The sequence below is a fragment of the Gastrolobium bilobum genome, unplaced genomic scaffold, assembly GCF_033153095.1.
Source record: "Gastrolobium bilobum isolate Gb01-03AN ecotype WA unplaced genomic scaffold, APGP_CSIRO_Gbil_v1 utg333, whole genome shotgun sequence".
NCBI classification, from domain to species: Eukaryota; Viridiplantae; Streptophyta; class Magnoliopsida; order Fabales; family Fabaceae; genus Gastrolobium; species Gastrolobium bilobum.
Window position 1 is genome coordinate 394,013 of NW_026898265.1, and position 72,089 is coordinate 466,101.

General features: G+C 38.4%; 2 protein-coding genes, 2 non-coding genes and 2 pseudogenes across 4 annotated transcripts; 2 read left to right on the top strand and 4 right to left on the bottom strand.

The window, feature by feature from the left end:
• Positions 1 to 23,922: 23,922 nt before the first annotated feature.
• LOC133314340 (acetolactate synthase 2, chloroplastic-like) lies at positions 23,923 to 25,670 on the bottom strand (annotated as a pseudogene).
• An 18,543-nt stretch (positions 25,671 to 44,213) lies between these two features.
• On the bottom strand, positions 44,214 to 45,170 carry LOC133314341 (acetolactate synthase 2, chloroplastic-like; annotated as a pseudogene).
• A 4,407-nt stretch (positions 45,171 to 49,577) lies between these two features.
• Positions 49,578 to 50,891, top strand: LOC133314342 (uncharacterized). The gene has a single exon (XM_061515810.1). It carries the CDS (start codon positions 49,578 to 49,580, stop codon positions 50,889 to 50,891), a length of 1,314 nt encoding a protein of 437 aa, XP_061371794.1.
• LOC133314361 (small nucleolar RNA R71) lies at positions 50,130 to 50,236 on the bottom strand. The gene has a single exon (XR_009751946.1). It is a non-coding gene; the product is annotated as a small nucleolar RNA R71 (small nucleolar RNA).
• A 10,059-nt stretch (positions 50,892 to 60,950) lies between the features above and the next one.
• On the bottom strand, positions 60,951 to 61,057 carry LOC133314360 (small nucleolar RNA R71). The gene has a single exon (XR_009751945.1). It is a non-coding gene; the product is annotated as a small nucleolar RNA R71 (small nucleolar RNA).
• Positions 61,058 to 69,061: 8,004 nt separating this feature from the next.
• LOC133314343 (uncharacterized) lies at positions 69,062 to 69,826 on the top strand. The gene has a single exon (XM_061515811.1). It carries the CDS (start codon positions 69,062 to 69,064, stop codon positions 69,824 to 69,826), a length of 765 nt encoding a protein of 254 aa, XP_061371795.1.
• The last annotated feature ends 2,263 nt before the right edge of the window (positions 69,827 to 72,089 follow it).

Here is a 72,089-nt window from a genome sequence, read left to right on the forward strand (position 1 = left end):
AAGCCACCTTCTTTTGATAGGTCTTTGGACCCTATTGCTGCAGCGACATGGCTGCAATCGCTGGACAAGATCTTCCGGGTCATGCAGTGTACTGATCCGCAGAAGCTGATGTTCTCTACTTACATGCTGGAGGGCGGTGCCCATGAGTGGTGGACGAACACCTCTCGTGCTTATGAGATGCAGGGTCATGTGATGACGTGGCCATTCTTCGAGGACTGCTTTTTGGGCAAGTATTTCCCTTATGACCCGCAGGAGAGGAAGCAAGGGGAATTTGATAGATTGGTTCCAGGCTCGATGTCTGTTGACGAGTACCTGGCCAAGTTCAATGAGCTTGTGAAGTTCGCGCACTTTCGGATGGAAGTGCCTACTCTGATGTTTCTGGCTGCTAAGTTCTGCAGGGAACTTAGTGAGGTGATTGCTGAGCATATTGCTGGAGCCGCATCGAGGGATTTTGGTACACTGGTTCAGCAGTGTAAGGACATTGAGGATGTCTGCATTACGAGCAAGGCTAAGAGGGTCAAGATTGACGAGACCAAGGGAACAGGTGGTTCCAATTCCTGGAAAGACATAAAGTTTGCTGGGAAGGACAATGGTAAATAGTTGGCGACTAGGCAGGCGCCTGGTCAGTTCAAGAGGACTGCTTCACAGCAGGGGAGCTTTGCTAGGCCTCCTTCCACTCCGAGATGTTCGGGGTGCGGAAAGGAGCATGCTGGTCGTTGTGCTACGGATCAATTGATCTGTTTCCAGTGTGGCAAGGAAGGCCACTTCTCTAGAGACTGTCCGTCGTCGACAACAAGGGCTGCTGCAGTTTAGGCAGTTCCACTTCAGATGGTCTCGATGGCATCTACTTCGGCACCTGCAGTGCCACCTGCTACTGGACGTGTGTACACGTTGGATCGCCAGCAATCGGATAGAGCTCCAAACCTTTTCAGAGGTACTGTGTCTATTAGTGATTCATCAGTTGATTTATTGTTTGATTCCGAGGCTTCACATTCTTTTGTTGCAACCCCGATTGCTTTAGGGCTTGAGGTACCCAGTGCTGTGCTTTCTCCACTGTTGCGGGTGACTACCGCCACCGGAGAAATTTGTGATTCTACCACTGTACATCGCGATGTAGCATTTCAGTGGGACGACCGTGAGTTCTCGGTAGATCTGATAGGATTGCCGATGGCCAACTTGGAGATTATTCTGGGCATGGATTGGTTGTCTAGAAACTGTGCTTTGATTGGTTGCTGTGCAAAGCGCGTGGTGATGTCTCCGTGTTATTCCACCGCTAGTTCCTCGCCGTACATTTCATTGCTGCAGGCCAGGAGAGCTTTGCGAGCAGGGGCATTTGGATATGTCATGTTGGGAGGTTTGGTGAGTGGGACACAGGAGGATATCACTGGAATTCCTGTGGTGTGGGAGTTCCTTGAGGTATTTCCTGAGGAGATTCCTGAGTTTCTGCCACAGAGGGAGGTAGAGTTCTCCTTTGACTTGTTGCCTGGTGTGGGGTCTATTTCATTAGCTCTATATCGGATGTCGCCACCGGAGTTGGCCGAGCTGAAGAAGCATATTGAGGATCTTTCAGCGAAAGATTTCATTCGGCCGAGTGTGTCTCCTTGGGGAGCACCAGTCATCTTTGTGAAGAAGAAGGACGGGACAATGCGATTGTGCACCGACTACAGGCAGTTGAACAAGGTGACGATCAAGAACAAGTATCCCCTTCCTCGGATTGATGATCTGTTGGATCAGTTCAGGGGTGCTTGCGTGTATTCGAAGATGGATCTCCGGTCCGGATACCATCAGATTCGGGTGAAGCCGGAGGATGTCCCTAAGACCACATTTCGTTCGCGATACGGTCATTTTGAGTATTTGGTGATTCTGTTTAGACTCACCAATGCACCTGCTATGTTCATGGATTACATGAACCAAATTTTCCAGCCATATCTGGATCAGTTTGTGATTGTCTTCATTGACGACATTCTGATTTACTCCAAGACTGAGGAGGAGCATGCAGAGCATCTGAGGATTGTTCTGCAAGTGCCGAAAGAGAAAAAGCTTTATGCTAAGCCTTCAAAGTGTGAGTTTTGGCTCAAATCAGGCAAGTTTCTTGGGCATGTGATTTCAGCTGAAGGAGTCGCAGTGGATCCCAACAAGATCGAAGCCGTGCTAGATTAGGAGAGGCCCAAGACGATTACGGAAGTGAGGAGCTTCTTAGGTTTGGCAGGTTACAATCTGAGGTTCATCAAGGAATTCTCCACTATGGTTCTCCCTTTGACTCGCCTTACCCGAAAGGAGACTCCATTTGTGTGGACTCACGAGTGTGAAGAGTGCTTTCAGGAGTTGAAGGAGAGATTGACGACTTCATCTGTGGTGATCATTCTTGATCCTAAGGAGCAGTTTGAGCTTTACTGTGATGCTTCTGGGAAGGGGTTGGGCTGTGTTTTGATGTAGTCTGGTAGAGCTGTTGCTTTTGCTTCGAGGCAGTTGAAACCTCATGAGGAGAACTACCCGACTCATGATTTGGAGTCGGCTGCAATTGTTTTTTCTTTCGAGATTTGGAGGCATTACCTGTTCGGTATGCAATTTGCTGTGTTCAGTGACCACAAGAGCTTGAAGTATCTGTTTGATCAGAAGGAGCTGAACATGCGTCAGAGGAGATGGATGGAATTTCTGAAGGACTATGACTTTGAGTTGAAGTACCATCCTGGCAAGGCCAATGTGGTAGCCGATGCTTTGAGTCGGAAATCTGTGAGTCTATCCAGTTTGACGATGGGTGACTTCGACGTCATAGAGAAATTTCGAGATCTGAAGGTGGCTTCCTTGTTTGGGGGTTCACTTCTCGAGATGGAGACTGTGAGAGTCAGGAATGAGCTTATGGAAAAGATCCAAGAGGCGCAAGTGCAGAGAGAGTGTCTCGACTACATGAAGAACCAAGACGGTGTGTCTTGGAATGAGGATGGACTTCTGTTGTTTCAGAAGCGGATTGTGATTCCTCGAGGTCCATTGATCGAAGAGGTTATGGCAGAGGCCCATAAAGGCAAGTATATTGTTCACCCTGGTGCTACAAAGATGTATGAAGACTTGAAGCGTAATTTCTGGTGGCTGGGAATGAAGAAGGACATAGTTGTGTATGTGTCCAAGTGTTTGATTTTCCATAAGGTGAAGATAGAATACCAGAGGCCGTCTGGTAAACTTCAACTTCTTGAGATTCCGAAATGGAAATGGGAGAGCATTTCCGTTGACTTCATTGTGGGTTTGTCGAAGACTCAGGTTGGTTGTGACTCTATATGGGTCATTGTGGACAGACTGACGAAGTCTGCCCATTTTCTTCCAGTGAAGGTGAGCTTCACTACAGAGCAGTTGACCAAAAGTATGTTTGCGAGATCGTGAGGCTTCACGGGGTGCCCGAGAGTATCATCAGTGATAGGGACCCGAAGTTCACATCTCGGTTCTGGGAGGCGCTGCAGGAAGCTTTTGGAACTTAGTTGAGACTGAGTACAACCTATCACCCTCAGACTGACGGTCAGACTGAGCGGACTATCCAGACATTGGAGGACATGTTGCGGGCTTGCACGTTGGAGCAGGGCTCGGCATGAGATAGGTACCTTCCATTGGTTGAGTTTTCGTATAACAACAGTTTCCATGCTAGATGGCACCCTACGAGGCGTTGTACGGTAGGAGGTGTCGTACACCTACCTGCTGGTCTGAGGTTGGGGATCGTGAGTTGTTTGGCTTGGACTTTGTCCAAGATACCACCCTGCAAATCCAGATGATCAGGGAAAAGTTGAAGCAGGCGCAGAATCGCCAGAAGAGTTACTACGATGTCAAGCATCGTCCACTCGAGTTCAGTGAGGGTGAGCACGTGTTTGTGAAACTTTCACCTGTCACCGGTGTTGGACGGGCATTCAGAGTGAGGAAGCTGAGCCCGCGATATATTGGGCCATACCAGATCTTTGGTAGAGTAGGACCTGTTGCCTACCGGCTTGCCTTGCCTCCGAACTTGGCCAACATCCACGACGTGTTTCACATGTCTCAGCTTCGCAAGTATGTAGCGGATCCTTCTCACGTGTGCAACCGGATGATGTGGAGGTTCAGGAGAACTTGAAAACTCCCGTCGGAACACTAAAGATTCTCGATCGTGGCGAGAAGCAGCTAAGGAGCAAGATCATTCCGATGGTCAAAGTGCAATCGACAGGAAGGACTCCTGAGGAGTGTACCTTGGAGCGAGAGGATGAGCTTCTCTGGCAGTATCCCGATTTCTGAGACAGTTATATTCTGATTTTGAGGACAAAATCCTAAAAAGGTGGGGTAAATGTAAGAACCCGCACCGTTAATTAAGGAAGTTAATTAATTAATTACGTGAAATTAAGAAATAATTCTATAATTGACCCTAATAATTACTATGAGGCTCTAATAATTATAGTAAGTGAGTAATAATGCTGAAAGTCATTTTTCTGACGAAAAGTGCAGATACCGGTTCTACTAGTCGGTATAAATGCGTACCGATAAAATATCCCAGAGAATTATAATCAGTGCATCAATATGCCTAGAATAATATATAGGACTTGTAAAACAAGTTTCAAGTTAAAATAATGAGAACTGGTGCCAGAACTGCTACTGGCTATGGAAAAGCGCATACCGGAAAGGTGCTGCGAAAAATACAAGAAAAATATGATAAATCTTGTAAAATTTAGTAGGTTCAGAATCCTGAGTTTGGGATTAAAATGTTAAGCGTAGCAATTAATGTTAATACTGTGTGTTTTATTGTTTAGTGGCTATATATACAATTGTTGACACAAAACCCTAGAGATTTCTTAGTGCTACGTGGGTGTGGTGGCTGACCAGCTCTCCTTCCTACTGTTCCATTGCTTCTTGTAATACCCCGTATATATCCGGTAATGTTATCATACTATCGTATTAAGCTGCGCTTAATTAACAATGCGAAATATCTTTTTCTTTTCAATTATTATGTCATTAATCATTACCAACTTGATTACTTAACCATTTTCAAAACATCGTCGGTATGTACATTGCAATAAACAGCTAACTGAAATACCTCATTAATTAAAATAACATAAGTATGAGTCTCTAGTCACGGAACTACAAACGTAGACCGGACCATCTAACAGTTTATACAACTCAACTCAACAGTACAAACAACATAGTGGCATGGACAACTCCCAAGCTCACCCAAATAAGGCAACAAAGCCCAACATAAGTCTCAACTCAATAATTATAAATGACAGAAAACATAAACAACATCCAATCCAGTCATGCCAGCATAATATGAACAGCACTAAACATCAACTAAGCTCTGGCCTCCTGCCGCCAGAGGCACCAGTCCCCATACTACCTGAACCTGAAATAAGCATTCCCCAAACGTGGGGTGAGATCTCTAAATAAGAAAAGAAATCTCAGTAAGGCAAGGGGTCCTCAAGGATCTTCCACCCCAAGCTCACTTACATGTGCAATATAAGTTCAAAAGCAGTTTATCATCATCAGTTCTAAAATAGTACAATGCAGCAGATAATCATGTCATGTGTGTCAATTCTATTCTACTCGCCAGAGAAATGCAGGATTTATATACGCCAAATACCCACACATAGTGCAAGACACCACTTGCATCCACCCCGGATCACCGTCTTGTATGACGCCATATACTCAGGCTTACCGTCAAGATGGAACAACACATGCATATTAAAAGCCATTACACATAAAGCTCAACAACATTTCAAATATCCAAAACATGTAACACAGCATGCATATAACCATACCCCCATGGGACATGGTGGAACCACAAATGACTAAACCGAGGACACGAAAGCTTACCTTGCAAGCTAACTATCCAATGCCAAGAGTCCACAGCTCAAAGTCCAAACACAGCAGAATCACAATCTGATATGGACCAATAATAAATCAATAACATGCACTACAAGCATACATCATAAGACAACACCTTTCTTACATTTTACGTCTTAAGGCTTCTCACCAAGTCATAAGCTCTTAATCCACTGATTCTGACTTAGTTCGATTATTACAGAAGTTCAACTTCATCAATCTAGGGTCCACAAACTCATAACTCAGTTCTGTATGAACAGTACCTTACTGTTCCTCGAAATCTCAGAATATCCGGATATCAATATCCGGATATCTCACTGACAATATCCAGATATCAATATCCGGATATCCAGATCCCCATATCCGGATATCAATATCTGGATATTTCATGATCAAATATCTAGATATTTCGCGACAGAATGCAGTTTCTGCATTTCTTTGGGAATCACGACAAAATATTCGGATATTTTCACGACCAAATCCTATTCCATTCAGCAATTCACGCAAGCTTCACACTCTGCTGCCACAGTCCCGTCCTCTCATTCAAGCAACTAGCTCCAAGGGAATTACAGTCTTGTCATTCCTCTTCCAGCTATAAATAGGACATCCCTCACACAAAAACATTATCGAATCCTGGAGGGTTTGCAGTCCGAAAGGAAGAGATCACTTAGTAATAGTTAGTAACTTAGTTTAATTTTCAGTTGTAACTATAGTTAAGCGACAACCCCTCTTCCTTTCTCTGTAAACAACCATCAAGACTCTTCACGAGCAAATATCCATCTTTCTCCATTTTCTATTTCTTTTTGTAAACTGTCTTTTAAATTAATATAAGTGTTTTTCTCTTCGTTCCAATCGTTATCTCTTGACCGGATCTCGGGTCTATATGATTTCAGTTGAGAATAATTATGTTTAAACTATCAGCCATGAGCTGAACTATCTATGGAACGGGTAAACTGTGAAGCTCTTAAAGAACTGTTTTCAAAACTCTTGACCGAAGCTTTTTGTATTTCTTTGGCTAAGTAAGCTATATTCATTGAAATTGGGTACATACTGAGAAAGGAACTTCCATAAGGAAGGGATTTTAGACAGCTTAGCCATTGGGGGAAGGTAGATGTCATGGCAAAAACGCTACTGGTCACCTTAGGAATAAGGGGCCAACTCGTCCATTTTAAGGTTCTGAACTAAGTACCTATTGGAGTCAAGGGAGCCATAGGAATATGGAAACTTGTGAGCCATCTAGACCATGAGCTGAGGAATCAGAGTTGACAGGAAAAGAAACTGGGACAAAGCCAAAAGGTGCTAAGACTTGAGCAGAGAAAACAACCCCTTTAAGAGCGAAGCAGTGAATCTGTTCTTTCTGTTAAACTGTTTTAACCACCACCCTGTTGTCTCTTGATTATAGTTATTTCTGTTTTAGTAATTTTATTTTATTTTATTTAGTACTTATAAAAACTCCAATGAATGTTACCTCACCTTCTTCTAAACAGGAAGGATCACATACATAACACAGCGAGCAACTATTTGCCATCAGGTTGAACCTACTGTTCCTGAGGAACGTTTGACCAGACAGTTCATTTACTAACTTTTCTTCTCATTTTCACTCTTTATAAACAGTGATAAAACAATAATTAGCACTCTATCCTCGTGGGAACGACAATTTGGGCATTAATACTCCTTTTATTACTTGATGCGTGCACTTGCGCACTTGGGTTGGAACTGAGGGACAAATCTGTGTTCTGCAAGAACAGAAGAACGTCCCCTATCAGAACTTATATTTTTCCACCATCAGCAAACCACCCAACAATGACCAAGAGAGGGGAAGGTGGTAGCAACCAACTCACGCATACAAGGCTGGAGGATCAGCCTAGGGTTGTGTGCAACCCTCTATATATAGCTACTAAGCAATAATCACACAGTATTAACTTTAATTGCTATGCTTAGCATTTTAATCCCAAACTCAGGATTCTTAACCTACTTAATTTTACAAGAATCATATTTTTCTTATATTTTTTGGAGCACTTTTCCGGTACGCGCTTTTCATAGCCAGTACCAGTTTCTGGCACCAGTTCTCATTATTTTAACTTGAAACTCGTTTTACAAGTCCTACATATTATTCTAGTAATTATCATGCACTTATTACAATTTTCTGGGATACTTTTTCGGTACGCATTTATACTGACTAGCAGAACCGGTATCTGCACCTTTCGTCAGAAAAGCGACTTTCAACATTATTACTCATTTACTATAATTATTAGAGCATCATAATAATTATTAGGGACAATTATAGAATTATCTCATTAAAATCATAATTAACTGATTAATTTCCTTAATTAACGGTGCGTGTTCTTACATTCACCCCACCTTTTTAGGATTTTGTCCTCAAAATCAGAATATACCTGTCTTGAAAATCGGGATACTGCCGGAGAAGCTCGTCCTCTCGCTCCCAGGTACACTCCTCAGGAGTTCTTCCTGACCATTGCACTTTGACCATCGGAATGATCTTGCTCCTTAGCTGCTTCTCGCCACGATCGAGAATCTTGAGTGGTCCGACGGGAGTCTTTAAGTTCTCTCGAACCTCCACATCATCCGGTTGCACCACGTGCAAAGGGTCCGCTACATACTTCCGTAGCTGAGACACGTGAAACAAGTCGTGGATGTTGGCTAGGTTCGGAGGCAAGGCAAACCGGTAGGCAACAGGTCCTGCTCTACCAAGGATTTGGTATGGCCCAATAAACCGCGGGCTCAACTTCCTCACTCCGAGTGCCCGTCCAACACCGGTGACAGGTGAAAGTCTCACAAACACGTGCTCACCCTCACTGAACTCCATTGGACGATGCTTGACATCGTAGTAACTCTTCTGCCGATTCCGCGTCTGCTTCAGCTTTTCCCTGAGCATCTGGATCTACAGGGTGGTATCTTGGACAAAGTCCAAGCCAAACAACTCACAATCCCCAACCTCAGACCAGCAGGTAGGTGTACGACACCTCCTACCGTAGAGCGCCTCATAGGGTGCCATGCCCAGGCTAGCATGGAAACTGTTGTTATACGAAAACTCGACCAACGGAAGGTACCTATCTCATGCCGAGCCTTGCACCAACGTGAAAGCCCGCAACATGTCCTCCAAGGTTTGGATAGTCTGCTCAGTCTGAGGATGATAGGCTATACTCAGTCTCAACTGAGTCCTAAAAGCTTCCTGCAGTGCCTCCCAGAATCGAGATGTGAACTTCGGGTCCCTATCACTGATGATACTCTCGGGCACCCCGTGAAGCCTCACAATCTCGCGAACATAAAATTTGGCCAACTGCTCAGTAGTGAATCTCACCTTCACTGGAAGAAAATGGGCAGACTTCGTCAGTCTGTCCACAATGACCCATATCGAGTCACAGCCAACCTGAGTCTTCGGCAAACCCTCAACGAAGTCCATGAAATGCTCTCCCATTTCCCTTCCGGAATCTCAAGAGATTGAATTTTACCAGACGGCTTCTGATGTTCAATCTTCACCTTCTGGCAGATCAAACACTTGGACACATACACAGCTATGTCCTTCTTCATTCCTGGCCAGCAGAAATTCCTCTTTAGGTCTTGTTACATCTTTGTGGCACCAGGGTGAACAGTAAATTGTCCCTTATGGGCCTCCGCCCTAACCTCTTCGGTCAAAGGACCTCGAGGAATCACCACACGCTTCTGAAACAACAGAAGTCCATCCTCATTCCAAGACACACCGTCTTGGTTCTTTACGTAGTCGAGACACTCTCTCAGCACTTGCGCCTCGTGGATCTTCTCCATAAACTCATTCCTGACTCTCACAGTCTCCATCTTGAGAAGTGCACCCCCAAACAAGGTTGTCACCTTCAGATCTCGAAACTTCTCTATGAGGTCGAAGTCACCCATCGTCAAACTGGATAGACTCACGGATTTTCGACTCAAAGCATCAACTACCACATTGGCCTTGCCAGGATGGTACTTCAACTCAAATTCGTAGTCCTTCAGAAATTCCATCCATCTCCTCTGCCTCATGTTCAGCTCCTTTTGATCAAACAGATACTTCAAGCTCTTGTGGTCACTGAACACCGCAAACTGCATACCGAACAGATAATGCCTCCAAATCTTGAAAGCAAACACAATTGCAGCAAACTCCAAATCATGAGTCGGGTAGTTCTCCTCATGAGGCTTCGACTGCCTCGAAGCAAAAGCAATAGCTCTACCAGACTGCATCAGCACACAGCCCAGCCCCTTTCCAGAAGCATCACAGTTAGCATAAACTTCTCCTCAGGATCAGGAAGAACCAACACAGGTGAAGTAGTCAATCTCTCTTTCAACTCCTGAAAGCACGCCTTACACTCGTGAGTCCACACAAATGGAGTCTCCTTTCGGGTAAGGCGAGTCAAAGGGAGAACCATCATGGAGAAACCCTTGATGAACCTCCGATAGTAACCTGCCAAATCTAAGAAGCTCTTCACCTCTGTAACTGTCTTGGGATCCAATCCAGCACGACCTCAATCTTGTTGGGATCCACTGCAACTCCATCCGCTGAAATCACATGCCCCAGAAACTTGACTGATTTGAGCCAAAACTCACACTTAGAAGGCTTAACATAAAGCTTTTTCTCCTTCAGCACTTGCAGAACAATCCTCAGATGCTTCACATACTCCTCCTCAGTCTTGGAGTAAATCAGAATGTCATCAATAAAGACGATCACAAACTGATCCAGATACGGCTGGAAAATCCTGTTCATGTAATCCATGAACACTGACGGCGCATTGGTGGGTCCAAACGGGATCACCAAATACTCAAAGTGACCGTATCTTGAACGAAACGCGGTCGTAGGGACATCCTCTGGCTTCACCCGAATCTGATGGTATCCGGACCGAAGATCAATCTTGGAATACACGCAAGCACCCCTGAGCTGATCCAACAGATCATTAATCCGAGGAAGGGGATACTTGTTCTTGATCGTCACCTTGTTCAACTGCCTGTAGTCGGTGCACAATCGCATTGTCCCGTCTTTCTTCTTCACAAAGATGACCGGTGCTCCCCAAGGAGACATACTCGGCCGAATGAAATATTTCGCTGAAAGTTCCTCAATATGCTTCTTCAGCTCAGCTAACTCTGGTGGCGACATCTGATATGGAGCTAAAGAAATCAGCCCCACACTAGGCAACAAATCAATGGAGAACTCTATCTTCCGCTGTGGCGAAAAATCAGGAATCTCCTCAGGAAACACCTCGAGGAACTCCCCCACCACAGGAATGCTAGTGATATCCTCCTGTGTCCCACTCATCAAACCTCCCAACATGACATACCCGAATGCCCATGCTCTCAAGGCCTTCCTAGACTGCAACAATGAAATATATGGCGAGGAACTAGCTCTGGAATCACATGGAGACATCACCACGCGCTTTGCACAACAATCAATCAGTGCATAGTTTCTAGACAACCAATCCATGCCCAGAATAATCTCCAAGTTGACCATCGGCAATCCTATCAAATCTACCTAGAACTCACAGCCATCCCACTGAAACACTACATCGCGATGTACAGTAGTAGAATCACAAATTTCTCCGGTCGCGGTAGTCACCCGCAACGGAGGAGAAAGCACAAACATTGGCAACTCAAGCCCCAAAGCAATCGGGGTAGCAACAAATGAATGCGTAGCCCCAGAATGAAACAATGCATCAACAAAAATACCACCAATAGACACAGTTCCTCTAACAAGGTTCGGAGCGCGGTCCGACTGCTGCCTATCCAAGGTGTACACACGCCCAACAGAAGGTGGCACCGCAGGTGCCGAAGTAGAAGCCATCGAAACCATCTGCAAAGGAACTGCTTGAACAGCTGCGGCTCTCGCCGTCGACGACAGACAGTCTCTAAAGAAGTGGCCCTCCTTGCCACACTGGAAATAGATCAACTAACCCGAAGCACAACGACCATCATGCTTTTTTCCGCACCCCGCACATCTCGGAGTGGAAGGAGGCCTAACAAAACTCCCCTGCTGTGAAGCAGTCCTCTTAAACTGACCAGGTGCCTGCCTAGTCGCCAACTGTTTACCTTTGCCCTTCCCAGTAAACTTCTTGTCCTTCCAAGAAGTAGGAGCAGGAGTGGAACTAACAGTCCCCTTGGTCTCGTCGACCTTGGCCCTCTTGGCCTTGCTCGCTATGCAGACATCCTCAATGTTCTTACACTGCTGAACCAGTGTACCAAAATCCCTCGAAGCAGCTCCAGCAATATGCTTTGCAATTACCTCACTAAGTCCTCTGTGGAACTTAGCAGCCAGAAACATCGGAGTAGGAGGAACCATCCGGAAGTGCGCAAACTTCACAAGCTCATTAAACTTGGCCAGGTACTCGTCAACAGACATCGAGCCCTGAACCAATCTATCAAATTCTCCCTGCTTCCTCTCCTGCGCATCGTAGGGAAAGTACTTGCCCAAAAAACATTCCTCGAAGAATGGCCACGTCATGACATGACCCTGCATCTCAAAAGCACGAGAGGTGTTCGTCCACCACTCATGGGCATCGCCCTCCAGCATGTAAGTCGAGAACATCAGCTTCTGCGGGTCTGTACACTGCATGACCCGGAATATCTTGTCCAGCGCCTGTAGCCATCTCGCTGCAGTAATAGGATCCAAAGACCCATCAAACACAGGTGGCTTATGCTTCCTGAAAGCATTCAGCCGACGATCAATCACGTCACGATCTTCAGCAGGATCCACAAAGGTCTCCATCGTCCCAGCGACATGAGTAGCACTGCCAAAGTGACTCAGGCTCTCATCCTGAACACTAGGTGGAGGTGGCAGAGGCGGTGGCGGTGGCGGCGGTGGAAACTGACCTACAGCAGGACCAGGCCTCATCTCCTCCAACATGACTCTCATCATCGTCATGTTCGCCATCCTGTTCGCCTCGAGGACATCCTCAGTGGTCCTTCGGTTCGCTTCATGATGCTTCCCGACAAGTATACCGATCGCACAAGTAATATAGATAGTAAGTAAAGTATCGTCTCCACAGGGATTGTGTCGAATATCAATTAATTGTTCCTTTCAAGAATGGAAGAGTTCAAAGGTTGTGACAAATATTGTCGAATTTTGTGAAATTGAGAACTGAAAATAAAGACTTGTTTTTGTAATTTTTCTGTAATGAAGAATAAAAATAAGAACAAGAAACTGAGTTTTGATTTATAAAAATGAGAAAAGCATTGTAGCTAGAGCGCACTCACCTTATGATCCCCACTTATTACTTTGGATTGATTTACAATATTCATTTATAAAATTACTCGGATAAATTATTATCTAAAATAATTAGTTAAATCTCAATCCCTTGGCAATTTAACCCTTTAATCTCAATTGGAATCCTAATCCCTTAGTAACCCCTCATGAGAATTAAACAATGAACTCAATACTTTAGGCATCCGCAATTCAATACAGATCTATTCCTAGCATGCATACGAACCGTTATCCTACCCCCTTTCAGATGTAAACCCCAATATTCCTATCTAGGGTTCTAACCCTCAGACTATTATCAACTATTAGAGTGATCAATTCTATTAAAGAAAATATAAAATACGAACAGGGTAGAGATAAAGATAATTATATAAACTAAAAACAAAAATCAATCCATCGTAACAAGGGTTCACATAGGGTTTGTGAGCCTAACTACAATAAAAAGTAAACTAGCCAAGCATAATCATGGCTAAAAATTCAATATTTAATAACAGCATAAAATTAAAGAGAAAAGAAGAAGAACTTGATCCCAGGAATTCTCTCTGAGCACCGCCGTCGTCTCTCTTCAGAAGAATAGGTCTGAATACCTAATTCTGCCATATGGATCCTATTTATAATCCTCTTTTCTTCCTTCCAAAAATACCCCCACGACAACACGATATTATTTTCATGCAACTCGGCGCCACTTCGCGCCGCGCTACTGTCTCAAAATGAAAAGCCGGAACCGAATGCTTGTGACTTGGCGCCAGTTGGCGCCACCCTTTGCATTTTTGGGCGCCACTTGGCGCCAACTTTCTTGTGTTTTGGGCGTCTAGTGGCGCCACTTTTGGTGCTAGGAGGTGCCATGTTGTGCAATCCGTCGCTAGTTTGCGCCATTTCGGCGCCAACTAGTGCCAATTCTCTGGCATTTGTACTGAGAAGCATCCGACCGGAGTTGCATCATCTAGCTCTTTACAATTTTTGTATTTTTCACTTCTTCTACCTATATAAATACAACCAATAGGTGAGAAATATCATGACATGGAAAGAATCAATATATTTAGCACATATGTATTTAAATTGCTCTCTTATGACCCAATTCTTATCAATTTTAATACCGAAAAACCACACTTGCCAGAGGCACATCACTTCACGAACCTCTTCTGCGGCTATCCGGTTCGCCTCGCGAACAACGTCCATCATTGTCGCGTTGGCCAATCTAGTGGCCTCTTGATCGGCTAACCTAGCCGCCTGCATCTCAGCCAATCCGGTCAGGATAGGTTCGGGTTGATCCTCAGAAGTCTCTCGTGTTCTCCCGGACCTTACCATGACTCTGCACAAGTTACACAAATTATGAGTTGATCAGGCCCACACAATGTGATTACGTATGCATTATCATAATAAAATTCGACGGAGTAAACACACAAGACAGACGCAACCAAACATCCTAGCTATTGCAATACATACAGGCTTTTCCCTCGAACCATTGCTCTGATACCATAAATGTAACACCCCGTATATATCCGGTAATGTTATCATACTATCGTATTAAGCTGCGCTTAATTAACAATGCGGAATATCTTTTTCTTTTTAATTATGATGTCATTAATCATTACCAACTTGATTACTTAACTATTTTCAAAACATCGCCTGTATGTACATTGCAATAAACAGCTAACTTAAATACCTCATTAATTAAAATAACATAAGTATGAGTCTCTAGTCACGGAACTACAAACGTAGACCGGACCATCTAACAGTTTATACAACTCAACTCAATAGTACAAACAACATAGTGGCATGGACAACTCCCATGGTCACCCAAATAAGGCAACAAAGCCCAACATAAGTCTCAACTCAATAATTATAAATGACAGAAAACATAAACAACATCCAATCCAGTCATGCCAGCATAATATGAACAGCACTAAACATCAACTAAGCTCTGGCCTCCTGCCGCCAGAGGCATCAGTTCCCATACTACCTGAACATGAAATAAGCATTCACCAAACGTGGGGTGAGATCTCTAAACAAGAAATCTCAGTAAGGCAAGGGGTCCTCAAGGATCTTCCACTTCAAGCTCACTTACATGTGCAATATAAGTTCAAAAGCAGTTTATCATCATCAGTTCTAAAATAGTACAATGCAGAAGATAATCATGTCATGCGTGTCAATTCTATTCTACTAGCCAGAGATATGCAGGATTTATATACGCCAAATACCCACACATAGTACAAGACGCCACTTGCATCCACCCCGGATCACCGTCTTGTATGACGCCACATACTCAGGCTTACTGTCAAGATGGAACAACACATGCATATTAAAAGTCATTACACATAAAGCTTAATAACATTTCAAATATCCAAAGCATATAACACAGCATGCATATAACCATACCCCCATGGGACATGGTGGAACCACAACATGGCTAAACCGAGGACACGAAAGCTTACCTTGCAAGCTAACTATCTAATGCCAAGAGTCCACAGCTCAAAGTCCAAACACAGCAGAATCACAATATGATATGGACCAATAATAAATCAATAACATGCACTACAAGCATACATCATAAAGACAACGCCTTTCTTACGTTTTACGTCTTAAGGCTTCTCACCAAGCCATAAGCCCTTAATCCACTGATTTTGACTTAGTTCAATTATTACAGAAGTTCAACTTCATCAATCTAGGGTCCACAAACCCATAGCTCAGTTCTGTATGAACAGTACCTTACTGTTCCTCGAAATCCCAGAATATCCGGATATATGTCGGGGACATATCCGAATATCAATATCCGGATATCTGACTGGCAATATCCGAATATCCAGATCCCCATATCCGGATATCAATATCCGGATATTTCACGATCAAATATCCGGATATTTTGCGATGGAATGCAGTTTCTGCATTTCGCGAAGATATCCTTCCAAGGTTCCATTTTTACCGATTATAGAAGCCTAAACATGCATTTCTAGGTGTGTTTAACCTTACCCACCATTAAGTTGTCAACTTAGCTCATTACATGCATCAAGGTTCCATTTTTTAAGCATTAAACTCATGATCAAAGGTTGGTACAACATACCCAAGCTTCAAACTCAGATCAAAAGGCTCTTGGAGCTCACTTGACACTCCCAAGGTTCAGACTTCCACTGCACACGAAAATGCTACCAAAGCTTGCCCCTTTCTTCACAAAGGAAGCTTCTTGGAGCCTCCGCACACAAGACCAAGGCCCTAACCTCACAACTCAGAAGACTCAGCACCTTAACCTCACAAGGCAGCTCACTCAACTCAGAAAAGAAGGCTTAACATTCACCCCAAGACTCAACCACACTCCACCAAGGTGTTTAGATGAAGAAATCACGAAGAAAGGTGATGTCTTTGGAGGTTTCTAAGTAAAAACGAAAATGACCAAGAGAGGGGAAGGTGGCTGCAGCCAACTCACGCATACAAGGCTGGAGGATCAGCCTAGGGTTGTGTGCAACCCTCTCTATATATAGCCACTAAGCAATAATCACACAGTATTAACTTTAATTGCTACGCTTAGTATTTTAATCCCAAACTCAGGATTCTTAACCTACTCAATTTTACAAGAATTATCATATTTTTCTTATATTTTTCGGAGCACCTTTCCGGTACGCGCTTTTCATAGCCAGTACCAGTTTCTGGCACCAATTCTCATTATTTTAACTTGAAACTCGTTTTAAAAGTCCTACATATTATTCTAGTAATTATCATGCACTTATTATAATTTTCCGGGATACTTTTTCGGTAGCATTTATACCGACTAGCAGAACTGGTATCTGCACTTTTCGTCAGAAAAGCAACTTTCAGCATTATTACTCACTTCCTATAATTATTAGAGCCTCATAATAATTATTAGGGTCAATTATGGAATTATCTCATTAAACTCATAATTAACTAATTAATTTCCTAAATTAACGGTGCGTGTTCTTACACTTTTTCCCCTTGGTTGTAAGCCTTGAGGCATTTTTCCTTTGATTTTCTTCCTCTTTCACTTGTAAACACTAGAGTGAGTGCTTGGAGAGGGTGAGTTTCACCTGGAGTTGGGTTAGAGGTGTTGTTTGGGGAGAGTGTAAGGGTTGGCTTTGTTTGTTGAGGTGGTGGAGCCATTGTCATGGTACTTGGTGCTTCAAGGAGTGATCTTTGAGTGCAAAGAACCCACCTTTGATTACATTTTCGTTTACTTTGTGAATTCAGAACCTTGGGAGCTTCAAGTGAGCTCCAAGAGCCTTCCTTTTCTGAGTTTGAAGCTTGGATAAGTGGTTGAACCTTTGATCATGAGTTTAATGGGTTAAAGTTGGTGTCTTGGCATGTAATTTGTTAAAATGAGATAACCAACACGTTTATGAACCTGTATATGCTTAAAAATAGATCCTTGGACGTTTTGTAATGTTAAAAGATGAACCTTTGGATGATATCTTCGCGAAAATGCAGAACTGCATTCTGTCGCGAAATATCCGGATATGGATATCATGATATTGATATCCGGATATGTGTTATGTGATATCCGGATATGTGGATCAGTGATATCTGGATATTGATATCCGGATATGGGGTTCTGTGATATCCAGATACTGATATCCGGATATGTCCCCAACAAATATCCGGATATTCTGGGTTTTTGAAGAACAGTAGCGTACTGTTCATCCAGAATTGATGTATGGGAGTTTGTGGACCCTAGTTCGAGGAAGTTGAATTTCTGTAATAACTAATCTAAGTCAGAATCAAGTGATTAAGGGCTTGTGGCTTTGTTAGAAGTCTTAAGACATAAAACGTAAAAGAGAAGCGTTGTCTTTATGTTTATGCTATTGAGCTATGTTTATTTATATGATTGCTGGTCCAAATCAGATTGTGATTCTGCTGTGTTCGGACTGTGAGCTTTGGTTGGACTCTTGGCTTGGATTGTTAGCTTACAAGGTAAGCTTTTGTGTCCTCGGTTTAGCCATGTTGTGGTTCCACCATGTCCCATGGGGGTATAGTTATATGCATGCTGTGTTACATGCTTTGATATTTTGAAATGCTTTTGAGCTGAAATGTGCAATGACTTATAATATGTATGTGTTGTTTCCGCTTAGTTGGTAAGCCTGAGTATGTAGAGTCATACAAGATGGTGAGCCATGGGTGGGTGCAAGTAGCGTCTTGCATATTGTGTGGGTAATAGACGTATTCCTGCATTCCTCTGATCAGTAGAATAGAATTGACACACATGACATGATTATCTGTTGCATTGCACTATTTTGGAAATTATATTGTTAAACTGCTTTTGAACTTATATTGCACATGTATGTGAGCTTGGGGTGGAAGATCCTTGAGGACCCATTGTCTTACTGAGATTTCTTGTTTAGAGATCTCACCCCACGTTTGGGGGCGCTTATTTCAGGTTCAGGTAATTTGGAGGCTGATGCCTCTGGCGGCAGGAGGCCGGAGCTTAGTTGATGATTATTGCTGTTTATATGCTGACATGTTTGGATGCTGGATTTATCTGCTGATGTTATGCTTTTAGCTTTATTTTATTATGATGCTGTTGTTGAGACTATATTGGGCTTATTGCCTTATTTGTGTGAGCATTGGGTTTGTCCATGCCACTTGATGTTAGTACTTTTAGTTGGAGTTGTATAAACTATCAGGAGTTGTCCGGTCTACGTGTTGTAGTTCCGTGACTATAGACTTATATCTGTTGTTTAATTAATGAGGTATTTCAGTTAGATGTCTTTTGCAACTTACATACAGGCAATGTTTTGAAAATGATTAAGTAATCAAGTTGGTAATGAATAATGACATCATAATTGAAAAGAAAAAGATATTCCGCATTTTTAATTAAGCGCAGCTTAATACGATGATATGATTAACATTACCGGATATATACGGGTGTTACACAGGGCATCATTGCCATCAACACGTATGCTACGGACTCCATATGCCTGTCTGTTCACAACAACACCATCACCTATGCATAAACAGAAAACCAAGCACAATTTACATTTAGTCATTACAAGAAGAAGCTAAAAACCTGAACAAAAAAAACATACTGAAACAGAGGAAAATGAAAATTACTTCGAAACTAATTCTTGAGTTCTTAACCAGTTTATATCAGTTTAGCATATTAGCATTTGTTATGATAGATCTCAATTACTATCTATAATTGCCATTCACAGGGGGGACATTTTTCATTGATGAAAAGGAATATTGCCTATATATATATATATATATATATATATATATATATATATATATATATATATAGGCAGTACTCCAAAAACCAGAAATAGATGTTGAGAGCTGAAAAGTTTAGCCTTAGGTGATACTGTATTGCCTAAATTCCTTTAAAAATTTTCAAGAACAAAGTTTAAGTTCTAAATTCATGCAGTGTATAAATCCCATGAAAATTTCATTTTTAGAAAATAAGTTATTAATATGTTACTATGGCATTGTATAAATATTTTTTAACTATATAACATCTTCTCATTCCAATTATCGAAGTACAAAGAGATGTGGTCTTAAAAGTGATTCCACGTCTTAGTGTGGATGCTTTAGAGTCTTAACACAACATGAGTGTATGTTTTTATCAAGTGTTTTCCCATGTGTGTGTGACTGATTGTGTCAATGTGTGTATGCGTGTGTGTGTGAGAGTATGGTGCATGTATTTGTGCTTGATTGCAATATTCTTGATTTTTGACCATAATATGGGACGTCAACAAGTAATCAGTGCCATTAAAGCTGGAAATGTCTAATAAATGAGTTCACTTTTCTCTCTTGCATTTTATAAACTGAAATTATTCTTGTTTATCAGATGATCCTATTTTATTTCCCACCCAATTGCTTCATTTTTTAGCGGCAAGGGCTACTTTTACAAATGAGTATGATTCTTAAACAGTCTTATATATAGCTGCTTAATGTCTCATCATTGTTATTCTATTTTCAAAAGACTATATATGATTGCATTCACTTTATTGTTCTATAATAATAATGTATGCTCAATGTATCATCAGGTTGCAGATTTGGGTGGGTTCCCAGGACTTAAAAGATCTTCTCATGCTAGCCATACTCCACACGTTGAAATACAATATTCATCACCTTGGGTTCTACCTCCACCACCTCAGCCTTGAATATTATTTTGGATTTTGTCATAGACTTAGGATTTTGTTTTATGCTGAAACAATTATGGCTTTGTTTTAAGGTTTGAGACATGGTAATGGTTGTTTTATGCTTTTAATTATTTATTAAATAGTGTGTGGATATAACGAATATTTTTGTTCTAATATAAAATTCATTATCTTTTTCCTTTTTTTGAATTCTCATTTTTTTTATTACATTTTATTGTGTGTGTACAATAATTAATATGTCTAATAAAATGTATATTGTTTATTCTATTTTATTAATAATTTATTTTTGTAATAATCTTCCATTTGAAATTGTATATTAACAAAAGATGCTTATAAATGCAATAATTTAAATATTACAATATAGTTCACCAAAAAAAATAAATTAAAATATCATTAAAAAATTAAAATAAGTGCATAATGTAGGCTAAAAATGAAAATAATAAAGTTTACTGAAAATAAAAATGTTTACAAAAAAAATAAAAAAAATATTTAAAAAATATATATTTAATTATGTCAAACCAGAAACCGCCTCAGAATATCATTTTAAGGAAGTTGAATTCAAAACATTACAAACAGCTTGGAGGGTCTAGAATGAACAATAGCCGCCTTAGTATAGAAATTGGATGAGGTTATAATAATCGCCTTAAGAAACATTTCTAGGCATTTCCTACAACTGTGTGAGAAGTACTTTTGGAGGCTGTTATCAAAATCGCTGAAGAATAACATATGTAGGCGATTTCAAAAGTCGCCTTTGACAACACAATGGAGGTCGTATAAATGACCGCCTATATATATAAAATAACCTTTTATGATTGAATATTTTAGGCGGTGTTTATAAATGACATTAAACGTTATCTTCAGGTGCATAAAGAAACCACCTCAGTATAAAGGCGGTTTATATGTTAAAGGCGGTTAAAATAATTGCCTTAGTATAAATGTTACAGGCGGTTTATATAACTGCCTCTGAATGTATTTTTTAGGCGATAATTTTAGTGATTGATGCCAACCGCTTTAGATTATCTCTCGACAGAGTTAACAGAGCCAGTTTGAAAATCACCTAATTATGTTATTAGAGGCGGTTACAACCGCCTCTGAATGCCAAAATAACCGCCGGATTGCTAGTTTTCTTGTAGTGTATATGTTTAACATTGATGTCTAATAACCCCTCTTTTTTCTCAATGATGCAAAAAAAAGACTAAAGAATATTGAAAACATAAAAAAAACAAATTAAAGGACATGCAGAGGCATCTTAGCAGTTCCAGACATAGAATGTAATCAAATATTAAACTCGAATTTCTGAACAAATATCTGTAGATGATCATTTATATCCTTTGCTAGCTATTAAAAAAAAAAAAAAATCTACAATAATCTAATCCTAGTAGTGTTCTTGAAATGGTTCAGTGTCAGTTGTGGGAATAACTAAATCTGATTTATGTCCTGGAAGAGTTGATGTGGTTTTAAAGTTCTAGGTGTGAGTGGCTGGTCAATAGTGATAGAAACACCAAGTTCTAGCATGCTGCCACCACGTCCCGCTTTCGCCACAATAAGATCATTGCTCTTCAGGATGAAGCGGACCAATGGATAGGTGTTCTTGTGATGCTTAGGGAGATGATTGTTGGTTATTTTGAGAAGCTGTATCAACATGATGGAACTATGTTAAATCCCTTTCCGCTCTGTGGCTGTTTTCTTAAGATTGCTAGCCCTCCTTTCCGAACATGATTGTTGGTTATTTTGAGAAGCTATTTATTAGATATATAAATAATATTTTATTTTATTTTAATATATTTGTTATTTTATATTAGAGTGAGTTGTACATGTAGATCTCTTATATAGAAGAGTATATGAAAAAAATAGAAAGATTTGGAATATTGGAATATCACAATCAAAATAAAATAAAATGTTATTTATATCTCTAATACTGTTTTCTTTCAATCTGAGTGGGAGAATGTTGACAGATGGGTTTTCAGTTTCATAAAGGAAGTTTTTGAGAACCCATCTTGCATTAAACATATCAACAAGTCTTTAATCGGTGTGATTCCAAAAGTGGCGAAGCCTACTTCCATTAAGCAACTTCGTCCTATTAGTTTATGCAACGTCCTATTTGTATCTATTTAATAACTCTAAATAGATACAAAGCCATGCAAATTTGCCGTTTCCAGGCACTGGCCAATTGGGGTAAAACGCTCTCTCACGCCCCTTTATCTTCTCCGCTAAATTTAGCAGCCCTCTTTCCCAAGTTGTGCAGAAAAACCCTCTCATAGACCAAAGGGGTGGGGTTGGGGTGGTTGAGAATAAAAGGAAGCACCTTTACACCTATTACAGAGTGTGAGAGTCATCCAGATGAGATATCTGAATTGAATCTCAACTGGGTCTTCAGTTCCTGTTTTTTTGATCACTTGGGTTTCTGGGTTTTGATATCAAAAGGATTGAGAATGCTAACAGCAGGCAAGTTACATTCTCCAAGAGGCGAACTGGGTTGCTGAAGAAGGCTCAAGAACTCGCCATTCTCTGCGATGCCGAAGTTGCTGTTATCATCTTCTCCAACACAGGGAAACCGTTTGAGTTTTCGAGTTCTGGGTGTGTCTCTGAATTTTTTGATGTGTTTGCATGTCAGTTTTGATTGTATGCAACTACTGTCTCTGTGAGCTTAAGCCTGTTGCATGAGGCCTACACAATTTCATTAACTATATTTCCCTAGTTTTTTTAATTCCCATCTGTTTGATTGTTGCATGTTAAAAAAATGAATCTTTTATCTTATTTAATTAATTGAATTCTGATGCTCTGAGTGTTTTTCCATTTTTACCATAATTAACTTGATTTCTCCTTTTCTGGGGTATTTCAAACAAGTCTGAATTTTGCATCTATTTTTGTCTATAGAGTAATTACTTAGAAGTACATTTTGTGAAATAACCCTTTCCTCTGTGATAAAGTTTGTTGTAGTGAAGCATGTCCAGTCATTTAGCAAGTTGGCTGCAGTGCAAAGGTCAAAAGGTTTGTCCTTCGTTCGTTACTGCAACCATTTGCTCTGCTCTGCGTTAGGCATCAACACATATTTCTTAAAACCAAATTCTGAAATTCAGGTGGACACAGCGGATATTGAAGAATGTGATGAGAAAGAGGTGTCTTGAAACATGATGCTGGTCATTGAAGAGGTCGTTTATGATATATATTTTTTTTTACCAATTTCATACATATTTCTGACTTCAGAAAACTATCTGAATTTCGAAATCACTCGGTGAAGATAGAGCACCAGAGATGTTTTGTCAACAAAACGGTCCAAATTCCAACTTTTAACTGAGCAAATTAATCACAAGTATCATTAAGTGAAAACCGTAAGTTAAAAATGGAATGTGCATGTCATGATTGCCGGGTGAGTTCAAGAAAATGTTAAGAGCTTAGCGTTTACAGAATGATTAAAAGGAAAAGAAATATTCAAAATATAACTTGGTATCTTCATCTCATTTTCAAAATGCTTCATTATATTTGACTTCATTAATAATTATTTCAGTTAAACATTGAAACAATTAGATTCTTTTAGATTTATAAGAACAGAAATGTTATTACTATCACTTCATCTCTCACAACAGCAAATACCAACATTAAAACAGGATATATCATACAGCAGAGATAGATGCCACTAGATCTTAATCGAAGAAAAGGAAATAAATAGCCTTGCTACCAAAATTACTACAAAATAGGATCTCACCACATGTCAAATCCTTCGACTATAACATTATATATTGTACAAAACAACCATCAAGGAAAATTTGGTCTAGGCAATCAGTAACTAGTTCTGCCATCACCCTCAGTTATCACATCCTTGAAAGATCCATTACTCGAAATCATTGGCAAGACATGCTCCTGATGGGGTATAATAACATCAAGAAGGTAGGGCCCAGGTGTGTCCAACATTTTCTGTATTGCTCCTCTAAGTTCTTCCTTCTTTGTCACACGAGCTGCTGGTATCCCACATGCATCTCCGAACTTCAACATGTTTGGGAAAATCTCTGTCGCATTAGATGGGTCTCCTAGATAAGTGTGAGCCCTATTCGATTTGTAGAATCAATCCTCCCACTGAACAACCATGCCCAAGTGTTGATTATTCAACAACAAGATCTTCATGGGGAGATTCTCCACTCTTATAGTGGCTAGCTCTTGGACATTCATAATGAAACTACCATCTCCATCAATATCAACTACAATTGCATGAGGGTTAGCAACAGCAGCACCAATTGCAGCAGGCAATCCAATAGATGTTAACCCCTGTCTAGGTCTTTTATACTTGTAAATTTGAGCAGCCCACATCTGGTGTTGTCCAATTCCAGTACTAATTATTGCATTTCCATTTGTAAGTTCATCAAGAACCTCAATGGCACACATGTCTTGTAACTCAAGGGGAATTTCTTTTTCTGCACATTCACCTCTTCCCTCCTAGCTTGAATATCAAGATTACCCTTGATCCCCTTGCTCTACAAAATCCGATTAATGCCTTCCAAGGCCAACTTCAAATCCGCACAAACCGACACGTGGGGTCGCTTGTTCTTCCCAATCTCAGCAGAATCAATACCTATATGAACAATCTTAGCCCTACTGGCAAAAGCCTCCAGCTTCCCAGTGACATGGTCCTCAAACCTGACCCCAAATGCAAGCAACAAATCACTCTTATCAATAGCATAATTAGCATAAACAGTACCATGCATACCCAACATTTGAAGTGAATGTTGATCAGCAGAGGGTATGCCCCAAGACCCATCAAAGTACTAGCCACAGGAATACCAGTAAGCTCCACAAATCGCCTCAACTCAACACTCGAGTTCAAACAACCACCCCCAACATACAAAACAGGTTTCTTCGATTCCAATATCAACCTCACAATCTGTTCCAAATGGGCTTCACTGGGAATCTTGGGCAGCCTAGAAAAGTACCCAGCAAGCTTAATTGGTTGGTCCCAATTAGGAACAGCAAGCTCTTGTTGAACATCCTTAGGCATATCAATGAAAACAGGCCCAGGTCTTCCAGAAGTTGCTATTAAAAATGCCTCTTTTACAACCCTAGGAATGTCATCTACATCAAGAACAAGATAATTATGCTTAGTGATGGATCTAGTCACCTCAACGATAGGAGTTTCTTGGAATGCATCAGTGCCTTATTGCCCTTGTCTTGTTAACTTCTACACAGGTTCTTGTCTGGATTAAATAGTAAACAGAGAAAAATTGAAATAAAATTGGGACAACTACCAAAGTGTCACACTATTCACAAAATATTACCTAAATGTTATTAACTGAATAAATTTTTCTAAAATGTCACGTCATCTAACTTTCTACAACACCTGACGAGTTAGGTGTGCACACATGGCAGCAAGTTCATAGCCATATAAGCTGCTGCACAATATAGGAAGATTACGTGATAGACAACTTCTGCACAGCCTGTTACGCGGCCTAAAATGCCGACAACTTGGCATGTTACATGGCCAAAATAGTTGGATGACCTAACATCTTACGTGGCCACCGCAACGCCTCGCAACACATGTATGACACGTGTCACCACCAGACCAAAATTGCTGCATTGTTCAGCATTTTTAATAGTCCCCACTACTATAAAATCAATCCCCCCTCCCTCTTTTTCTCATTCTCTCTCACTGGTCCCTTCTCCCCCTTGCACACCAATCGATTCCCATTCTCTCACAAGTTAGTTTAAAAAAAAATTTCTCACTGTAATTTTGTTTATTATTTTAAATTTAAATGCTGTTACTTTATATGATAGATTAGATGATATTTTTTATTAGTATAGGAATTAAATCCTAGGATAGATGATATATTTAGATATTAATTAATTTGCTAGCATAGAAATTAAACCCTAGGAAAGATAACATGATTTATGTTTCTTGAATGAGTTAGTATAAATAAATTAAAGGATAATATTAATTAGTGAATTTTTTTAATTTGAAATAAAATGATTTAAGGAAAATTAATATTGGTTTAAATATTTTATTTTTATATAACTTATGTTAAAATAATTTAATTTAAGACTGTTAATTTAATTTAATTTATGTTTGTTAATTATTTTAATTTAATCTAGGAGTGTTAATTAATATAATTTAATTTAGTTTATAATAAGTTAAATTATTTTTAACTATTAAGTAATTTAATTTAATCTAGGAGTGTTAATGAATTAAATTAAATTTATGTTTGTTAATTAATTTAGTTTATTTTAATCTATATTAATTAAAATTATTTTAGAACTGTTAATTAATTATTTTTAGGAGTGTAAATTAACTTCATTTAATTTAGTTTATGTTAAGTTAATTTTTTTTGAAATGTTAAGTAATTTAATTTAATTTAGGAGTGTTAATGAATTAAATTTAATTTATGTCTTTTAATTAATTTAATTTATATTGATTTAAATTATTTTATAACTATTAATTAGTTATTTGTAGGAGATTTAATTAATTTCATTTAATTTATTTTATGTTAAGTTAAGTTTTTTTGAATTATTAATAAATTTAATTTAATTTAAGAGTGTTAATGAATTAAATTAAATTTATGTCTGTTAATTAATTTAGTTTATTTTATTATATATTAATTTAAAATATTTAGAATTGTTAATTAATTATTTTTATGAGTATTAATTAATTTAATTTATTTTATGTTAAGTTAAATTATTTTTAACTGTTAAGTAATTTAATTTAATTTAGGAGTGTTAAGAATTAAATTAAATTTATTTTTTTTAATTAATTTACTTTAATTTAGTCTATAGTAATTTAAGTTGTTTTAGAACTGTTAATTAATTATTTTTGGGAGTGTTAATTAATTTCTTTTAATTTAGTTTATGTTAAGTTAATTTACTTTTGAACTGTTAAGTAATTTAATTTAATTTAGGAGTGTTAATGAATTAAATTAAATTTATGTTTGCTAATTAATTTAGCTTAATTTTGTCTATATACATTTAAACTATTTTAGAATTATTAATTAATTATTTTTAGGAGCATTAATTTATTTCATTTAATTTTTGACTTTTAAGTTAATTTATTTAATTTAGTTTATTTTCATTTAAATTATTTTAGAACTATTAATTAATTACTTGTATAATGTTTTGAAAGAGAATCATGGAGTCCCCGCATGAATCCTCGCCGGATTCATCGCTTGGTCGATCGCCCTGTGAGGAGTATAAGCCCGCACCTCCTGGCTCCTCAAGATCTCCTCGTAGCGTCATTACACTGGGTCCCATTGATACCTCTCTCCTGATGTTATAGGAGAAACACATTTCCATGTATATGTGGAATGGTCAGGGCGATCGTTGAATCAATATCAGATATGCTGCCACACATGACCCGTTAGACATACTTGATGACATTGAGCCGTACTCGAGGAAGGCTGGATTCTTTCACGTTGCACGATGTAAGTATTCATTTATTTATTTATTTATTAATTTTTATTAATTGTATTAATTTGAAAACACCACCCATTTTTATTGTTTTAAATTGACCATGCACTTATTTCCGCACTTGTTGAGCGTTGGCGGCCTGAGACGCAAACATTTCATATGGCGCATGTTGAGATGATGATCATCTTAAAAGATGTACACCATCTGTTGGGTTTGCCCATAGATGGTGACGTTATCTCTGGTTGTGCTAGACAATATGATTGGCGGCAGGTAATAGTTGAAAATCTCAGTATTCAGCCAGAGACAGATCATGACATGACAGGTGGTCAAGTGAGCCTTCGGTGGTTGCGCCAACGCTTTGGTCAATATTGTCCCCATACTGGGAAGGAGGTCTAGTGCATTAGGTACACGTGTGCGTTGATCATGTGCATCTTAGGCGGGATGATCTTTGTGGAGATTGCCTCTAGTTTTGTGCCAGCTCAATTTTTACTATTCCTGGATGAGTTTTCGAGGGCATGCACTTTTAGTTGGGGATCAGCTGTACTTGTCGGCCTATACAACGAGTTATCAGCCAAGACGGACATTGCACGCTCAGAAATAGGTGGGTGTGTATTGCTTCTTCCGTTGTGGGCGTGGACCCGATTGCACAGGATCTCTCCCGGGGTCCCACACGTGGTAGACCCAGATGCCATATATGGTCATAGGTATGTTATACTAATTAGACATGTAAATTTTGTTAGCTATTATTGTTGCTAATTGTAAACTTTTGTATTTTGCAGATTTAATGCATACGATCGGCAGCAACATAGAGCCGCCAACCTACCCAGGATTCGGCATTGCCTGGATGTTATATGTAGGCATGAGATTGATTGGATGTCGTACAAGGGTTTTCATGGACATCAGGCGACACCTGAGCAAAGGCGCAGATGGTTGGCGGTGTGTCCACTTGTATATTATCACATTGTAAATGACAAACTAGCAACCCAACAGGGTCCTAAGAATATTTGGTTACAAGAAGCCGATCTCCGATCCTCTTATTGAGTGCCCCCTGATATGTCCACCACTTCTTTAAAGGGGAAGCCGGATGTGAACTGGAGTGATTGGTATGCTCATTTCATTGCACAGTGGGGCGACAACGATAATCTAGTTGTGCAGAATCTTTAGCAGTTGGACGGTCAGCCGCACTTGTTAGTTAATAGCCCGTACATTCAATGGTATTGGAGAGTGACCCGACATTAGCTTACTCAGAGAGCTACTCAGAACCACGTCGCTGCATGTTTAGCTAGTTGTTTCTCATATTAAGATATGTACATCTCTATGAGTTATTATTAATACATTTCTCAATTGAATATCATGCCAACCATGCCAACCCTACTAGTAGTCTATTACCTTTGAACCGTAATGTTTTTTTGCAAGTTATTATTTATTATTTCTTTTCGCCTACGGTTTAAAAGTATGTATTATGTGAACAAAGTGTAACAATGTTGTAGAATAATATAAACCATTAAAAAGGTCCTCAATCAATGTTTTAAGATTTTGGGTTAAAGTGGTTCTTTATGGACAAAAAATAGGCAAATAAAAGTAAGAGAGAGAAAGATGGAAAACTAGAGCAAGACATAGGAAAATTTCTTTAGTGCTACATATACACTGAATTTTCAGTGCATCTTTCACTCACAATGTGACATGTGTCTTACTTTTATCAAATTATTAATAAATAATTTATTTTAAAATCAGGTGAGAAAGTGATTTGACAAACAGTAAGACAAGTGTCACATTGGCTTCAATCCCACAATGGGTTAGCATGAAACCCATGAATTTTTCAGCTGGAACTCCAAATGCATATTTGACAGGGTTGAGTTGCATGTTGTACTTTCTTAACTGTTGAAATACTTCTTCAAGATCTTCAGGATGCCGCGATGTCTCAACAATTTCACGATTATGTCATCAATATACACTTCTAGCATGTGACCAATTTGATCACTAAAAATTTTGTTCATCATTTGCTGGCATGTCGCACCAGCATTTTTGAGGCCAAAAGGCATCATGTTGTAGAAATAAGTTGCCTTATTTGTGATAAATGTTATGGTCTTTTCATCAGGTTTGTGCATACGGATCCTGAATATGCAACCATGAAAGACAGGATTTGATATCCTGAGAAATTGTCAACCAACTTGTCAATATTAGGAAGTGGGTAGGAGTCCTTTGGACAATGTTTGTTCAAGTCTGTACATACGCCACTTCCCGTTAGCTTTTTTTCACTAATACCACATTAGATAACCAAGTGGAATAGTTAATTTCCCAGATCACGCCAGCCTCCAAAAGCTTTTTAACTTCACTATCAATGACTTTTTCCTTTTTAGGAGCAATTTTTTTGTTTCTTTTGTGCTACAGGCTTGCTTTTGGATCTAAAGATAAATGATGACAAATGAAATTTGGGTCAATGCATGTCATATTAGCAGTTGCAAGCAAAGAGATCCTTATTCTTCAAAAGGACTTCAACTATTTCTTTCTTTTTCATCTCTGGGCATATGTTGCCCCATTTTAGTGGTGTTTTCAGGTTAAGGTCCAACTTGAATTTCTTCCAATTACCTAGCATTTGGGACGTACATCCGCAACTCTTCATGGACATCCAAATCAACCATATTTACGGATGCTTTTCCTTTTTGAGATGTTGTGTGTCGATAATTAGTTGTTGGCTCATTAGTCATTTTAAGACTAATATTATAGCAACTTCGTGCTACCTTCTGATCACCTTTAACTGCCACTACCCTCCCTTGGGAATATTGAAATTTCATAAGCAAATGGGGCATTAAAATGATTGCCCTAAGACCAACTATGGTTGACCTTCCTATGATAACATTATAGGTAGATGGGAAATCTATAAGGTAAAAGCATACTTTGATGGTTTTTGATTTAGGGATGATCCTAAATGTGACTTGTAATTCAATGGTGCCTTTAGGCTTTACGCATTCACCTGAGAATCCTAGCAAGTCAGTCTGACTAGGTGCTATTTGTTGTCCCGGGATGTTCATGCCTTTGAAAGCTTCGTAGAATATAATGTCAACTGAGCTTCCATTATCCACGAAGATTCTTTTCACTTGTAAATTTTTCATGTAGGCAGAGATTACTAGAGGATCATCATGTTCAGGGACTATGTTGCCATAGTCATCTTCATCAAAACTGATTGAAACTTTGTTAGTCGAGTGAGATGGAACCTTCGGACGATTGCTGACAGTCGTGATGGCTTTTCCTCTGGTAATAGGTTTCTCCCCCACCTGCAGCAACTCCCGCAATAATCCCCAACACTCTAACAACATTATTGGGCAATCGAGGTTGGTTATGCTCTGGTGCTACAGGTTGTTCATTTCGTCTTCTTTCACGCGGGGTTCTTTCTCTAGGTCTGTTATAACGCTTATAATTGGTGGGTGTGTCATCTCGCCTATTGTTAGCTTGTCTATAATTCCTCCTATCCTGGTAATTTTTTCTAGGAGGATTCCTATCTTGATCGGAACTTCTGTCCCGTCCTTTGAATTTTGTCTTGTTTGCAAGTAGCAATAAACTCTTTGAGTTTATCCTCTCTAATTAAAGCCTCGTAGTATTTTTGAGGTCAAAACACTTTTCAGTGGAGTGACCTATGTCTTCGTGGAAATCACAAAATTTAGTTTCATCAAGTTTACCTCTTATTTTTGGTGGGGTAGGTTTGGCAACATTGACAAAACCGATTTGGAAATCTCTCTTAAATTCACAGACCTCAAGCTTTTCACTTGGATCTTCACGAGATTGTTTATAATCTTTGAGATTTATAAACTTCTCGGATCTTGCTCGCAACTCGTCAATGGTGTTTGGATTTTGTTTGGCCAAAGATGTAGAAAATGGTCCATCAAGTAGACCATCAATAATAAGATGTAAAGAGACTCGTGCGTCAAGATCTCTTACCAGCAAGGCTTTGTCAAAAAATTTGTTGAAGAAATCTCGCAAGGTTTCGTTAGCACCTTGCTTCATAGATTTAAGTGCATGCATGGATTTGTATTGAGCTTTGCTTGTTGCAAACCTCACCAAGAAGTGGATAGCGAGATCTTCCCAATTATTGATTGAGTTTAGTGGCAAAGCTGAGTACCACCTAAAAGCAACTTCTTTCAACGTTGTTGGGAAGAGATAACAACCTACGACATTAGGAATATCCTGATCCATCATATTTGTCTGAAATTGCTCCAACTGTTCCTGTGGGTCTCTTTTCCCATTGTAATTTTTTGTAGTGATTTTTATATCTCTCGAAATATGCAGGTGCATGATCTGCGTGGTAAAAAGATGAACCACTTTTGAAACTATTTTTGGATTATAGTGGAAATTATGGTCCACATGGTGGTTAGCTTCGTAGCTAACATGAGGCTGAAGATCATCAACCTTTTGCTTGCCTTTGTGAGAATGACCAGGATCTTTTTGTGATGGTTCTGGTTCTTGCTCGTTTTCATCAGATCGTTCATTATTTGATTGTTTTTCAAGATGAGCCTATGATTTTTTCAACTTTTGCAACTCTTTTTGTTGTTTTTTAATCTTCTGGGTTTGTTGTCTAAAGAGCTCCAAGATTTGTTGGTTTGTTGGTAGATCTTTCTGGGGAGAAACTAGAGCAACGGTGAAGGTAGTCCTTTGGCGGGATTCCTAACCTCCCTTCTTTTTCCCTCTAGAAACGTTCTGGGATTTGGACATCTTGCTTTTGGTATCTGCCATGTTTTCAATTTATAGAGAGTAGGATTCAAAATTTATCATTCCCCAAAGACGACGCCAATGATTAGTCCAACACCAATTGGGTTGAGCCTAACCACACACGGTTGATGGTAGAGGATGTTGATGAAGAGAAAGTGAGATATGTGTTGATGCCGAGATGCTAGGATGTCTGGCAAGATGATGTTACTAGTTGCAAGATGGTTGGCCAGTACTTTGGCGTATCTGGGCAGTTTGAGAGCAACTGGGAGTACTTGCAAAGGCACTATGACGCTCAAGTCAGTTAGATATCCACAAAGGTTCAAGTATTCAAAGAGAGATATCATACCAGGGCCAATGACCTCTGTATTTATAGTGCTTGAGCGCTGCGTTTATCACGGTCCTTTATGAGGAAGTGTTTAAGTTGATTGGTGGAGAAGGGTGGCCTCTCAAGCTATTTCTTAGTGGGCAAACCTATGTTCAGAGTAGATTATGTAGATATGGGGGCAAGTAGGAGCTGCAATCCTTTCATTGGTTCCTGGTGGTGGCAATTTGCCTGAGCTGCTAACCTCGGCAATGATGGTTCCTTTCAGGTTAAGTTATGTTGACTTGGTGGCCAAGTTTCTAAGCAGGATTCATGCCTCTTTGGTGAGATGCTCTGTCTTTTAGGCTATGTCACAGGGTTTTCTAGGCCTTTAATAATTGGGCCTCTTTCTTGCAGATCAGAATTGATAGCATGAAGACCCTGGGTCCGAAATAATGTGCTACTTTGAAAATTTATTTTAAACAATGTGCAACAAGGATGAAAACTAAAACCAATTGAATGAAAAATTAAAAATGCTTTGAATTAAAAATGAAATAGTCAAATAATGCCACTATATAGGTACGTAAAAATTATAAGAGTACAATAATCCATCCTTAACTCCACCTTCGGTTTCTCTATAATCCAAATTTAACAGTAGGACGTGAAATGATAGTGAGGCAAGGGAAACCATGGTGGTGAAAGAGGGAAGATTAGAGAGATTTCACTGTCAAATCCTATTAAGTTATATACAGTGGCGTAGTGTCGTTATAACCCGCGGGTGCTTTGGCATTGGCTAGTTTTCAAGAAAAATTACTTATTATATATAATTGTATATATAAGTATACAATTAATTATAATTTGGCCATGACTAAAATTATAATTTGACACTATCTAAATAAATATAATAAAGTTATAATATTTTTATCTTCAATTCTATACCCACATTTTCTTTCACACAATTTTCTTTCTCTTTTTCTATTTTTTTCATCTTTTCAAATCAATATCCAAAATACCTTTCCCCCCTGCTCCAAATTGTCAGACCTGCTGTGCAACTTTGGAATTGGCACTTTAGTCTTATCATAAGAAAAGCCTGCACCATTGATGTACAAAATACTGATGATGTATATTTAATATTAAATAAAATTCATAACTAAATCATAATAAAATTAGCAATCACTTATTTATCCAATAAAAGAAAATAAAAACATAACGACCATATTTGCGGTGCTTGTTTGGCATCACAGTCCAAATATATTTTCTGTACTTGAAGATTTTTCTTTCTTAGTGACTCTTTCATTTTGAGCTTTCAAGCAAAAGTATTACATGCTTTCAAGCACCCTGCACCCAGATTTATCTTGCGGGTCTTAGTGTTCTTCTTTGCCACTGTTTTGTCTCTTCGCGCCACTGCTAGTAGGGTCAGCCAGCCCGTGTGGCATGTGCGCATCTGCTGCAGAGTGTCAATTCTTGTTCAATTGTAATTGTTCCCTGCCAGATTCTTTCACTTCCTTTAATAAAATAATGAAATATTGAACATAACACCAAATAAGCAACTTTTATTTGTTGTCTTTTTGTGGAATAAGAGTGGGTGGGGACTGTGGGTTTTAGTAAATTTTTGTTATAAAATTAGGAAACGCTTATTTGTTTGTTTGTGTTGTCGTTGATGGGTGGAACTGGATTGGGTCATCTAGGATAAAAAAATCCATGTTATATAAAATACTTTTTCATTTTTATGTGCCAAACACTGATTTAAAACTCACTAGTAAACTGTATTTAAGAGAATTCATAGGGTTCTAATTATTTAAAATTAGTGTAGTTTTATTGAAATAATGAGATTTTAAACAAAATCCCCAATAAACAAAAGCCTTAGTGGGTGGGGACCGTGGGGTATTAGTAATTTGTTATAAAATTAGGAAATGCTTCAATTTGTTTTTTTATGTTGTCCCTTTATGTACTCAATTACTCATTATGTCTCCATTTTCTCACTATGTATTTAGAATAACATAGTATTGTTCTCATAATATAATCAACTATTGCCTTATATTTTTCTCTTTTATTTGGTTTTTCGTTATTTGTCTAAATCGTTTTGCTCCCTCATCCATTTGACATAAATATGATCTTTGTTTAGCTACTTTAATATAAATGTCTACCTACAAATTGACATGTAGGTTGAAAAAGTATGGGCAAGGATAAACATAAAAGTATAGATGTGTTCTTTAAAAAGAAAGTAGTCTCTGAAAGTGAATCAAGTGATGCTCCTACGAACATAATTTCTGAATTGGTGCACCTTCTCATTAGCAATCTCCTTCAAAGTGTCGTAGAATTGAACATACTGATGATGTTATTATGGTCAAAAATAAAATTTTTGAACGAGATCCAGGAAAACGTAAGCCAATTTGGGAATATTTAGCTAATGAAGTCGATGAGATACGAAGAGCTTATTTAATAGCTGGGTCATATCAACCTAAATGCTCCTATCCATTTTCAAAAGAAAAACATCATCGACGTTTTCAAGCTTCTTGGTTCAAAGAGAGATTGCTGAAACTTTTACTACAAATTCTATCCTTGAAGATTTCGTCAGTTTAGAAGAGCGTCGTTTGCAATTTTAGGTATGTAATTCTTTATTATCTTTTAAATTTTTTTATTACATGTTGTTATACATATAATTATTATATTTATGTGTATTCATATCCTTAGGACAATGCTTGGTTCATTACTTATTATGCTGTGTGAGGCAAGTGAGATTCTTATGTTTGGAATGCTTATCAGAAATGTTAATGCTTTTTTATATGTTTGTTTTGATATATTATCATTGACAATTGTTCATTTTAATTTTCAATACTATGTGACATTATTTAGTAAATAACTTAGATAAGTATGCTAGAATTCATAGTAAATTTTTTCCTAATAGATTTGTGTATTTATGATAAATATTTTGATAATTTAATACGTCAAAATTTTTGGCATGGGCTAAACTAATATTTGTATACTTATATACTTATATTTTGGTTCTCTCACTTTGTTTTCATGTGCATCATAATAAAATGTCTCTATATTTGTAGTCCCCTCCCCATCATAATTTCTTAAGTCTTTAATAAAAGTTTGTTTAAGCTTCGTCTTCTCATTATCCAGACATTGTCACGTATGCCAATTTCAATTTTTAATTTTTATTGTGTTGATTAATTACGTCGGTAGGTTCAATTAAGAATATACATTTTTCTACACGTGTATGTAGGGATGTGCATGGAGCGGTTCATAACTGGTTTTGGCAAAATCCAAACCGAACCGGTTTGAAATGGTTTGTTTTCAAACCGAACCAGTTTTTTAAAAAAAAACCGGTTTTTATTATCCAAACCGGTTCAAAACCGGTTTCAAAACCGGTTTATGGTTCAAAATCGGTTTTGATTTAAAACCGATTTTAAACCAGTTTTAATTCAAAACCGGTTTTAAATCAAAACCGGTTATGAACCATAAACCGGTTATCAAGTTCAAAACCGATTTTTTAACAAATTCAAAATCGATTTTTCATGGATTGTGCAATTTTTATAAGTATTCGTTTGTTTCTCCTGGTTATAGGTAGTTGACCAACTATTTCTTGCAAGAATCTTCATTGTTTTGGAACTCTAATGACGAAATGATTCTTATAGAAATTGTTTCACGTTATTTTTATGGAAAACATTTCCTTCAAAAAAAAAATTGTCGAATTTTTTTACGGAATATAAATTTAGTCAAAATATCTCACAAAAAAACATATTCATCAAATTTTTTGACGAAAAATATTTCTATCAAAATTTTTGACGAAAAATATTTCTATCAAAATTTTCCACGAAACACATTTCCTTCGAAAACTTTTGACGAAAAATAATTTCATCAAAATTCTTTATAGAATTCAAATTCCGTCAAAAGTTTTCGACGAAAACATCTTCGTTAAACTTTTTGACAAAAAAAAGTTTGTCAAAATTTTTAACGAAACACATTTCCATCGAAAATTTTTGACGAAAAATATTTCGGTCAGGTTTTTTGATAAAAAACATTTCCATCAAAATTTTTCAACGAAACACATTTCTATGAAAAAATTTCGTTGACGAACAATATTTCGATAAAAAATTTGACAAAAATGTTTTTCGTCAAAATGCTTTATAAAAATATTTTTCATCAAAAAATCTAAGGGAAATGATTGGAGGTAATTTAGATTCCGTAAAGAACTTTGACAAAAAAAAATTTCGTCGGAATTTTTTATAGAAATATTATTCGTCAAAAAAAATTTCTGAAATATTTTTCGTAAAAATATTTTACGTAAATATTTTTGGTCAAAATTTTCGTTGTAAATATGTTTTGTTGAAAATTTTGCTGAAAATATTTTTTGTCAAAATTTTTTACGTAAATATTTTTGGTCAAAATTATCGCTGTAAATGCGTTTTGTTGAAAATATTTTTCGTCAAAATTTTCGCTGTAAATGCGTTTTGTTGAAAATTTTGCTGGAAATATTTTTCGTCGAAAATTTGGACGGAAATATTTTTTGTAAAAAATTTTGACGAAATTATTTTCTGTCAATTTTTTTTATGGAAATGTGTTTCGTCAAAAAAATTTACAGAATTATTTTTTGTTGAAAAGTTTGACATAATTTTTTCTGTTGAAAGTTTCGACGGAATTTAGATTTTATTAAGAATTTTGACTGAAATATTTTGTCCCTAAAAAATTTATGTCAGTGATTATGACAAAATCTTGTTCCGTCTCTAGTTTCAGCGAAAAAAAATTTCGTCTCTATTTTTTACGTAATATGATTTTTGTCAAATTTTCGACAAAATATTTTTCTTTGATAAATTCTGTTAGTATTTGAGACTTTTCTAATAATGTCACATTTAAAAATGATTTATATTTATGTAATTTTCACATCTTAATGCTAAGAATAAAAGATAATACTTATTTGTTCTTTAATTGTAAAATAGTTTGGTTATGGATAACCAATTATTTTTATGGTTTGGTAAATAACCAGTTTATAAAATAAAATGCAGTTTCATATGAAATCGGTTTTTAAAAATAACCGATTTTTAAAATGTGGAGCGGTTTGGTTCTTTTGGACATTTTGCACATCTCTTCGTGTATGTGACATTTCAAATAAAATATGTGCTCAACATGGAAGGAAGGCTAAAAAAAACACACACACCAATTTCGTCACTTTGCTTCATGACATACCTGTTATCAGACATTTTGTGGTTGGTGAGACAATTTATCTATGCTTTCATTTGCCCATTTTTGTTGTTCCTCTTTGCTGAATTGACGTGGGTCTGTGTTGGATTCTAAGCTAAGCAATTTCGTCAACTTTTCACTTGTATTAAAGAATAATATAAATTATTAAAAAGGCCATTAACCAATACTTTAAGATTTTAGGTTGAAACATGTTCTTTACATAGTATCAGAGCCTTCAGTGACCATAAGGTCACGAGTTCGATCTCCTCCACTACTCCCACTTTCAGGTGAAATTAAGAAAAGCACAAGGCAGACCAAAACAAAATAGGCTTGTGCCAACCCCCAAAGGTAGCTCAGTTGGCAGCTAAGCTCCCAAGGGATTGCTTGGTGCAGGGATCAAACCCTGCCTCAAGCAGTTTCTTGAAAAAAATTTGGGGGCCAGAGGATAAGTCAAAAAATCTTCGGTTGGGGGATTAGTCTCGTCCTTTCTCCGATTGCGAAGCTTAGTGCACCCACTGTTACAATGAGGGGCTAGCCCAAACGGGCCGAGGGCATGGTGCCCGGAGAAGGTTGAATGGGGATACCTCCTGGCAATGTACCAAAAAAAAAAAAAAAGGCTTGTGCCATATCCACGCTTTAAGCCTAAAGGGCTCTTGCGTGAGGGGTATGTTAGAAAGATATAAAATAATTAATTTAGCCTCACCCAATGCCTTAAAGTTTTGGGTTGAAGTGGCGCATAACATGGTATCAGAGCTTCAGAGGTCACAAGGTCACGAGTTCGGTTCGATCCTCACTGCCCCAATTTTTTAGTGGAATTAAATAAGTACAAGGTAAAAATAAAAAAGTTGGGCTTGTACAATATCCACGTTTCAAGCCTAAAGAGCTATTGCGTGAGAGGATGAGTTAGAGAATAATATAAATCATTAAAATACCCTCAACCAATATCCTAAGATTTTGGATTAAAATATTTTTTATCGACTTTGTTACAATTATAAATTAACATTTCCAATGCCAGTAGTAACAATATAAGTGTGTACTATAACATCACCTCTGTGTTGAAGCGAAGGAAATGGATGGGGACACGATCGAGGAATACCTTGCTAATTAAAGTCATAATACTAGTATGGTGAAGTTATAGTATGGTCTAATAACAACATGGTGAATTTCTCGTAAATTGATTTTAGATATTAATAACACTTGATTTCAATTTCAACTGTAGTGTCACTTTTGTCAAGGCAAAATCACTGGAGCTGAACTTCTAAAATTAATTGCTTGAGATTAGTTGTCTGTATGACAATCTTTTCGAAATCTTTTTTTTCTTTAATTTCTGTTCTCAAAAAAAAAAATAGAGTATGATAAAACTAATTTATTTTTTTGTTCCCGGGATGAACCTATTTAATTTTTATGTTGGGGAACAGAAAAAAGAATAAAAAAATTTCTATTTTTCTTTTGTTAGCGGGTATAAAATGAGAAACACTTGTCTCTCTTCATGACTCTCCACCACTACCATCATCACCACCATCATCCAGACACGACAACCGCCACCATCATCGCCATCGTCGTCGTATCACCAGTGTTGTCATCAGCACCACCATCACCATCATCACCACCTCCACCCACTATCACGCCATCACCACTACCATCGTCGTCACCATCACTGTCACCAACCACCACCATCATCGCCGCAACCACTGCTGTCACCACACCATCATGTCATCACCACCACCACCATACAACCACTACCACACCACCACTACTACCACCGCCACCGGCCACTGTCGTCACCATCACCACCACCACCACCACAACCATCGCTGCCACTACCATCGCCACCAACCGCCACCACTATTGCCGCAACCATTGTTGTCACCACCACCACCACCACTATCATAATCACGTCTCCACCACCACACCCTAAGGAAATGAAAGTGATGATCCGAAATTTTTTTATGCTTAATAGGAATTATATTTGTTATATATTTGTTGTGGTTTGCAATTCTCATTCTCGGAATAAAAATAGAACATGTTATCAAACACATTTTTTTTTCTCAGAAACTGTTCCAAGACACAGAAATAAAAAAAAATTATTTCTTTTCAGAAATAGTGCCGGGGAATAGAATGGTTTGTCATGCACACCCGTAACGACCCGAAATTAATTTTAATGTATAAAAAAGAAACATGGAGTTGCTATCAATTTTATTTAATTTAAAAAATTGGAAAACTTTTTATTGAAAACTGGCCTTTAAAATCTTAGATCAAGGTTCAGGAGTCTAACTATGCACAGGGAGGGGTGGAAACTTAATCTCACTGCATCCCTGACACACTCATTAAAAAATGGTTACCTTAAATTAATTGTGCTAATTATTAATAGCTTTTAAAAATATTTATTTATTCTTGTAAAAGATAAATATGATTATTTAGGAAGTATGAAAACTAAATTATTAAAATTTTATTTTAATTTGACATAAAGAGTTCATTTAGAATGTTCTAAGTGTTGATTTGATTTTAATTTTAAAAATAATTCATTTAGAAGTTTTAGATTCGAAAGTTTCGGACTATCAAGCTATCACAGTTAAAATAATTCGAAATAATAATTGCGGGATTAACAAGCTGTCTTATCTTAGCCAATCTCTTTAAAATTTAAACAATCCTTTTTTTTAATAAGCTTAGGTCATCAAACTTTCATAACTAAAATAATCAAAAAAATATGCAAAGTCGACAAGCTGTCATGACTAAACTGCCTCCTATTAATAGTAGTAATAGTAGTATTTTAAGGGTGTGCATAACAACCATTCTATTCCCTAGCACTATTTATGAAAAGAAGCAATTCTTTTCTATTTTTGTTCCTTGGAACAGTTTCTGAAAAAAAAAATATGTTCAATAATATGTTCTATTTTTATTTCGAGAATGAGAATTGCATTTGATAACACAACAAATAATATAATAAAAAATAATTCCAATTAAATATAAAAAAAATTCGGATCATCACTTTCCTTTCCATATGATGTGGTTGTGGTGGTGGTGACGACGGGGGGTGGCATGGTGGTGGTGGCGGCGGCGGCGGTATGGCGGCGGCGGTGGCAGTGACGTGGTGATGATAGTGGTGATGGTTGTGAAAGCGACGATGGTGGTGGTAATGATGGCGGCGACGGCGATAGTGGTGGGGATGGTGGTTGGTGGCGGCGACAATGGTAGCGGTGGCATGGTGGTGGTGGTTGTGATGGCATCATGGAGGTGGTGGTGGTTGTGATGGCAGTGGCTGCGGCGGTGATGGTAGGTGACAGTGGTAGTGGTGGTGGTGGTGATGGTGGCGGTGGTGGTAGTGGTGGTGGTGGTGATGGTGGCGGTGGTGGTGATGGTAGTGGCGGGGGTGGTGTAATAGTGGCGATGGTGATATTGGTGACAGTAGTGGCTGTGACGATGGTGGTGGTGGTTGGTGGCGGCGGCGGCGGTGTCGGTTGTGGTTGCAGCAATGATAGTGGTGGTGTTGTAGTGGTGGCAGTGGCAGTGGCGTGGTGATGGCGGTAGTGGCGGTGGAGGCAGTGGTTGTGATGATGGTGGTGGTGGTGATGGTGGTGGTTGCAGCGGTGGTAGTTGTGGTGGTGGTGATGGTGGCAGTAATAGGTGGAGGTGGTGGTGATGGTGGCATGGTGGTAGTAATGGGTGGAGGTGGTGGTGATGGTGGTAGTGACATCGTCGTGGTGGGGGGTGGTCACGGCAGTACTAGTGGTACGACGACGGCGACAACGATGGTGGCGGTGGTCGTGTTGGGATGATGGTGGTGGTGGTGATGATGGTAGAGATGGAGAGTGATTAAGAGAGATAAGTGTTTCTCATTTTGTGTCCGGGAACAAAAAAGGAAAAAATTTCTGATTCTTTTTTCTGTTCCCCAGCACAAAAATTAATCCGGTTCATCCCGAGAACAAAAAAATAAACTGGTTTTACTAAACGAGTTTTTTATCCATTTCTGTTCCTGAGAACAGAAATTAAAAAAAAAAATTAATTCTAGGAAGATTGTCATGCTCACCCTAATAAAACAAGATCTCAGTCATTAGACTGTCGCAATCAAAATGACTCTAAATATTATGGGGTTAACAAGTTGGCACAACTGAGCCACCCCTTTTCAAGTTTGTTATAAAATCCTTTTTATCCCTTTTCAAATTATTACCAGATCAATAGCCAAAAGAAAAATAATAATCAAAGTTAAAATAAGGGAATTACGTGATACACATCAATTACAGTTAATGCTAAATAAAGATAAATAAATACCAAATCATGTCTAACAGAGAAAAAAAGAAAAGAATATATATTAGTTAAAAAAGAAATCAACGACTATTAAATGACACAATTGAAAAAGAGAAAAGTGTGTATCATTTTAAAGGATGTAAAATTGTGTCATTTTAAGAGAGAGAAAAATAGAAAAAGGAAGAGAGAGAGTTGACAAAAAAATAAATGTGTGGGTCCCACCTCTTTGTGAGAGTAAAAGGATATAAGTTGTGTCATTTAAAAGTATAAACACTTTTCTCATTCAAAAATTTCAAATCATTAACAAGTAAATAAATACCAATTAGCATTAAATAATATTAATTAGTGAAATTTAAAATAGCAACTGGAATAATCGAAACAAAACAAGCAATAGCATTAAATGATTATTATTGGGAAGAACTGTTTCCTTTTTTTAATATAACGTTGGGCTTGATTTTTCATTCTTCACCAGGTTCCACATCGTTTATTTGACAAAGTCTCAGCAATCGCTTGCATGGTTGCCAGGTTTCAAAATTTTGTCTCTACGTGGAAGACTACTCCTGACTAGTGGTGACAAATCTCAATGTGTGTCGTGTACGTGGAAGGTCATATTATCTCCTCTACCATTCCAAAAGGTCTACTAACACATAGATTCTTGAAGAGATGATCTATCCTCAATTCTTTTATGAAATTTCTAGAAAGACGATGAACACTATGTTTAGAGAGGTGAGTAATTAATGTGTTTCCAAAAAAAGAAATAGAGGTGAGTAATGCTTGGTTCAATCTCATTCTCCACCGTATTTTCTTTCGCCCCATTGTTATTTTCTACCCTCTTACTTACCGCCCCATTGTTACTTTCCTCAACGTACAACTCTTACTCTATCCCTTTTTAGCGAGACATTGATATACTATGCTATACTTTATTGGTTCTGGATTTGTTTCGATTGGCTAGTGATATGGTGATTTAAGAGTCAAGACATAGGGTAGAATTGGTTCATTATGTTGCATATTATTTTTTTATTTTATTTTATTTTTTACAGTTGCTCATGATTGTGATATAAGGTGATGAACTTTCGCCGTTACTATTAATTCCATGTATATATAACATACATCAAGCAAGATTTATATATATATATATATATATATCATTCATGGATTCATCATCTAACTTATATAGAGGAATATATTCAAGGGTGGGTACACATTCAGACAGCGTGTACCTCTTGCTCAAGGATCCCAATGGAAGGTTTGATCTTCTTCTCTTTTAGAAAACAAACTTTAATCTTTCTTACTCACCTTTTTCTTCTCTTCTCGTTTTTTACTACCACAAAAAGTTTAAATAGTTATGCTTATATAATTACTTGCCCATCAAACCCTTGGTTTCTAGGTGCTGCAAAGTTGTCCCATTTGCAAACACTGGTAATTCATAATTTATCTAGCAAATTACAAAACACAAGTACAAATCCAAGTGGTCATGTGTGTATACAATTTTTAGTTAACTGAGTGCCACACATTATTCTGAGCTGGCATCCTTTCTCGGCTTCATATGTTTGGTTGCAGTTCAAAGGTCAAAAGGTTTGGTTATAAAAATTCAGGAGGACACAGATTTCTTAAAACCAAGTTCAAAAATTCAGGAGGACACAGCTCAGCGGATATTGAAGAATATGATGGGAGAAAAGATACCTTGAAACATGATGCGGGTCATTGAAGTGGTCGTTTACGATATCTATTTTTGTTCGTTCCCAATTTCATATATAATTCTGACTTCTGAAAACTATATCTGAATTTCGGGATCACTCAGTGAAGATAGAACACCAGATATGTTTTGTCAACAAAACGGTACAAATCCCCACTGTTAAACTAAGGAAATTAATCACAAGTTCCATTAATTGAAAACCCTAAGTTTAAAATGGAATGTGCTTATCATGATTGCCGGGTGAGTTCAAGAAAAAGTTAAAAGAGCTTACCGTTTACTGAATGATTAAAAGGAAAATAAAAAGATTCAATATATAACTTGCATGGTATCTTGATCTCATTTTCAAAATGCTTCATTATATCTGACTTCATTAATATTTATTTCAGTTAAACATTGAAACAATTAGATTCTTTTAGATATTAATCGAATAAAAGGAAATAAATAGTCTTACTACCAAAATTACCACAAACTAGGATCTCACCACATGTCAAATCCTGCGACTATGACATTATATATTGTACAAAACAACCATCAAGGAAAATTTGGTCAAGTAAATCAGTAACTAGTTCTGCCATCACCCTCAGTTATCACATCCTTGAAGGATCCATTACTCGGAATCATTGGCAAGACATGCTCCTGATGGGGTACAATAACATCAAGAAGGTAGGGCCCAGGTGTGTCCAACATTTTCTGTATTGCTCCTCTAAGTTCTTCCTTCTTTGTCACACGAGCTGCTGGTATCCCACATGCATCTGCGAACTTCAACATGTCTGGGAAAATCTCTGTCGCATTAGATGGGTCTCCTAGATACGTGTGACCTCTATTTGATTTGTAGAATCGATCCTCCCACTGAACAACCATGCCCAAGTGTTGATTATTCAACAACAAGATCTTGATGGGGAGATTCTCCACTCTTATAGTGGCTAGCTCTTGTACATTCATAATGAAACTACCATCTCCATCAATATCAACTACAATTGCATGAGGGTTAGCAACAGCAGCACCAATTGCAGCAGGCAATCCAAAACCCATAGCTCCAAGACCCCCTGATGTTAACCACTGTCTAGGTCTCTTATACTTTTAATATTGAGCAGCCCACATCTGGTGTTGTCCAACTCCAGTACTAATTATTGCATTTCCATTTGTAAGTTCATCAAGAACCTCAATGGCACACTGAGGGGAAATACCATCCTCAAATGTCTTGTAACTCAAGGGGAATTTCTTTTTCTGCACATTCAACTCTTCCCTCCAAGCTTGAAGATCAAGATTTCCCTTGCTCCTCCTCTTGCTCTCCAAAATCCGATTAATGCCTTCCAAGGCCAACTTCAAATCCGCACAAACCGACAAGTGGGGTTGCTTGTTCTTCCCAATCTCAGCAGAATCAATATCTATATGAACAATCTTAGCCCTACTGGCAAAAGCCTCCAGCTTCCCGGTGACACGGTCATCAAACCTGACCCCAAATGCAAGCAACAAATCACTAGTATCAATAGCATAAACATTTCGGCCATGTAATGTATGGTTAGGGTTTGATGACAAAAAAAATGTGATTAAGTTGTTAAGTGTGGAAAAATGATGAGAAAGATTAACTAGGCGGGTTGTCTCTAAGTAAAACTCACTAATCTTGATTAAGGATGGCTAAAAACTCAATTAGCATAAGTAATCAAATCTGCCCCCTTAAGTATATGAGGGTTTAGTTGTGTTAAAAATAAGAAAATGATGAATTAGTGGATTAATTAAGGGTAGAGATTAATTAGCTAAAGAAAGGATTAAGAAAATAAGATTAAAAACCCTAATCTTCACCACTAATAATTCGGCCATGTATGCTTAAGATAGGGTCACTATGTTAAAATTAATATTAAGACCTAATTAGGACATTAATTTAGTTGTTAAGTGACGTGGACTTTGCATAATACATTAATTAATGATTAAACTCTAAAATTGGACTTAAGTAGGGTTTAGGTGCACTAATCAAGAAATTAGTAAACTTTAAGTATCATGACATAATGTGACTAAGGGGATTTCATAATATGACCTAATGATAGAAAAATCCAAGAATTAATGTGAATTAGGGTGGTTAAACAAAAGTAATTAAGGTTTGTTAAGTAAACACACTTAGAGCTAAATAACAAGTTTTTAGGCTAACTTGGGGAGAGCATATCTTCCTCCACAGAGGTCATATAGGTATGTTCCTTGTATAATTTTGAAGATTGAGATGTTAGTTATATGGTATAAAATTTTGGTACCAATTAAAGATGTATATCATTCTGTATGTTTGTTTGAGTGAGGATTACCCTGGGAGGTCATGTGCAGGGGTTGTACATAGCTGCAACTTCCACAAATTGTTTCTCCCTCATTTCTTACTCAAATTAGGCTCATAATATTTTGAATTAAAGCTAACGGTGTCTAGTTGTCTGCATAAATTTTTTAGAGAAATTGGTTTAGTAGATTTTCCAGAATCTTAGAAATGGTAAAGAATGTTTAGGGCTATGTTCGGAGTTGGCAAACAGCTTTGATTATCCAACTTCAAATGGTGATAACCGAAGCTAGAAAACTCCAAATGAGGCATATGATACCTTATTGGAAAGTTAATTGAGTCTGGATTAACATACTTAAAGATGAGAATTTTATAACAAGAGGGTCGCGCCCAGTTACTAGAAAACAGAAGCGTGTACAGTTATGAAAAACACCGTAAAAGTGATCTTTAGGCTAATTAGGCTTATGGAAACCTTTAGTAACCTATAATAATCATATATATATTGCTTGGATGAGTTGAAAATAATCTAAGTTACCTAAGTGAACCTTGCATGTGATTCTAAGCTATGTAAGTAATTGAAGATTGAGGTGGCTTGTAATAATGCACTAAAATATGTATTAAGTAATAATTGGTCTAGACTTGTAATGGGCATATCATTGGCATATAAGTATGAAAAGTATAATCATTAAATTATTAAATCGTGGATATGACTTGATTAATTAATATGTAATTAATGATGTGAATGGTTCTTACTCTAGATGTGCCTAGAAAACCTTACCCTTGAGGATTTTGTTGGAGCATACGTATTATATTGGAGTGTGGGCTTGTGCTAAGCTCCATGAGGTAAGCTCCTAGTTTTAGTTGCATCCTCTCTCTTGTGGCCCCACCATGATGGTGGGTATTATGGTTGTATTGTATGAAAGTACGTATATGGTATGATGTATATGTGCATTCATTCATTCATATAGATGTTATATGATCTTCATGTTATGATGATGCACTGATGATATATGTTATGAGGATCCTGGCCAGTGATCATGGTATGTAGGCTGCCTATGACTTGACTCTGGGAGCTATTTCATACTGAGGTAGTGTTGACTGTCTATGGCTTGACCCTGGAGTCACACATGTGTAATCGTCTATGGCTTTGACCCTGGGGTTACACAAGGATGATATGATGATGCTATGTTTATGTTGTATGCTTATATTATATGCTTTATATCTGACTTGTCATGCAGGAAGTGAGATCAGGGGATTAGAGGATCCTATGAACCTTGAGCTTACAGAGATGTTGTTATCTCACCCCGTTTGGGGACATCATTGCAGGTACCCAAAGTAGTGGTGATGCTTCTAGGGGCAAGGCCCCCGCATTGGAGTAGTTGATGATGCAGCTGATTATTTTATATTATGTTTAGACTTTATGATGACATGTAGATTTGTTAACATGCTTAATTATTGTTATTTGGAGATTATGTCTTGTATTTATTTAGGCTCATGATTGTATCCTTAGAGCCACTGATTATTCAATGATGTTTTTATATTTTAGAATTAATATAGACTTGATGTATGCATTCAGTTAATTTGGGCATGGAGCCTTATTATTTGTATTGACCCGAGAGGGGATCGCAGTCCGTGTGGAACTTGCAAGCTGTCTGTTTAAATTATTGTGTCTATTAGGTCAACTGTATGTGCGGGACCATGTTCCCAGTTATCCAAAATACAGCTGTTATACTGTCCGTGAGACTCCGTCAGGAATGACACTGGTCAACGGCCACTAGTACTGGCTAATGGGATTAATTAGTAGATGTATGTTTTAGATTTACGCTTTCGCAGTACCTCACGTGAACGTTTTTAGAAATGTTTTGGAAAAAGTTTACTCGGATTTTTATAAGACGCTTTATTTCTTGTTCAAATAACCAGTCTGCACAAGTATTAACTTCTCTAAAGGTATGAATGAACTTAATATTCCACTCACACGCTATCCATGCTCATATACGAGTCACTAAATGGGACTCACGAGCTGCATCACCATTCTTGGTGAGTGATAAACCTTTTGTTTATCTTGTTTTATAGACTAAATTAATATAAATTATCAAGTTGAATAAGTCAAAAACTAGGGTTTTAATACAATAATCATGAACTTTATGAATTATCAATTAAATGGTATACATTTGCTATTTTGAAGGGATTTGAAGATAAAAGGAGGAAGAATTGAAGATATGAAAGATGAAGATCAAAGCAAGAAGATTTAAAAGATCTCATCAAGATTATCAAGTTGTTAGAGAGGGGTTTCGAAGCTAATGCCTCCTAAAACTAGCAAATGGCATCTGCTTAAGCAGGCTTAAGCCCCAATTAGCAAGCTAAAGCCTCTTGTATAAGCAAATATGTTTGGCCTTAGCAAACTTAAGCTCACTCCAGCAGGCTTAAGCTCGAGCCAAGGAAGAATTTCAGACGCGAAGAGCAGGCTTAAGCTCGCTCCAGCAAGCTTAAGCGCGAACGTTACTTCTGCATTCATAAATCAGCAAGCTTAAGCGCGAATGAGCAAGCTTAAGCTCCCCGAAAGATCCAACTTAAGCCCACTTGAGGAATCCACTTAGGGCACGAATTCTTTACCCTTAAAAACACATTTGGGGGTTCAGAATCAGGATTATTGATATTCTAAGAGAACTCTTGGTGCTTGGAGGCAGAGGGAAAGCGGAGAAACACTCGGTTCATGTTCGTGAGCGGCGGAGACGGATCAACATCAAGTCTGCACTGGGGATATTGAAGATTCACCAATCATCTATGGAGTTTGGGGGAGTTTTTATATTGTCTTTCATTCTTGATATTGTTATGTCTGGCTAGTTTTATAATTGTGGTAAGGGTCACAACCCTTGACGTGAACCCCTTGTAGTTTGGTTGAAGTTTATGTTTATTTATTTAAATTGAATTTATCTTGCCTTGTTCTTCATTACGTAATTCTTTTAGAACTGATCAATCTATTAGGATTGCGAGGGTTAGGGTTTTCAATAGGGATATTAGAATTCTAATTCCTAACAAAGGGTAAGATAACTGTTCATGTACGCACTAGGGATAGGCTACATGAACCGCAAACGTTAAAGATTCATTGATTCTAAGGGTTAACTTGAAAAGGGATTTCTAAGGATTAGGATTCTAATAGAGTTAATAAGGTTAAAGTCACTAAGGGATTAGGGCTTAACTAATCATATAAAAGATGATGAATCGTTTGATCAATTGAATAAGTAAACATAAATGTCATCCAAGTTGCAAGATGGGGATCGTAAAGGTGTTTGTTTCTCTTTACCGCAATATTTTCTCAAATATTTTCTCAACCTTTAATCTTTTGTTCTTTAATTATAAAAGAACCTGTGAACCATTTACATTTATTTTGAATTATTTTCATTTATTTCACAAACTACAATTGTTCTCAAACTATTTTTATTAATCCAACAAGAGAGGAATAACTATAATAACTTCGGTGCCTCAATCCTCGTGGAGACGATACTCTACTTATCATTTTATTACTTGGAACGATCGGTACACTTGCTGATTTTACGCAATAAGTTTTTCGCGTCGTTGCCGGGGATTGACTACGCCAAGTTATTTATAACTTTTGATTTTTTTGATTGGATTTTATGTTACTAATTTGTTTGCTTTAGTTTATGCGTGGTACAGTTGATCCTGAGACTTTGATATACGATCCAGAGATAGAAAAGACTGCAAAAAGATTAAGACAACTTACCAAGCAGAAGAGGCAAGAAGAAACTTCTACTTCACAGTTTGAAGCAGAAACTTCTACTCCACAGTTTGAAGTAGAAACAGAGATGGCAGCTCAAGATCCACCAGCAGCTGAGTTGATGGAGTCAGTCTTGGCCCCACAATTCACAAGGCCAAACTCGAGCATTGTCAAGCCACCAATTAATGCCAATAACTATGACATCCAACCAGCACTAATCACGTTGGTGGAGAAAACTCAGTTTGGTGGGGAAGACTATAAAGATCCTCACGACTTCATAGACAGATTTTTAAGGATCTGTGATACAACTAAGCACAACAGAGTGACAGATGATGCGATCAGACTCCGATTGTTCCTGTTTGCTTTGACCGGGAGAGCTCTCAAATGGTTAGATCGACAGGCTCCTAACAGTATCCGCACATGGGACGAGTTAGTAACCAAATTCTTTGCTGAGCACTTTTCCATGGAAAAGTACAATAAGTTGGTGAATGAAATCACCAATTTTACTCAACAACCAGAAGAGACCTTATGTGCAGCCTGGACCCGATTCCAGGAGTTGATCAGAAAATGCCCACAATATGACTTGCCGGAGGGAAAGAAAGTCAGATTCTTCTATAATGGGATGACACCAGAATGCAGAATGGTTGTCAATGGTGCAGCCGGTGGAACCATAGGGAAGAAGACAGCAGCTCAAACCTTAGAGCTGATTGATTTTATGGCAAGGAATGAAAATGCATCTATGACTGCCCAACCTGTTCAGCCCAAGAAAGGGATCTTACAATTGGGGAGCAATAATGCATCACTAGCTGAGCAAAAGGTGATCTCTCAACAGCTAGCCAGTTTGAACGCCAAGCTAGATAAAATGCAGATCTCAACAGCTAAAGTTAATGTATTCAACTGTGAGTACTGCAAAGAGCCGCATGATACTAATGAGTGCCCGACACTCAATGGAGCTGAACCATTCCAGGTCAATGGAGTGTGGTATAATCCAAGGCCACCACAGAATACCCAAAGTTACCAGAGGAATCAGAATGGCTGCCAAGGGAGCAACTTTCAGAGAAGAAATCAAGGGGGAGGCTTAGATTATAAATCCAACAAATACCTGCAACCTCCTCCTTTGCCACATAAAGAGCCATCCGAATTGGAGAAAGCGATGTTGCAGCTTTCCAAGACCACAAATGATCACATGCAAACTACGGATGCCTTTATAAATGAGACAAGAGCCTACCACAAGAACTAAGATGCTTCCATCTGGAACTTGGAGAACCAGATAGACCAGTTGTCTAGGCAGTTAGTTGAAAGAGCTCAAGGGCAGATTCCTGGAGATACTATTTTGAATCCAAAGGCAGACTGCAAGTCCATTGTAACCAGGAGTGGGATAGTGATCACTCCTCAAGACAAGCCAAAATTGGTTCAGCAAAAGAAGGTTGATGAACCATTAATTGAGCCAGAGCGTGAAAAAGAAGTGGAAACACCTTCAAGTGAGAAAGAAGAGCCTGCAAGGCAAGAAAAAGAAGGGGCAAAGGAGAAATCTGTTGAAGCTCCAAAGCAACTGATGGATTATTCTCGCTTTGAGAAACCTCCTTATCCTATGAAGCTCAAGCAGCAAGCACAGAAGCAACAGTATGCTAGGTTTTTAGATATGTTTAAAAAGTTGCAAGGTAATATTCCTTTGCTGAAGCTTTAGCTAATATGCCTAACTATGCTAAATTCATGAAAGATTTATTGTCTAGAAAGCATAAGTTGCAGGATTGTGAGACAGTAGCACTTACTGAGGAGAGCAGTGCCATTATACAGAAGAAGTTTCCACCAAAGCTTCGAGATCCGGGAAGTTTCAACATCCCAATTGTGATAGGCAACACCAATGTTGGTCGGGCACTTTGTGATCTTGGAGCAAGCATCAATTTATGCCATTGTCCATATGCAAATCTTTGGGAATTTCTGAGTTGAAGCCGACCATGGTCTCTCTACAACTTGCTGACCATTCTTTGAGGAGACCTAATGGAATCATAGAAGACGTTCTTGTTAAAGTTGACAAGTTCATCTTCCCTGCTGATTTTATTGTGCTAGATATGGAGGAAGAAAGTGAAATACCCCTTCTGTTGGGTAGACCGTTCTTAGCCACAGCTCGAGCCATGATTGATGTGGAACAAGAGAAGCTCGAGCTGAGGATGAATGATGAGAAAATCACCATCAATGTTTTTGATGCTATGAAGAACTCATTTGATCAGAATGATTGCTTCAGGCTTGAAGTGTTTGAAGAGGTGCTCAAAGAAGAAGAGCTTGATGATCAAGAGCTTAGAGAAGAGTTGAATTCTCAAGATGAAGCTACTCCAAAAGAAGAGCGAGATATTGTATTTGAAGTGCTAGAAAAGAAAGAAGATGACTCAGTTACTTTGGCACCAAAAACAGAATTGAAGGAATTACCTGAGACTTTGAAATACGCCTTCTTGGGAGATGAAGAGCAATATCCTGTCATCATAAATAAAGCGTTGTCTACAGAAGAAGAAGAGAAGCTGTTAGAAGTGCTCAAGGAGCACAAAGCAGCCATTGGGTGGTCTATTTCTGACTTGAAGGGCATCAACCCTTCTTTCTGTACTCACAAGATTCTCATGGAAGACAATGTCAAACCAGTGAGGCAGCCTCAGAGGAGACTAAACCCCACTCTGAAGGAAGTAGTCCGCAAGGAAGTGATGAAGCTCATGGATGCTGGGATGATTTACCTAATTTCTAACACTGCATGGGTGAGTCCAGTACAGACAGTTCCAAAGAAAGGAGGAGTGACTGTTGTGAGAAATGAGCAGAATGAGTTAATTCCCACCAGAACCATTACTGGGTGGAGGATGTGTGTGGACTATAGGAGATTGAACGATGCTACAAGGAAGGATCATTTCCCCTTCCTTTCATTAATCAAATGCTAGAAAGGTTAGCCGGGCATGATTTTTATTGCTTCTTAGATGGTTATTCCGGCTATTATCAAATTCCAGTGGCACCAGAGGATCAAGAGAAAACTGCTTTTACGTGCCCATTCAGAGTTTTTGCTTACAGAAGAATGTCATTCGGCCTCTGCAATGCACCCGCGACATTTCAAAGGTGTATGCTTTCTATCTTCTCTGATATGGTAGAAAAATGTTTAGAGGTATTTATGGATGATTTTTCTGTCTTTGGTTCTTGCTTTGATTCATGCTTAGTTAATTTAGCTAAGGTTTTGAAAAGATGTCAAGAAACTAATCTGGTTTTAAATTGGGAAAAATGTCATTTTATGGTGCGAGATGGTATAGAGTTAGGCCACAAAATTTCTGAAAAAGGCATTAAGGTTGATAAGGCTAAGTTGATGTTGATTGAAAAACTTCCCCCTCTCGTTAATGCTAATGGTGTGCGAAGTTTCTTAGGCCATGCAGGTTTTTATCGAAGATTCATCAGAGATTTTTCAAAGATTGCAAAGCCTCTTAGCCAGCTGTTGGTGAAGGAAAATGAGTTCCTTTTTTATGAAGCTTGCCTCAATGCATTCAATGTGTTGAAGGAAAAGCTTACCACGGCGCCTGTTCTGACAGCGCCAGATTGGAGTCTTCCGTTCGAACTCATGTGTGATGCGAGCGCATACGCAATGGGTGCAGTCCTTGGTCAGCGTAAGAACAAGTTGTTGCATGTTATTTACTATGCTAGCAAAGTCTTTAATGAGGCACTGGCCAACTATGCCGCTACTGAAAAAGAGATGCTAGCAGTGGTTTATGCATTAGATAAATTTATATCTTATTTGATAGGTTCTAAAGTTATTGTATTTACTGACCATGCTGCTCTTAAGTATTTGATGACCAAGCAGGATGCAAAGCCACGTTTACTGCGTTGGATGCTCTTGTTCTAAGAGTTTGACTTGGAAATCAAAGACAAAGTTGGAGTGGAGAATAAAGTTGTTGATCACTTGTCTAGGATTCAAGACAAGAGCTTACAAGAAGGACCTGAAATTGAGGTCAATGAATCTTTTCCTGATGAGCAAGTGATGGCAGTACTTATGCATCCATGGTTTGCAAACTTTGCAAACTACAAAGCTGCTGGCTCAATGCCTGAAGATCTCACTTGGCAGCAGAAAAAGAAATTTCTTCATGATACAAGGAGGTACCACTGGGATAACCTTTTTCTTTATTTTCAATGTGCTGATGGTGTTATTCGCAGGTGTGTAGCTGAATTCGAAATGCCGGATATTTTGTGGCATTGTCATGCATCTGACTATGGAGGACATTTTGGAGGCAACAGAACTGCACAGAAGGTGTTGCAAAGTGGGTATTATTGGCCTACAATTTTTAAGGCTGCACGAGAGTTTGTAGAGAGATGTGATAAGTGCCAGAGGACGGGAAACATATCCCGCAAAGATGAGATGCCCCTCAACTGCATATTGGAGGTAGAATTGTTTGATGTTTGGGGGATTGACTTCATGGGACCATTCCCTAAGTCATATTCTAACCAATACATCCTGGTTGCTGTGGACTACGTGTCCAAGTGGCTAGAAGCGGCTGCTTTGCCTACGAATGATGCAAAGGTGGTAGTTTCTTTCTTACGGAAGAATATTTTCACCCGCTTTGGAGTTCCTTGGGCAATCATCAGTGATGGTGGCACTCACTTCTGCAATAAGCAGTTTGAAAGCTTGCTTACAAAGTATGGTGTCACTCACAAGGTGGCTACACCATACCATCCTCAAACCAATGGTCAAGTAGAAATTTCAAACAGAGAGCTGAAGAGGATTCTGGAAAAGACTGTAGGCAGCTCAAGGAAGGATTGGGCCAAGAAGCTGGATGATGCACTCTGGGCATACAGGACAGCCTTCAAAACACCAATAGGTATGTCACCATTCCAACTGGTGTACGGTAAGTCTTGCCATCTTCCTGTAGAGTTAGAACATAAGGCTCTGTGGGCTGTTAAATTCTTGAATTTTGAACCATCAAAGGCTAACGATAAAAGATTACTGCAATTAAATGAGCTTGATGAGTTCAGGTTAGTAGCATATGAAAATGCCAGGATTTACAAAGAGAAGACAAAGAAGTGGCATGACAAAAAGATCCAACCAAAAGAGTTTGAGCCAGGACAGCAGGTATTACTATACAACTCTCGACTGAGGTTGTTTCCAGGTAAGCTCAAATCTCGTTGGTCTGGTCCCTTTATTGTTAAGACAGTGTTTCCATATGGTACTGTTGAAATCTCACCACTCAATGCTGAAAGACCTTTCAAAGTCAATGGGTCTAGATTGAAAGTATATCATGGAGAGCAAGTAAGTAGGGACCAAGTTTCTATCCCTTTAGCTTCATCTGAAGTTTAAATTGTTCTCGTCAGGCTCGAGACGTTAAACAAGCGCTGGTTGGGAGGCAACCCAATAAATTTTGAGTCATTTTCTTATTTGATTATGTTAGGGTCATTTAGACATCTTTAGTGTGTTGGGTTGTAACTCTCCAGTACATTGGTCATGTTATTTTCTGCTTGATATTTCACATGTGTGTGTTGTTTTTACTTGCGCAGCAGTTATTTTTTCTACTAGTTTAGTTATTGTTGAGGACAACAATGTTCTAAATCTGGGAATTGGGGCCGCATACGCGTTATCTGAGGTATCACACACAGAGGAACAATAGAAGGTTCAACAGAAAATCAGAGAATTCATGTCTACTTCAGGGGAGTTATTTTAACCTTTCCAATTTATTTTGTTTTAGTTTAATTTTATTTTTAAGTTTTCAATTATATTAGTTTACTTTAAATTTTAAAGTTTTCAACTTAATTTTAAGACCCCATCCATCCTTAATCACTAAATATTTAGTGAAATTTTAAAATGGTGAATTTTTAGAATTTTCCATTGTGCTTGATATGTATGCATAGTAAATAATTACATGAAATTGGTTGATAGTTGAGATTAAGAGTATAATAATGTAAAAATTATTTTCATACATAAATGAGCGTAAGTCAAGCATGCTTAATAATTCACTAGAATAAGAAAAATAACTAAAGTAATCAAATAGAGAGTGGAAAATAAGTCTCACACCATTAGCCGTAAGCTTTTGAGCGTAAACAGAAATTATTTTTTTGGTGTGAACTTTACTGGTTGAATCACTCTAGAACTTGTTTTGTTTCTCCTTGAGATGGTATGTAGTATATAATTGTTGAAATAATAGAGGCAGTTCTTTCTAAAAGCTAGATAGCCAAATAGCCACCCTGAATGTTATTCTTAGATTAAGCCCCTTTGAGCCTAGGCCTGTTTGTTCATTGACAGCTTATTATGAATAGCCACTCCATACACATCCTCACCTGAACTGATTAATTTTTAAAATTAAATGAGGAACTAGGTATGATTGGAACAAAAAGAAAAGAAATCAAAGTCTAGTATATGGAAGAAAAGGTGAAAAGAGGAAAAAGCCAAAATGTGGTGGAAAAGAAAAATGAAAAGAAAAAGGTTGGAAGGTGTATCTGTACAAAAACAGAAAAAGAAAAACAAAAGGAAAAGGGAAAGAAAGAAAAGATTCATGAATAAGTGAAAGAAGAAAGGAGGAGTAAGCAAATAAGAAAAATCTATATGATGAACAATCATATATAAATTCCTCTTTAAAAATTGAATTTTAATCAGTAATCTTGAGCCACTTACCCAGATGATTCCTTCCCTTTTACCTAAGCCACGTTACAACCTTAACAAAGACCTCTTGATTGACTTTGTATACTTATTAGATTGTGGAGAGTGAGAATATAAACAAGCCTATGGTAGTGTTAATTAAGTGAAGTAAGAGTGAAACATATACCCTTAAACACTGAGTGTGAGTGAATAAATAAAAATCCAGTGAGAGGGTGTTGTGGATTTGAATTAAACTACTCTTTATTTTGAGATCTCAAGTTATGATTCTATGACTAGTGAATGTGAATGTATGCTTGAACTCGATGTATTATTGCTATTGAACTTGAATACTTTGATATCTCATTATTGATAAATTTTCTGTCTGTTATTCATTAAGCATGACCAGCCGTCTCCAAACTTTCCCATAGTCTTATTCTAATTAATTGCTGAGGACAACAATATTCAAATCTGGGAATTGTTTGATAAACCTTTAGTTTATCTTGTTTTATAGACTAAATTAATATAAATTATCAAGTTGAATAAGTCAAAAACTAGGGTTTTAATACAATAATCATGAACTTTATGAATTATCAATTAAATGATATACATTTTCTATTTTGAAGGGATTTGAAGATAAAAGGAGGAAGAATTGAAGATATGAAAGATGAAGATCAAAACAAGAAGATTTAAAAGATCTCATCAAGATTATCAAGTTGTTAGAGAGGGGGCTTAAGCCCCCAATTCGAAGCTAAAGCCTCCTAAAACCAGCAAATGGCCTCTGCCTAAGCAGGCTTAAGCCCCAATTAGCAAGCTAAAGCCTCCTGTATAAGCAAATATGTTCGGCCTTAGCAAGCTTAAGCTCGCTCCAGCAGGCTTAAGCTCGAGCCAAGGAAGAATTTCAGACGCGAAGAGCAGGCTTAAGCTCGCTCCAGCAAGCTTAAGCGCGTACGTTACTTCTGCATTCGTAAATCAGCAAGCTTAAGCGCGAATGAGCAAGCTTAAGCTCCCCGAAAGATCCAACTTAAGCCCACTTGAGGAATCCACTTAGGGCACGAATTCTTTACCCTTAAAAACACATTTGGGGGTTTAGAATCAAGATTATTGATATTCTAAGAGAACTCTTGGTGCTTGGAGGCAGAGGGAATACGGAGAAACACTCGGTTTATGTTCGTGAGCGGCGGAGACGGATCAACATCAAGTCTGCACTGGGGATATTGAAGATTCACCAATCATCTATGGAGTTTGGGGGAGTTTTTATATTGTCTTTCATTCTTGATATTGTTATGTCTGGCTAGTTTTATAATTGTGGTAAGGGTCACAACCCTTGATGTGAACCCCTTGTAGTTTGGTTGAAGTTTATGTTTATTTATTTAAATTGAATTTATCTTGCCTTGTTCTTCATTACGTAATTCTTTTAGAACTGATCAATCTATTAGGATTGCGAGGGTTAGGGTTTTCAATAGGGATATTGAAATTCTAATTCCTGACAAAGGGTAAGATAACTGTTCATGTACGCACTAGGGATAGGCTACATGAACCGCAAACGTTAAAGATTCATTGATTCTAAGGGTTAACTTGAAAAGGGATTTCTAAGGGATTAGGATTCTAATAGAGTTAATAAGGTTAAAGTCACTAAGGGATTAGGGCTTAACTAATCATATAAAAGATGATGAATCGTTTGATCAATTGAATAAGTAAACATAAATGTAATCCAAGTTACAAGGTGGGGATCGTAAAGGTGTTTGTTTCTCTTTACCGCAATATTTTCTCAGATATTTTCTCAACCTTTAATCTTTTGTTCTTTAATTATAAAAGAACCTGTGAACCATTTACATTTATTTTGAATTAATTTCATTTATTTCACAAACTACAATTGTTCTCAAACTATTTTTATTAATCCAACAAGAGAGGAATAGCTATAATAACTTCGGTGCCTCAATCCTCGTGGAGACGATACTCTACTCATCATTTTATTACTTGGTACGATCGGTACACTTGCCGATTTTACGCAATAGTGAGCAAAGTGATGATATTGAGAGCATCACTTTCAATAATGACCTGTCTTCACCCTTTGTTCCAGCCTACTTCCAGACCCTTCAAAACACCCCATAATTCAGCAGTAAAGGCAGTGCAGACACCAATATAGTATGAGAAACCACCACACCAATCCCCGTCAGAATTACGAAAAATCCCTCCACACGCAGCCTGACCAAGACTACCTCGAGCTGCCCCATCCGTATTCATTTTCATCCAACCATCATCTGGTTTCCTCCATTGAATAAATTCAACTTGATTATTAGTAACCAGATGAGGCCCAGCATTACTCTCAGCCTTCCAAGCTTCCTGTATCTCCATAACTCTATCAATTATCGTTTGGGTCATCATATTGATGTTAGGTGTATCACAATTATGAACAGTCCTATTTCCCCATACCAAATAAACCAAACAGTGCAAATGAACAAGGACCTCCAAGCAACGTTGAAAGGCCTCATGCTATTGCACAATAAATTAACCTCAATCCAGTTATCTTGATTTACGTTAAAAAAATCAAACCACTTATACCTGGGGAGCAATCTCTTCCATATTGGCTTTATACGATCACAATCTCTTAGGGCATGCAGAATTGTTTCTCTGCTCTTCATACAAATATCACAAGTTGAGTTATCAGCACCCCATCGAGCAGTCCAATCTCTCGTGAGAAATCTACCATGCAGGAGTTTCCACGTAAATAGTTTCATTTTTTGTGGCCCTTTCCACTTCCACACTATATCCCATTTAACCTCTGTGCTACTTACACTTCTATTTCTTTTGTCAAGCATATCATAAAACTCTTTCATTGTTGGTGTATTGCAGCCATTAAAAGACCAAACAATCTTATCCGGACCATCTAATGGATTAAGCGGAAGACAACTTCTGATCACCAGAATTGTGTGTAGGTTCAACACATTTTCACAAGGGCTTAAATTCCAATCACCATTATCATCTACTAGATCTTTAACCCTTGAGTGTCGATGTTCAAGAGGAATCGAGTCTGAAGCTAATTCCACCAAAGCAGTAGGGAGAGGTGTCCATTTATCATCCCAAAATCTAGCCTGATTACCATCACCAATCTCCCAACTTTGAGATGCTTTCATATTATCCCAAACTCTACATAAGTTTAGCCCACAATCTTGAGTCTCCCATTTTATGAACAAACAAATTAGACCTCCTTATATTGTTATTATATTTAGCCACAAGAACTTGTACCCATAAGGCCTGAGAATTATCCTGGATTCTCCAAATCAACTTAGCCAGAAACGCGTCATTCATAATGGTCAATTTTTTAAAACCAAGTCCCCTCTCCGTCTTAGGCTTCGTGAGGGTGTCCCACCCAATAAGATGACAAGCTCATTTATTATCCCTATCTCCCCAGATGAAGTTACGTTGTAGTTTTCCACCTCCTCGCAAATAAAAATATGCACCTTTCCACGTTGCATATGAAAATAAGGGATAGATGAAATAACAGACTGGGATAAAGTAATTCTACCCGCTGTGAAAGACAACTTGTTTGCCACCACTCAACTTATTTCTCACTTTTTCTACAATATCTTCATACATTTGTTTTGTAACTCTGCCATGCTGCATCCACGCCCGCATATACCTCCCTATATTTCGAAATCTCTTGAACCCACTAGATTCTGAAATGGCCTTTGCAGTCTCCTCAGGAGTATTCCTTGAAAAGAAGATTGTAGTTTTTTGCTTACTAATTTTTTGACCCGAAATTTCTCCATACAAATGGGAACATTTTAAGATGATATCAAGTTGGTCTTGTGATGCTTCAGCAAATAACATCAAATCATCTGCAAACATAAGATGTGAAATTTTAGGCCCATTTTTCCCAACTCGGATAGGCTTCCAGAGACTGCCTTGAACTGTTGTATTAATGATATGAAAAAGTTTCTCCATACCCAGAACAAAAAGATAAGGAGATAGAGGATCCCCTTGTCCAATGCCCCGTGAAGGATAAAATTCACCTGTTTTACCTCCATTCTATAGAACATTTATAGTATAAGAGGATATTGCTTCTTGTATGATCTTTATATATTTTTACTTTTTTATTTATTTTTTTACTTTTTTTATATTTTATATATATTTTTTTCCTGCATAATTTTCTACAAAATTCTGCATAATCTCTCTACTCTTTTGGTTTATGCGAGGTACTGTTAATCCATGATCCTTGTAGTTTGATCTGGAGATAGAGAAGACAGCTAGAAGGCTTAGAAAAAGCACAAAAGAGAGGGGTAAAAAGCATCAAGCTTGACGAAAACAAAGGAGGAAGCCATGGAGGACAATAACAAAATTCAGAATCCTTTGAGGACGTTGAGGGACTACATGACTCCAACTCGAGTTCTTCAGACTGCAAGTATTGTTAGGCCAAATGTGGATACTAACAATTTCAAGCTCAAGCCAACATTGATGCAGCTGATTCAAAAAGATTAGTTTGCCAGAAGAAGCACAGAAGACCCTTATATTCTTCTTGAGAACTTCCTTCTATACTGTGATACCTTGAAGATGAATGGAGTCTCTCGTGACGCTATCTTGCACAAGCTCTTTCCCTACTCTCTGAAAGATGATGCCAGAGATTGGTTGCAGTCACTACTTCAAGGAAACATCACCAACTGGGATGATCTAGCAGCCAAATTTTTAGCCCGGTTCTTTTCATCTTCAAAATGGGCTAAGCTTAAGGCTGATATCTCTGCTTTTGAACAGAAAAAGACAAAATCTCTTTATGAAGCATGGGAAAGGTTCAAGGGACTACTCAGGAAGTGTCCACGGCATGGGTTTGAAGCTTGGGAGAAAGGCAAAATTTTATTCCAGGGAATGACACATAACCCCAGAACTCTAGTCAATGTTGTAGGGGGGTTGTTTAAAGACTAAAACTCCTGAGGAAGCATTAGAGTTACTTGAATTTCTAGCTTCTCAAGAGTTTGATAATGCTTCGGTACAACAAAGAAGAGCTGAAATTATGAAGCTGGAAGGATATGATGCATTGTTGGCACAAAATGAGCAGATGATGCAGATGCATAAGAAGCAACAACAGTAGCTGGATGCCCTTACAAAGCAATTTTCTTCTCAACAAATTACTTCGGTAGATACTCCTTCGGTCAATTGTGGAATTTGTGCGAGTGCTCATGCTATAGAGGATTGTGATTTTATGAGAGCACCAGAACCTGCAGATGTAAATGGAATCTAGTACAATCAAAAGAACCAGAATAATCCGGGGAGAATCCAATATGCGAATAATTACAATCAAGGGTGGAGAAATTAGAATCAGCATTCAAGGTTGAGTTACAAATCCAACTATCAGCTTAATCCTTCTCTCCCAGTGCAACCACCTCCTTCACAACAAAGCAACACTTCTGAGTGGGATAAAGCTTTTGCTAAACTCTCAAAGATCACCTTTGGTTATATACAAGGTGCAAATGCCTTCAGAGAGGATACTTATGCTTTTATGCAAGAGACTCAGACTTTATTCTGGAATCAAGAAGCATCTATTTGAAATCTGGAGACTCAGATAGGTCAGTTAATAAGGTAGATTTCCAAGAGAGGTCAGGGTACAATTCCAAGCAACACAGTTGTCAATCTAAAGGAGCATTGCAATGTTATCACCACTAGGAGTGAGACAGTGATTCAGCCTATAGAGAAGCAGCCTGAAGAAAAGAAGAAGGATGGAGAGGCATCGGTTGAAGAAGAGAAGAACGGAAAGGCAAAGGATATTTGTTGGGTAGTAGGTGCTTTGTAGGACGTTCCCTTACTTAGTCTATCAAGAGAAACTCATTTGTTCTCAAGATATTGACCCAGTCACGCAAGTGCATGCATCAAGTAATAAGTGAGATTATTAGTGCCCAAGTTATCATTCCCACGAGGATAGTAACTCTAAATAATATTTTGAGCTGAATCTTAAAGAATTTGGAAAATGTAAAAGAACAATTTAAATTGTTTGGTCTTTCGTTCCCTAGTATCTTAAGGACGTTCTCCTTAAAACAATAGGTTCATATTGACTCTAAACAACTCCTCACATCGTTATATATTGAATCCTTCCTGATTTCAGGAGGAACGAAAAATCATGGGAGTTTGGTGTTAAGATAACAGAATATTAAATACAGAAATTCAAGTTAACAATAATTCAGAGACAACAAGGTGGTATGATTAACAGAAAATAGTTTTAAACAAAAGAAACTGATCCACTATTTCATTCTTAAATAGCCATGTTCTCAACTCAAGACTTAACCCTTCTGAATTTGTTCAGATCTTTTCACTGTCAACTCTGATTTGTTAGCTCATAGACTAAATGGCTCGCAAGTTTCTATATTCCTACGTCTCCCTTGACTCCGGCAGTTACTAAGTACGGAACCTTCAGGGAATGAGATGGTTTCTTATTCCTAAGGCAACTAGTAAGATTGTTTCCATAATCTTATCTTCCTCATATGATTAAGTTTTCTAAAATCCTTTCCTTGAGGAAGTTTCCTTCTCAGTTGCGTTCAATTTTCATTGATACCCAAATAATTAAAGTTTACTTAAATCATAGAAATACAAAAGATTCAGTGCAAGAATTTTGAACATAGTTCTTTAAGAACTTCACAGGTTTTCTGTTCCAAAATAACTTAGCTTATGGCTGAAAATACAAACAGAGTTATCTCAATCTGAAATCTCATAGACCCGATATATAGCTTGAAGAAAACGATTAGAAGAGAAAAGAGATAACAGACGTACATTAATAAACACAAGTTGCTTACAACAATATAAAATAAAATGGAGAAAAATGGAGGTTTGCTCGTGAAGAGTCTCAAATTGTGATGAAGAGTGGAGAGAAGGATGTTGTCACTTAGCTATTGTTAAAACTATACAAGTTATAAAACAGAAACTTAAGCTATAAAATCTATGGTCTCTTCTTAAGGAATGAGATGCTTTCTTCGTCTCGGGCTCTCCTATTTATAAGCTGAGGAAGGTGATCATTTCTCTGATTAAATCTTTCCTATCCAAAATCCATCCAATTGAGATTTCTCCCTCCAATTTCCCTTAGTTTTATTCTGATTTATTACTAGGGACAGCAATATGAAAATTTGGAAATTGTTTGATGATTCTCCAATTTATTATGTATTAATGGATAATATGAGCATGAAATTGATTTAAAAATAATTAAAAGTTATGAGAATTATAATTAAAGTGTTATTTTATTCTCAGTAATATTCTCATAAAAATTCTTATATTTTGCTTTAATTTTTAGCTCAATAAAAAGATAAATTGGAGAGCTCAAGTGGATTTGTTTTGGATTTCTGAATCATATAATTGATTAAAGATCTTATTGAAGATTTTCTTGAATATTCTTAAGGAAATGTTTTCCTTTAAATATAAAAGGGAAAATTTTAAAGATTTGATTAAAGATATGATTGGAGATTCTAGTGAAGATTCCATTGAAGATATTATGCGAAATTAAAAGACATGATTTCATCATTATAAAAAGGCCGGCACATTCAGAAAGAAGGGGAATTTTGATAATTGAGAAGGGAGAATCCAAATTTAGTGATAGAAGGGCGCCTTTTAGGCTTTGGAATATTGGGAGCGGGTTGATCTCAAGAACACGCTGAGAGCCTTGGGGATTCACAATGCCATAACACCAATGGAGTTTGGGGAACCTTTATTGCTTTCTCTTGTCTTTGATTTCTCTATGGTAGGCTAGAATTTTATGTAGTTAGGGGAAGACGGAACTGAATTGAATCTTTGTGTTATGAATTAAATAATCTCTGAATTCTTCTTTTTTATATTTGAATGAATTTATCTTTCCTTAATGTTATCTATGAGTTTGCTCCTTGTAGAATGATTTAGGGGAATTGTATGACAATGGAGATATTGGTGCATGAACCTTGATTTGATAAATTCATCATAGTCCTTGTGATCGAGGAATAGACATAGGGAAATTGTGCAATCTTTGAATTCTTGATCTTAATGCATGTTTTCTTGAGGAACAACCGGGGAACTAGGATTCTTTCAAAATCACATAGAATTAGGGTAAAAGGAATTGAGCCTTAATTAATTTAGAAAGAATTGATTGGCATTAGATTAAGAGCAGTTTCTTGACTGTTTAATTTATAGCATAAAGACAAAATTGGGGAAAATACCTTAACTATGCTTTTCTTAATTGTCAAAACACTCTTTTTAGTTGCTTGCGTTTTAAACTCTAAATCTTATGCTTTTGATCAATCTTAGTTTTAAATTCAAAGTTTCTCATAAGTTTTTGTCCAAATAAAGCGCGAATAGTGAATTAGTGCTTGAACTCTAATCCTTGTGGGAACAATCTCTTACTCACGTACATTTTATTACTTTTACGATCGTCGCACCTGTCGAAGTCGCAACATGTACCAGATTTCAAGGTTAACTTGATTTCTGTGACAAAACTAATGGAAGATGTAGACTGCTTTCTAATATTTCAGGCTTCATGTTGTTTGATCAAGCAGAACAATACATTGAGGATAATTGGTACAGCTAGACAAAAGGATGGATTGTATACATTGAGCGTTCCTTCTGCTCAAGCTTCACAGCACAAAAATGTTTTTGCTTTGCAATGTAATAAAGCCTCTGATTCTCTACTGGGGCACCTACATTTAAGGCACTTATCAGAGACCACTTTGTAGCAGATTTCCATGTTTTCCTTTTATCCCTGATGTAAATGTAAAACCATGCGACATAAGTCACTTTGCTAGATAGAAAATACTCTTATTTCCTTCAAGTAAATCACAGACAACTAAATTTTTTGAATTGCTACACGAAGATATTTAGTGTTCGTTTTCCACAGTTTATATTCACGGGCATTAGTATTTTGTTACTCTTGTTGACGATTTCTCTCGTTATACGTGGGTTAAACTCATGACATATAAAAGTGAGACCAGAAAGCATCTGCAAGAATTTGTTTCTTTTATAGAAAACTAGTTTGGGGCTTCTTTTAAAAACTATATGTACCGACAATGGAAAAGAATTCACGATGAATGAATTTTATTCACAAAAGGGTATATGTCACCAAACCAGCTATGTAGAAACTCTACAACAAAATGGATTGTGGAGCATAAACACCAGCATATATTAAATGTCACTCGAGCTTTAGCCTTTCAAGCTAACATGCCAAAGTCTCTTTAGTCTTATGTTGTCCTACATTTTGTCTTTCTGATCAACAAATTGCCCACTCCTTTACTGCATCACATGTTCCCATACGAAATGCCCTATCAAAAGGTATTCTCATTGATATAAGTACTTTCAGATGTCTTTCATATGCTTGTACACTGCCTTCGACAAGACACAAGCTCTCTTCTAGAGCTACAAAGTGCATCTTTATCTTGGTAATCAAGACAAAACAAAAGGGTATGTCCTCTATGGCCTTATATCCAGACAAAGTCTTATCTCTTGAAATACTATTTTTATGAACACACTTTTCCTTTCTCCCAAAATGCTTCTTTAGCCAATGACAACAACACCACTACCACTATATTTCCAAACACCACTACATATCCTTCCTTTCCTAATGAAATTGTACAACCTTTCTCTCCACCTAACTCAAATGATACCACCATTGAAATTTTTGTATCTCAACCTACCACAAACCTAAACCCACAACCTCTTAATACAAACCCTCATTTAGTTCGATACTCTTCTAGATAAAGAAATCCACCTTCATATCTTCATGACTTTCATTGTTACCTTACCCAAAACTCATCTTTTTTTTGTTATCCTTTAAACATGTTTTAACATATGAACTTTGTACACCCAAATTCAAGAAATTTTGCTTTAATGTTTCCACACAAGATGACCCCCAAAACATATACCCAGGCTATCAAACATGTCTATTGGTGAAAGGCAATAAAGGTGGAACTTGAAGCACTCGAAATGAATTAGAGTTGGTAGCTTGTTGATTTACCCTCAGGGAAAACACCCATTGGATGCAAATGGGTTTATAAAACCAAATTCAATGCAAATGGAGATTTAAATGAAGAAGTATATATTGAATTACCCCCTGTTGTATCTAGTGAGAAGCCAAATCAAGTTTGTCAATTGATAAAATCTCTCTATGGACTCAAACAAGCGAATCGTTAATGCCATTCAAAATTCATTATCACTTTATGATCGTTGGGCTATGTTCAATCATCAGCTGACCATTCTTTTTTCATACTTCATCAAAGGACCTTCTTCACTGCACTATTAGTATATGTGAATGATATTGTGCTTGCTAGAAATGACATGGAGGAGATAAGGCGTATTAAATCCTTCTTTGACCAGTAGTTTCGTATCAAAGATCTTGGCTTTCTCAAATTCTTCCTTGGCCTCAAAACTTCACGATCCAAAAAGGGAATCATCCTCAACCAATGAAAGTATTTTCTTGAGCTACTCTTGGATAGTGGAATGATTATTGTTAAACTTGCTTCCATGCCCTTGGATCCTTCTGTCAAACATGATCGTTCTTCAGGCAGCCCATCGGGTACTTCAATATATCAGGAATTCTCCAGGCATCAGTTTGTTTTTCCCCACCGAGAACTCCTTGAAGCTTTTTTGTTACTTTGATTGGGCCTGTTGCCCAGATACCCATAGATATGTAACAGGTCATTGTGTCTTCCATGACAATGCTTTGATCTCATAGAAATCAAAGAAATAGACTACTGTGTCTAGATCATCTTGTGAAGCTGAGTATCAAGCTCTCGCTAGCCTCACGTGCGAGATGCAATGGCTTACTTACTTGTTACATGACCTACGTCTTCCTCATGATCAACCAGTTTCGGGGTTTTGTGACAATGCCTCGGCCATTTACCTTGCTCATAATCCCACCTTTCACAAGCATACAAAGCATATGGAGATAGACTGCCACATCGTTCGTGAGAAGATTCGTAGTAACCTAATCCATCTTCTTCCAGTTCCCTCATCTGAGCAACTTGTGGATGTGTTTACTAAAGAACTTTTTGCAAATCCTTTTCATGTGATTCTCTCCAAGTTGGGACTTCAGAACATTTACAGTCCCACTTGTGGGTGTTAACATCCATTATTTGAAACTCAACTCCAAACTCAACTAAAGCTCATGTGGATTCAAATGGCCACGTAGTCATAACGAGTTCAACTAATTCTTGCTAATGTGTTTCTGATTGGTTAAGCTTTGTCGTTTAAGTTAGTTGATGATATATCCACGTCAGAAATTTCATTTCGTCTTTCTCTTTTACGTTTTCCTTCTATATAAGTTCTGAAGTCGTAAGGCAGATTCTTAGAAATAAAGATTTGGAGTTGAAAGATCATTGTTCAGACTTAAATTTATTTACACAAGCAACTAGATCATGTTGTTGTTCATCCAAGTTAACAGGTTCATACTGTCATCCTATAAAAACTCAGTTAACAAAACCATTTCTAATATGCAAGCAACATTGCAGAAATCCACCATCTTTATAACTCCCCAACATCCGCATTATTGTCACTCAGCTGCAGAGGAGAAAATGGCAATATACACAATAAACAAAAAAAACTACATAGACAAATTAAAATGCCAGAACTTTCCACTTGTTACAATTATAAATTAACATTTCCAATGCCAGTAGTAACAATGTAACTGTGGACTATAATTAACATCACCTCTGTATTAAAGCAAAGGAAATGGATGGGGACACTAGGAATACCATGCTAAGTCATAATACTAGTATGGTCTATGTTATGGACCAGAGAAAGACCCACAGCAGCAAGAAGCCCAACCAACATCAGTCCAGAGGTAAGCTCTATAAATAGGACTAAAGACCACAGGTATAACTGATCTCTCTAACCCTATTTCATTTAAGACACGACAGTGCACACACACCCCTTCTGGCTAAAGCCATCATATAGTGTGTAGTGATCAGTTGTCCCTTAGATACCTAGTTCATAGGTATCTAGAGAGAAAGCCCTAGATTCAACATCAAAGACCCGACCTTCTGTCGCACATATCTACCTCAGGCAGAACATTCGCGCCGTCTGTGGGGAATTCCACGACCACGTGATCAAAAGCAACGATGGTGAAAGTGACAAGAAGTGGATTTCGACAACCATCAAGATTGAATTCAAGAATCCAGCCTATTTCTCCAATTAGGGAGAATCCTGTGGATCGACGGCAGATAGATACCGATGTCGTGCACGTGAGTGATGTGAATTCTGATTCGGCATCGACTCCAGTTGTTAACCAAGACGCTCCTTACGTGCAGGGTTTACAACCGATGAAGGAACAAATAGCAGATACTGCACAGGCACTGATTGGTGCAGTCGCTGATTCGCGGGTAACAGATCTGGCAGTTGCCGCAGTGCTTCGGAGAATGCAAGAGATGGAGAGGAGACACAGGATGGAAAGGGAGGAAGCTGCCAGACAAATGCAAGAGCTGGAGGCCCGAGTGGGTCAAGCTACCAACCCGAACCCGGAGCAGGCCATAACACGGGTCGTGAATGACCTACGGATTGCGGGCACCCAGGTAAACCCTAATGGGACTCAGGCCCAGGGAAGAGGGGTCGGAAACGTCGGGAGCCGGCCTCAGAGAATCACCCCCAATGTGGTCCATAATCAAGGACCCGAGGTTCTCAATAGGAACGGGGGACAACAAGAGAGACCGAACCTGAACCCGAACCCGAACAATGTGTCCAGGGTCTACAGGAGGAAGTATCATAGGGGGCAATATAATGACAGCCCCTTCGCGGACAAAATTGTGAATGCACCATATCCAGAGAACCTAAATCTGTCTGAAATTCCAAAATATGACGAAACGCAAGACCCTTAGGTGTATTTGGATGCCTTTGATACGACAATGTACATTAAGGGGATTGAAGAGCCGCTGATAACCCGATTATTTGCAACCACCCTGACAGGAGCAGCTCAGTCGTGGTTCTCCTCTCTACTAGCAGGATCCATCAGGTCGTTTGAAGAGATCGGAGGCAGATTCTTGCTAAATTTTTCTACAAGCAAAAAACAGCCGAAGTTCGAATTTGCGCTGGGGAAAATAAAGCAGCAGCCTGGCAAAACCCTGCAAAAATATTTGGACCGCTTCAAGATGGCCGCGTTACAAGTTCCTGGGCTATCCGAAAATGTTCACCTTTATTTGGTGATTACCGGCCTTCACGGATCCTCCAGGTTGGCCAAGTCCGTCTACAAAGACCCTGTACGAACTCTAGTTGAGTTCACTATTCGTTCCAAAAAATACTTGGAGCTCGAACAGATGGAGATTGAAAACGCGGACCCAAGGCCGCACCAAATCCAGGTAGAAAAACCCGGAAACCGTAAGCAAAATGATTTCCGGGGTAAAAGACCCGAAGAGAAAAATTTATCCAAAATAAGATTTGACAGGTATACGCCATTAAATTCCTCCCGGTCCCAAATCTGGAGGGAAGTGGAATCCACCGAGATGAAAAGGGTGGACATACCTCGGCCACTACTGAATCAAGCTGGGCTTGATCAAGCACGATATTGTGCGTTCCATGATGGCCCTGGTCATACAACCGAGGAGTGTTGGGATCTCAGAGACGCAATTGAAAGATATATCAGGGAGGAAAATTTGCGTCAGTATCTCATATGAACTCAAGGATGGAAGAGCAATAAGAAGAGAAAAGGAGGACGGCCGATGAGCCCGAACCGAGAGAAGAAGTTCAAGGATGAAGGCCGAGGTAAGAAGCCGATCAAAGAGGACGACGAATTCGTAGAGCCCGAGTTCGAATGCAATGTTATTAGTGGAGGATTTGGTGGAAGAGGTGATACCATGAATGCCAGAAGAAAATACTTAAGAGAGGTGCTTTCAATTCGAGAGCGGCCTAAATTTAAAGGAGAGGAATCGGAAGCACCACAGCTGTTCTTTACAAAAGCAGAATTGGAAGATTTCATGCCGGGGCACGTTGACGGGCTAGTCATCACCGGGACACTAGTCAACTGTAAAGTCAAGAAAATGTTCGTGGATAACGGCAGCTGTGCCGACATAATTTTGAGGCAGGCATTCCAGAAAATGAACCTGGATGTGGAGGATCTGAGGCCTTGCAACACGACTTTGATGGCATTCAATGGCTGTGATACTATTCCTAAGGGGTACATTGATCTGAGGCTCACCTTGGGAACAAAGGAGGCTTACAAGTCGGAAAGGGTAAGATTCATCGTTGCCGACTTCCCATCGGAGTATAATGTAATTTTGGGAAGACCAACTATCCACGATTGTGGTCTCCACTAAGCATCAGAAGCTTAAAATGGTTGGTAAGTAGAATACGGTCATCACCATTCATGGGGACCAAAAAGAATCTCGGGACTGTTACTTTAAGTCAGTCAGAGCAATAAGCAGTAACCTTAAGAAGCCAGGTGGGTTGAGCACCAGTAATAAATCGGAAGCCTCCAAGAAGGGAACTACACAGGTAAACATGGTGGAATTGGACATGAGGGATGAAACTCAGATCCCAAGACCGGAACCAGATGGGGAGCTGGATGAGGTAGTTATTGGAGAAGAAACTCAAATAGCCAAAGTTGGAAAAGGGATGGCTAATGAGGACAAGTTTCGGATTACTGAGTGCTTAAGAAGGAACATGGATGTCTTTGCCTAGAAGTCCTCAGAGATACTTGGTGTGGACCCTCAATTCTGCTGTCACAAGCTTGCAGTATACCTGGGGTCTAAACTGGTGGCTCAGAAGAAAAGGAAACTCAGTGCGGAACGTCGCCAAGTGTTAGAAGATCACGTAAGGGAGCTGCTGGAAGCAGAATTCATCAGAGAAACACAGTATACAACCTGGTTGTCAAACGTGGTCATGGTGAAAAAGCCAAATGGGAAATGGAGGCTATGTACTGACTACACTGACCTGAACAAGGTATGTCCCAAGGACGCATACCCCATGCCCAACATTGACCAGCTCGTGGATAATTCATCCGGGTTCCAGATGTTATCCTTTTTGGATGCGTACTCGGGGTATAATCAGATCCCGTTACACCCCGAAGATCAAGAAAAGACCACTTTCATTGGAGAAAGGGCAAACTATTGTTATAATGTGATGCCTTTTGGATTGAAAAACTCAGGGGCCACGTACCAAAAGATGATGAATCAGGTATTTGCAGAACAACTTGGCAAGAATGTGGAGGTGTATATAGACGATATGATAGTCAAATCAGTTAAGTCAGCAATGCATGTTGAAGACCTGGAGCAGACCTTTAACAAACTACGGCAACACAACATTCGGCTAAACCCGGCTAAATGTGCGTTTGGAGTCCTTGCAGGGAAATTCCTAGGATTCATGCTGACTCACAGAGGTATTGAAGCTAACCCGGATAAGTGCAGAGCCGGGAAATTCCTAGGATTCATGCTGGAAATTAAGGCCCCGGGAAACAAGAAGGAAATTCAGCAGTTGACTGGGAGGCTAGCTTCCCTCACTAGGTTTTTACCTCCGTCTGCAGAAACGGCACTGCATTTTTTCAAGTTGTTACGAAAAGAGGTACAATATGGCTGGACTTCAGAATGTGAAGCAGCATTCGAAGAAATTAAAAAGCAGCTGGCATCACCACCAGTGCTATCTAGCCCAAGAGAAGGGGAGCCACTGATAATGTATCTCTCTGTGGGAGATCTCGTTGTTAGCTCAGTCTTGGTTCAAGAAAATGAGGAGGGGCAGCAGCCAATTTACTTTGTAAGTCGGCTCTTATAGGGAGCAGAGCTCCGCTACCAGAAGTTAGAAAAGGTGGTTTTCGCTCTGCTAACCTCGGCTAGAAGGCTTAGAGCGTATTTTCAAGGGCACCAGATTGTAGTTCGGTCGGACTTTCCAATTCGGCAGATTTTACATAAACCTGATTTGGCAGGAAGAATGATTGCCTGGGCTGTG

What these genes read in the sequence shown, in the direction of transcription:
- LOC133314343 (XM_061515811.1), top strand. Translation starts at nt 69,062, where the DNA reads ATGTACATTAAGGGGATTGAAGAGCCGCTGATAACCCGATTATTTGCA.
- LOC133314342 (XM_061515810.1), top strand. Translation starts at nt 49,578, where the DNA reads ATGCGTGGTACAGTTGATCCTGAGACTTTGATATACGATCCAGAGATA.